Raw genomic sequence first — 72089 nt, 5'->3', positions numbered from 1 at the left:
AAGCTTTAGGGCTATAATATTTTTGCGGTATACTCGAGCTTGTTGAGGTTTTCTACAATTTTTTTAGATGGACTTGGTATCCAACTTAGAAATTTGAAACTTCATTGCCGCATGTTTCCCATTTTTGATCTCAGTGTCCATTAGGAAATACTGATAAGTACACAGCTCCACAATAAGCTTTTCAGCATCTTCTTTTCTTTTTTCACAATCTTACTTATGTTTGCAGCTGCATCAGTTGGAATTTACCAGTGCTTACCAATCCTTGCTTGGAACTTGAGTGCTTTCTTAGAAAGTAAGCACTGTTGCGTTTGGAACTTGATAGTGCTTGCTGCTGGGCAACATGGTAGTTAATCTATTTTGTTCTTAGTAAAAAAAATGACAGTTTGGACACTTACGTTATTTCCTCCAAAGTTTTGCAGCAGGAATTTTTTAAATAGGGTCCAAAGTCCTCACATTTGAATTTGTTGTATTTGATTAAAAGCAGGCATTATCTAAATAACAGTTTATCTAAAATTGATTTTTCAATTTTTTCTTGAAAAACTAAGCAAAATTGTAATAATTTATCAGAACTGTACTTAAAAAAAGTAATGACACTGAAATAAGATCAAACTGACTGTTTTCTGATAGGTAAAAATAAACCAAGTCAGCGCATTTTTACTAACTATGACGTCACCACTTACACATAATTTTTTAGGCCATGAAGTTTTTTCTTTTATATTGATGAGGTCACAACCCACGCATATTTATTTTCAAAATATTGTGTTGATTTTTTTCCTAAAAGTTACGTCATCGCCTACGCAATTTCCTTCTATGGCGTGGTTGAAAAAACCCAGAGGTTCCCCAACCTTGTCCACCAAACAGAATTTTAAGAAATTTGCTGTAAAAAAAATCTTTGAATTTGAGCTTTCCTCCCAACTTGACATGAAAATTAAAAAAAATGGCAATTTTTTTTTCGAAATCAGCAGATTCACAATGCTTATATACAAGAAATTTTATTTGACTGGACGAGCAATTGTGCAGAAAAGCTGCCAGTTTTTCTCTTTTGATACTTATAAGGCAAAAACTTTTATATTTCTGGCAAAAAAAAATTCCTTCAATTTTCAATGTTTTGGAACCTTTTTTTTGTTTGGATGATTCAAGTCCTTGAAATGTAAGCTATTTTAGATATGGCTGTTGAAACTGAAAACATAAATGAACATAATTTTTTTTCTTGTTCTGATTTGATACAACTTTGTACAAAAATTTATCTGAAAAAAAAGATGATTTCCGATTGGGCATGCCAACAGACAATTCAAAAAACTCTACTTCAGCTCGATCAACCCAATCATTTGAAAAGAAAGTTTTACTCGAATTCAAGTTAATTTTTTTAATTTTCGAATCAGCCACAGTCAAGTTTGTTATTTCTGAGCTCAAGTCTACTTTTTCTTTCTTCAAACACCATTTTCCTTTTCTCTCTCTCTCTCTCCCTCTCCCTCTCTCTTTCTCTGAAAACCTCTTACCTCTCTCAGCTATTGGTTCAAAAAACCTATTCCCAGTCCAGAGCCACAATTTTTTACTATCTGTATTTGGCCTAAAGATTTTAAAGCATACGCAGGCTACATTGGGATGGACTATCCCGACATAAGCTACTCCAGATATGTGGCTCTCCCCTGGAAGAAGAACGATAAGCCGAAAACCCATTTACATTTGCAGAGCCAAAATCTCCCTTGAAAATCAATCCAGAAAATCACTGGCGATGAAACCACGATTTATTACTAATTACTGAAAACTCATCTGCTCAAAATTTTAATTTTAAATATTTATTTCAAGTTAGTTTTATTAACTTTGAGATTGGTTAAAAGAAGAAGAAAATTTTTGTAAGAAAAACTTGTTACAACAAATTCTGCATTTTGAAAAAATAATTTGAAGAAAAAAAATTTGGCGTTTTAGATTAAAAATAATTTTGAACACATATTAAAAGGTCGAAATAAGTTTTGCATATCGCGAATTTTTCACAGATGTTTGTTTGCATATATTATACTAATGAGAACAATTTTTGTATCTAATTTGATTTTAAAAAAAAATTGTAAAATTGGGATTATCATTCGATTTGTTTTAACCAATAATTTAACTTTTTTCTCTAAAATAAAGCATATTTTGCCTTTTGTTCAGAAAGAGGTAAACAAAAGCCAATTTTGAAATCTAATGCAAAACTTTTCCAAGTTCATCTTTTCTTGTCATGTGATTCTTTCAGTTATCTGTTCAAATGTTAACTTATTTGCCTCAACAGAAAATGCGTTCTTCAATCTTTAATCACTATCACTTAAGCCAAAGAAAACAGCTAACAATATGAGCCGGATTGTTACGGACCTTAAGTTCATTAAAAATGTCTAAGCAAAGAATAAGGAGTTTATAAAAATGGTCAATTTATGGAATTTTCAAACTAAATATTATCATAATATAATAAATTGTTTGCAAATTAGATTCCATTCATTGTAAAAGTTACTACATTTACAAACAAACGAAATCACACATACCATGACAGCAAAATACTTCAGCTACGCAAGCACTTTATCAAAAAAAGAAGATTTTTTTTACAGTTTTTACAATTTTTGGTCCAGAATATAGACTCCTCGAAAGACCTCACGCTTCTCCTACTAAATGAACGGAAATTGATGTTTGTACTTGGTCTTTGTAGATAGGCTAATGAGTCAAAACATTGTGGTCAAATATCCATTGATTACTCCTAATAGTTTTTGTTTCAACCAAAAAAAAGTTATGCCAAATAAACTTTGCAATTTTTCAAAAAGATTAATTTATGGTCGAAACTTCCCAGAAAAACAAAGAGTTGTGAACAGAGAGTAGATGAGCACACGTGTAGGAGGACTGAGTTCAATAGCGATAGAGGGGCCATTGATATGTTGCACAACTTTGAAACAGAAACTGCAGAGGCGATGTCACAGGAAGAGGAGATGGAGCATTAGCCACAGCAAAACGACAAGAAGCAAAAGACGATTGGAAGTGTCAGTTTGGACTGAGGTAATTTTATTTTAAAACTCATTTGAAACTGAAGACACATTACGAGCTTGATTTTTTGGCCAAAACTGAAAGCCGGCGAAACATCGGACAGCACTACTTATATCAGCACAAAAAACGACCGGTGTCCAATTTTTTTGCAATAGCACGAACCCCCATGAGAAACTAGCAGACATGAAAAACTAGTAGAAAATGTCAACGAGAACGCCGTGGAGCTATGCAGCCCGTTTTCAGGCGCCTCTGATCCAGCTATGACTTCTGTTATTTTTTAATATCAATAGTTAATCAAGAAATCAAAAAAATATATTTAATGATTTAAAGAGGAAAATAAAAAGGGAAAAATTTCAGCAGTATACCTACCCTTTACAGCAAATCTTTTTTATTAAAATTTTAATTCTACTCAAAAATGAGTTTAAACAGTTGATAATTTCCTAGAATAAAATTGTCCAAAAACTCATGGTTGAAGATTTGTAATTGATATTGTGTGCAGCTCTGAATCTTAGTTACAAAATCTGGGTAGTATTTTAGAACAAAGTTGAAAAGTTTTCTTATTCTAATTTCACAGCATAAACGTAGATCTAAATTAGTTTCACTTCAAGACTAAGCTTTATCTTAGCCTTAACAATCCATTTTTCCTTAAGCCGTTGACACAGTAAACCATCAAATGGTTTTGTTCTGTGCTCTGCGCTCAGTTTATCAATCAGAATGTATAGTTCCTAAAAAAATGGAACAAAAACGAGAAAACTGTTTGAATCTTTTCACAGTGCTGTAAATGCAAGATTAAAAAAGATTTACAAAACACATATCGTTCATTTGTCTTTGGTTTTCTCCAGAATCAAACGAACATACTCAAAAAAAATGTTTCAACTTTGACGAGATATAAAACATTCTATATCAGTTGTTGTGTGTGCACTAAAACTTAAAAAAACCAAGTATTCAAATAATTGATTCACAATTGAAGAAATTATTGTATTCCACCTAAAAGTTTCATTACTTAGAACGCAAAAACAAAACACGGAAGACCTCGAAACCCATTTTGAATCCGACAAAAAAATTGAACAGTTTGGTTCTAAAAACGTGATCAGATGGGTGTGAATGGTTCTATGCAATACTTCAGCTACGCAAGCACTTTATCAAAAAAAGAAGATTTTTTTTTACAGTTTTTACAATTTTTGGTCCAGAATATAGACTCCTCGAAAGACCTCACGCTTCTCCTACTAAATGAACGGAAATTGATGTTTGTACTTGGTCTTTGTAGATAGGCTAATGAGTCAAAACATTGTGGTCAAATATCCATTGATTACTCCTAATAGTTTTTGTTTCAACCAAAAAAAAGTTATGCCAAATAAACTTTGCAATTTTTCAAAAAGATTAATTTATGGTCGAAACTTCCCAGAAAAACAAAGAGTTGTGAACAGAGAGTAGATGAGCACACGTGTAGGAGGACTGAGTTCAATAGCGATAGAGGGGCCATTGATATGTTGCACAACTTTGAAACAGAAACTGCAGAGGCGATGTCACAGGAAGAGGAGATGGAGCATTAGCCACAGCAAAACGACAAGAAGCAAAAGACGATTGGAAGTGTCAGTTTGGACTGAGGTAATTTTATTTTAAAACTCATTTGAAACTGAAGACACATTACGAGCTTGATTTTTTGGCCAAAACTGAAAGCCGGCGAAACATCGGACAGCACTACTTATATCAGCACAAAAAAACGACCGGTGTCCAATTTTTTTGCAATAGCACGAACCCCCATGAGAAACTAGCAGACATGAAAAACTAGTAGAAATTGTCTTCAAGGATGAAAACGGTACCGTCCTTAGTAGCCCAGAAGGTTTAATCGAAGGCATACAGGACTTCAAAGAAAAAACCGGACTAATGTTGGCTGACTCACTGGTTAGTGTAAGCCAAGGAAAAAGTTGCTTGGAGTTACTGAACATGCGAAATGAAGCTATTAACATATACCATGACAGCAAAATTGCTCATTATACCAATTTGAGAAATCAGGTTCAAGTAAACGGAATCTTTAGTAGCAAGAAACGACCGCAGCATCAGGAGCCCTTTCAATTAGGCAAATATGCTACTCTGGACGGTGCACAATTGTCTTCTGAAGAAAAGAAAATGTACAGATAGTGGTTGACAAACATAATCGGGTCTTTTCAGGCCTTTCAACGGACTTAGATTTTTTGGATAAAATCAGACACAAATTAAAACTAAACGCTGATGCCGAGCCATTTCGGCGGGCAAACGGAAATACGAATTTTGAAAAGCGGAAAACCGTGAAAAGGATCGCGGAGGATTTAGAAAAAAGCGACCTAGTTGAACCAAATCACTCGAATTGGGCAGCTCCATCCATACTTGTTAAGAAAAAAGATGTATCCCACAGATTAGTAGTTGGTTACAGAAGACTGAGCAATCAGATCGAAAAGACAAGCTGGCCCCTACCAAGGATAAGTAATATCATCGACACAATGGATTGTAACATGATCTTTTCCATCATTGATTTAACTTCTGGTTATTTTCAAAATAACGTTAGATGAAGACTCGCAAAAATTGACTGCCTTTGTACTACAGGTGGGTCTCTATAAGTGGGAAAGACTTTCGATAGATCTCGCTTCAGCGCCAGGAGCATTTAAAAAGTTAATACTAAATGGGTTATCACACGAAATTGCTTTGGTGTACCTACATGACATTATAATCTTTAGTAGAACATTTCAAGAACATCTAGAGAGGTTGGAACTTATTCTGTGTCAATTGAAAGAAGCTGGATTAAAAGTAAAAGAATCGAAATGCAGATTCTTTCAAAAAAAGTTCATTTTCTCGGACATATTGTGTCAAACAACGGCAATTACTATACATGCGAAGAAAGTGGATAGCATCTTAGCATCAGAGACTTCAAATAGTTTCAATGTAAAACAATCAAAAACTTGTTGAGGAAAGGGAACAATAGAGGTATCAAATATGTATATCCAGTAGAGTGGATTTCAGCTACAAATAAAAAATTATGGGCTCAGTTCTAATCATTGGTGAATTAACCATTGGGACCTTTAATGCACAAGTAAAATTCGCAAGTAATGGTAGTACTTTTGAGGACACAACAGGAATGTTACAATTGAGAAAGTGTGGAAACAGAAGTTTCGAACTCGATTCGGTAACGTACATGAACGTTGTGAAAACAACAGGAGGACCACTATTTTCCATAGCAAAAAGAATAGTAATTACCAATCAGGGCAAATTGAAAGTTCCGGAAAAAAGAGGGTCGTTACCCTTTTCTCTGTTACCCCATACATCATGGTTTGATCAGTAAGTGATCCTGCTTCTGCTGCATTTTCAGTCGAAATGTACGACAGTTCCGACATTTCCTCTCGATCCAGAGTCCCGGTGGAAGTGACGAATTTGTGGCCTTGTTCTACGAGAGTAGATTCACTAGTCAACCTTCTATTTCTAATTTCTTCCGTTCCATGTCCCGCCTGGTTCTCGTTCAGAGCTGGGTTCGGGTGGACCTCTACTTCCATTGCCCCTTTTTCCTCCGAGGCCTTTTGACTCCTTGTTGCAAACATTCCGCCTGAAACTTTGTTCTTTTTCTTGTTCCGAGTCTTCTCGGTCCTTTCCACGAAAGGGTCAATCACTGATTTCTTCTGTTTCTTTGGTATAAATATCCTAGAGCTATCACTTAGTTTAGGTGTCCTCAACTTGTCTAGACTCATCTTGATTTATCGCTTCGTACAGCTCAAACACTCGATTTGCTTACTACCGTTCTTATTGTTTGATAACTGATAACAAAAACACAACACGATAATGTCCAAAAGTTTCAACTAACAAATGACCTCGAATCTTTTTAAGTTATCACAGTACAGCGCGAATACATTTTATGCACAGGAATTGATTATTGGTTATGACACAAAAAGCTAGCACAGACTGATGGTATCAATATATTTAAAAAACAGTGTAGTCACTACCCAATCGAGAACAATTATTAAGGATTTAAAACTAAAACGAGAAAAAGAAAAATTATGCACTTGGTCTGTCTCAATTTAATAGTCGAACTTGTTTCTAGAGAGAGAGTTTTCACTGTTTAGTGCCGCACTAAACAGACAAAACTTGAAGGCAGTATTTTTCTCTAGTGGGCGACTATTGCACCCACAGAAGTCTTTGTTACCTATCTGCCTTCGGATGGCCCAAGCTAGACCTATTAAAACTCTCACAGCAACCACTCTTCCAAAAAATAGTTTGGAATTTAATCCAAGTAAATCAGTTTCGAATTCTGTTTTCACTCGCGAGTCGCGAATCTCCTAGAGTCTCGAATCTCCGGGCTTAGATCTGTGAGCTTTTCACTCTGGTCTTTTCAATTTTTATTAAAAGGCAAGTCACTAGTACAGTCACTGGTTTCCTGTCTTTCTTGGTCTGCTTATTTACTAATATCTTAATGCTATTCACTTTGTATCCTACTTTTGTCCACGTACGTGTTATGATCATTACGATTGCGTTCGTTAAAAAAAGTATTTCTGGGACCCCACCTAATTGACAAAAATAGGACCCCTTCGAATTGGGATCTTTCCGATTTGACGAAAGTAGGACCCCTCTGAATTGGGACCCCTCCGAATTGACAAAAATAGGACCTGTCCGAATTAGCAAAATATGACCCTTCCGGGTTGGCAAAACCAGGGCCTCTCCGAAAAGGTAAAAACAATACCTGAGACCCTCCCGGATACGGTGGATACGGTCTTTGAGCTTATTATGCAAAACTATCTAACTAGGAAGATTTTGTTCTTACCCTAGACCCCCTACGGCTAATTTAACAATTTTCCTGAACTGTGAGGGGTCTTATGGCAAGTCTAGTTTTGAGTCGACTGTCGTTTTCTAGGTTCCGAGAAGAGCGTAAAAATGTCTTAATTAACCGTTATTACCGTGTGGTAGGGGTATAAGGGCTTTCCAAAAACGTTTTTACGAAACGTGAAGGGTCTATCTTCAGAAAACGGTAGTTTTTGCTAAAAAATTATTTTAAAAAAAATCTAAACTTCTTTTTTTTTTCAAAAAACAATCGGTTTATGTGTAAGCCTGCTTAAGTCCTGTTCTAATGGTACCAAATGAACGGTATCGGTCCAGTTGTTCCAAAGTTATGAAGCAAATCGGCTTTTATGCGAACTCAAAAAATTTTCAATCCTAACTTTTCGCTTAACTGTTTCCGCAATTCTTGTCTCATTGAGTTAAAAATTATTGGTCCGAGCTCAGAAAGCCAATAGTTTTCTAAATCAATGCAAAAAACCAGGTCTAAAAAGTTTCGGCTGAAAAAATTTGCCAAAAACAATGCAACTTGGACCCTTCCGGCCGGATTGATGAATTCACCAAATCAAACACCTTAAATAGATTTTACTGGGGCACGGAAGATGTTGGCAAACAGGTTTGAAAATCTGTCGACTCACCAGTTTATGTTGTCCGAACAACAATTTTTATTGCCCTCTATCAAGAATTTCGAACAATTTTCTTATTTTGTGGCGTTTTGTTTTTTCAAAAATTATGAAATTTGGGACTTTGGCACTCAATTAGTTCAAACCATGTTCCAGCTAAATTTAACCGGTTCTACCAGGCGCTTTTTGTTGTTTCAAAAAATGTTGATATCTCAAAAATTGCGATTTGTGGGGAGATCAAAATATCACTATTTTGACCCTAAAAACAGGTCTGTTTATGGTCTGTTTCACTAAAAACGATATAGAAGTATTAATACAAGCACTATAAATAGTAATGCTAAAAATTTTATACTCGTTCAGGTCCGTTCAATATTCGAATTAAGGTGCTTAACTCGGAAATTCGCAACTCGGATTGATATCTTACTTTCGGCACCAAAAGGGATACAAAACTTGTTAACGATACCCAACAGTCGATTGTTGTTGTCCTTGAGACCCTTCCTGCTGCTCCTTGCACTGCTTGCCGGGGGATCAATCTCCCGCTCTAGTCCCGGGACCCTTCCGGACTGGGCGCAAGTTAGCATTAACGTGCCTAAATACTCAAACAACCCTACAACAAGCACCAGAAAAAGACCAAAATTTCGATCGTAACGATCCTGTTTGATATAAACGCCTGTAATAATAATATATCTAGCAACAACAAACGGGACGGGAGGGTCGGATCACATCTCGTCTGGGGGGATGATTTCTACAGATTTTTATATATTTGTTTTCTGTTTTTAGTTTTTTCGGTTATTTTTTCTGTTTTTTTTTTTTTGTTGGGTAATATACTACTTTTTGCTTGGTTCTTTGTATATCTTCAAGTTTTTCTGGTCATACACCGCTAAGGGAATGAAAGGACGGCCGATCCCCCCACCAGGATCGGCCATCCCTCTCCCTCAACTCCTAGCTTTTCATACTCAGAAAAAGAATTCGGTGTTAATTAAATTCAACTCAGCACATGCGAGGAAGCTGAAAGTTGTTGAAAACACAGTTTCAGTCTCTTCCCGAGACTCTTCCGGGTTCTTGAATCCGGACGAAGAGCAGATCTATTGTCACTCGGGAAGGGTAGTAAAATGCTTCGGACACCCCTCCGAATTCTCGGGAAATCCTCCGTAACGATTGTAACGGCACAATCGTTACAATTCGGAATGTTCTTCCAACAAAAATATCGATCGTGATTTCAATTTTTATCGTAGGTCTGTTCTCTACCAGCGATAAGCGTTGTTCTGTTGATTTTTGCGCCTCTTCTGTATTCGCGAAAATGAAAATGGTCACGTTTCTTTACAACCGAACTTCTAAAATTTCGCATTTCAGCTAAACCGATCTCTCCCAATCCAATCAGTTTATCAAATAAGACGTTAATCTTCTGAAACAACCAATCCTCTACTAAACTGTTTAAATAAATTTTCAATTGCGTCATGCATGTTGACCGCCATTCTGGTCGAATGTCACAAGGCTGCTACAACATCAAACTACCGATAAAATAAAATCGAATACGAAACCCAAGGACATTCTTTTTTTAACAAGACAAAACGATCTAACATCGATAACAAAAACTGGAACAAACACTGCTGACAGAAGTTTTTGTGAAAAAACCAGTCATTTATTGACTATAATACGAGAAGGAAATATCAACCTCGAGCAAATTGACAAACCATACCTAACAAAATTATACTTAATTTATTCGTATTAGTAGTAGTAGTAAAAGACTTGAATTCACAGTTAAGGAAGTACAATATATACTAGAAGGAGAATATACATCAAAGAGTTTAACAATACAGAACAAAATACTAGCAAATATGCTCGGCAATTTAAACAAGAACATTTAATAAAGAAAGTACACGAATTGTTTAGGTTGAAAGAAGTTCCTTTTTGAACCAGTTAGTTTTTAAGGTCTCATGAGAAAATGGGTAGGGTACATTCAAAGTTTAAAGTGTTCAGCTTTTTAAATCCGTTTGCAGTACGGAAAGCTTTGATGAAGAAATTGTTGTCAGATTTGAATAGACTTGTATGTTTAAATGCAAACTGATTTGTTTTTGGCAGAATGAGTAGAGTTTGTCGAGTTATTTTTACGAAGGTTACTCTGAAGTCAACTTATCTTGCTGGGCCTTTATATGCAACTATGGACATTGCAACCGGTGCAGAAAGTCAGCTCAGCTGTCAAGTGACGAGTGCAAACCCTTGTGTAAAACACAGAAGCCTAAGCTCTCTCTCTCTCTCTCTCTCGCTCACTATGATAATTTTGACCTTCTAATTATTCAAATTAGAAAAAAAAAATAACCCTCCGAGGCATGTTTTCTTAACCAGGAGATTAGCCTAATTTTTGTGATAAACCTAATAAATAGATTTGTTATGTTTGATGTTTGTGCCTGTTTGTGGAGCGCCCTCTGAGGGATTTTAGAGACAGGTATGTCAAGTGGCTTTCTGCGGGGAGGTGGGAAACTGGAACCGACTTGAAGAGTCTGGTGGTGCACCGCTGGCCCTACTGAGCTCGGGTCGGGTGAGATTGTTCCTTGTTTTTGAATTTTGTAATTCGATTTTAAAGTTTAAACTATTTTAATTGTCTTTTATTACTATTTTTTAATTGCTGATTTTTGAAAATTCCACTAACAGCTTATCATGGGTTAGTTCAGTCCCCTAAAGTCCAGTCAAAATCCTTTTTTTGTACCTTTATACTTCGTCAAATTGAGGAAAACAACAAAAAGTGTACAAGCAAAGATTGCTTAAAGCTTTCAGGACTGATAAACTGGATTGGATGTGATTGTTCTTCTAGTTGGTATCAAATCAGTTGTGTTTCTCTTAGCGACTCTAAGAAAACCCAATGGTTTCAGTGTCCTTTAAGCATGGATGTAAAATCTGTTAATAAAGCAACAATAGGTAATGATTTAGTGCTAAACAATTATGTTAATACAGCCATCTCAAATGTCCAAGTACTCAAGAGAGTACCAAAAGACTCGCGTGTTCCTTGGTGGAAAGTCTGTCGGACAAAATAAATGACATCTTCTACAATGTAGAAAATGTTATAAAATGGCTAATTTTTTTAATGTCGTTCTTGTTTTTGTTGGAGCAACCGAAAAGAAGTGGACGCAAAAAGACCACAAGCATGAGCTCTTTGATTAAAAAAAAATTCGAGCAAATGACGTGTCACTACCAAAGCCCCATCCCCTCTGAGTGACTTCGAGCAGAGAATAAAGCTAATAAGTAGCAAGCTCGATGAACGCAATATAAAGGGAGGGATAAGGCTTGCTGCTTCGGATGACAAAATTGCTCCTTTTTCAACTGATAACTATCAAAACTTGTTGTCTAAGCACCCTCAGCGAGCCAAATTTGCAGCTCCAAATCCAGAAAATATAGATAATTTTTTCGTAACTGAATTCGACCTATACTATAATTCGATATTGTCCTTTCCGAACGGATCAGCAGCAGGTCCTGATAAAAAAGTTCCTCAAATTTTTAAAGATCTTGTTAGTAATTCGACTGGCAGTGGAGGACTTAATTTTCTGAAATCGCCTACTAAGTTGATAAACCTCATTGGAGATGGCAAAATACCCGAACCCCTAAGACCTTTGTTTGGCGCAAAGCTTATCGCCCTCATAAAAATAGACGGAGGATTGAGACCGATTACCATAGGCAACACGCTGAGACGTATAATGTCTAAATGCGCTGGAAGCAAGGCCCTCTCAGAGCGACGAATTTTTTTCGGAAATGTACAGGTAGGATGCGGTATCAAACGAGGAGCAGAAGTAGCTGCACACTTGTTTCGAAACCTAATTGAACTCGACGACAATCGAAATTGCACTGTTCTTTTAAAACTACGTTCTAAGAATGCCTTTAACTCTCTAATTAGAGAAACAATGCTGAATCATGTTTATTTAAATCGCCCTGAAATGTACAATCACACTCATTGCGCGTATAGTAAACATAGTTACCTTTTTTCACGGAAGCTCTGTCATAATGTTAGAAGACGGAACTCAGCAAGGTGATCCTGAATCCCCGCCCCTTTTTGCGGAAACAATTCAGACACTAGTCAAACAGCTGGAGTCGAAAATTATAATCTGGTATTCAGATTATGGAAATATAGCCGACGACTAGAAAGTAGTACTCCGGGACCTTAAAAATATTCTGAAATCGGAACAAATTTACAGCCTGAGCTTGAACACTGAGATGTGCGAACTTTGTTTTTGAGACCGACTACGAGTACACAGTATAATTCAATTTTACCACAATTTCAAAAAATATGCCCAAAAAAACAAAAGAAGAACTCCCCATTTTACGATCTCCAATCGGCGAATTTTGCCAAAAAGAATAGCTCGACAAAAAAATTAGGGAGCTTGAAAAAATCTCGCATGTCATTGACAAATTAGACGCCCATTATGGTTTTTACCTCGTCAAAAATTGCTGTAGCATGCCAAATTTCCTATATTTTTTGCGTACGTGCCCCGGTTCTTTGCAAAAAAATTTTTTGGAACGCTACGACAAATTACTAAGAAATTCGTTTTGCAAGGTCACTAATGTGAACATGGATGATAACCAGTTTTTACAGGCAGTTCTCCCGGCAGCCAAAAGTGGCTTGGTCGTTTCTTCCGCTCGTCTACTCGCTTTACCCGCTTTCTTAGCCTCAGCAGTAGGAGCAAAAAATGCCTTGAGCGAAATCTTTGCTTTGGAATATGTGGATGGAACCTATGATGATGCGCTTAATCGGTGGTTTGAACCTGGAAAAATTGAAATTGCTCCGGAAAATGAAATCCGAAAAAAATTGGACTGAGCCAATTTTTGACAGCGAAATTACAGACTTGATTTTACGACTCGAACCAGCGGACGTAAAAAGATTCAACGCCTTCCAAGATAGATTTGACTCCCAATGGTTGAACTTCAACCCGTGCAAAAACTAAAGGTGCCAGGCGGTCATATTTGGAAGTTTGACCTTGAGAAAACGTTTAGTCTTGATTTTGAGATGAAATGCAATTTTTCAAAAATTCGAATTGAGCATATCATGCTCAAGTTTCTCGCGACAACTGAAAATACTAGAAAAATAAGATCAGAAGATTCGAACTACAATCGCGGGAAAGTGGTCCAAATAGCAGCGGGAAAATGCTATTCGCAATTTCCAATACATAATTCGAACGAGAGTAGAGCTGTCTTATTCTTGGCAAGAGACGAAAAAATATAGCGAGTGGAGAAGAAACAAATTAGAGTGGACCAGCGTGAACCCTCGGTAGAAAGGTAGACAGCTGAAGCTGCCCAATGGTCCAGACCAAATGAAATAAGAAATCCAGATGAAGTTAAAACTTGCTTACTTCAAACTTCTCGAGTTAAATTTAATTACCCAATCAATTCTAGAGTTGCTTTATAGATTACTTACTCAATTCTAGAGGTCGTGTTGGTATGTGAGTACCTAATTTAATAATCTTGAGTGTGTTTTACGTTGTTATGTTGAGTTAGGGAGAGTTTTTAGGTTGTTCCATCTGAAATGCATCAGAGTTCCACTGTCTAATGAAAAGTATTCAACCCTGTTTTTAACGGCGTTCGCGTCTTTTGGGTATTTTGAGACCTGCGTATGGGGGCGTTCTTATTCTCTGGAGTGGGGGTATCTTGCTAGTGGCCTTTAAGCTGTAACGCGGTTTCTAGTCTCATGTCGCAATTGAACCGAAATGGCTCCGACCGCTTGAGGTAGAGATAGTGTCCCTGACTCTTGAGCCAATGGTTATAGGGCCTATTTTTTTAACCTCATATGTGACTTAAGTAGGCGACTGTTGCATAAGGTTAAAACTGTGAGTTAACCAACAACTCAAAATTGCTGCAGGACTTCGATTAGGATCAAAAATACGCGAATGGCATAAATGCGTGTGCGGAAAAGACGTTACCGAAGATGGTTGACATGGTCTTTCTTGCCTCAAAAGTGCAGGGGCTTTCTCTACACATTCAAACCTGAATGCCCTTATAAAGCAGAGTTTATCTTCTACTCACGCTCCGTCTGTTTTAGAACTACGACATCTGTACAGGAACGATCAGAAGCGACCAGATGGTTTGACGCTCTGTCCATGGGCTGGTGGTAAGCTGCTTTGTGGGATGTAACGGTAGTAGACGCCTTAGCTCGTTGTAGGATTAATTCCGGTTCTGTTTGTAACCCTGGTACGGCTGCTTCTGAAGCGGAGGAGCCAAAAAGTGACAAGTGTAATGATCTAGTAGCAGATGGGTATCTTTTTCAACCGCTTGCTTTTGAGATTCAGAGCGCGGCTGGATCCAGCACAGAATTTTTTTTGAACAAGCTTTGTAAGAACCTAAGCTTATGCACTGAGGAACCCAGAGCAGGCAGCTTTTTAAAACAAAGAATCTCCCTGACAATACAGATTGCAAACGCCTCTTGCGTACTCGGAACATTAAATGACAAAACAATATTGGACGAAATTTTTATTTGTTACAATTGTATATTATATTTTGTCATGTCGAGATGTGATAAACTTGTTGTGATAAACTTATTAAAGATGTTGAGATTGGAAAGTCAATGAAAACAAAGAATGGATCTGTGGTAGATAGGGCTCAGGCAACAACATCAGGCGACGAAGATCATTGTCTTAAGTGCAAGAAAGGGGGTGGTGAGCACTGGATTCAATGCGATATCTATGACGGCTAGTTTCACGATGGATGCTCCGGTCTTCCTGTGGATCTTCTCCCCAAGATAACAAAAGCTAAGTTGTTGCTCTTTCGTTGCCTGATTTGTTTCAATAAAAAAGCTACACTTCCCTCTGTTGAAAAAAGTTATAAATACAACCACGGAAAAAATTCCTGCGATCATTGAAAAGGCAATAACCGAGTCATTTAACGGCGACGCTGTCGTTAAATCAATGCCTACAAATCCAAAAATTGAGCCAAGATCTGTTACTTCCTCTAGCAGTAAAAACTTGGAAATTAAATCAAACGATATACCAGAGTTAAAATTAGAGCCTGGTCAGCACTCATCGGTTAAGAGGATGGAACATGATGAGAAACATATGGAAACCAAATTGAAAACAATTGGTTAATGGGACAAAAGTAACCTGGCAGGCGTGAAAAGACTTGGATCGTTCAAGCAAAATGCACCCAGACCCCGCTCACTACTAGTCACTTTCAAAAATGCATGGACAGTCAGAAAATGCTTGATGAAAGGACATCTTCTACGCAATCCCGCCCATCCTGTATTCACTTGCAAATCGCTCACTAAGGATGAAGAAACCATTGAAAACTGATGACTAAAGAAACGTTGGACATGATACAAACAAATATTACCCGCGAAAAACTGAAAATCAGAAATTTAAAGCTGTATCACAATGATATGGAGGTTCTTCTCGAAACGTGACTATCAAATCCTTCTATTTCAATAATTTTGTGAACATTCGTATTATTATTAGCCTGGACAATTGATTAGATTGCATTAGGCTGTTAAATATGTATTTGCCTGATTTGCTTTGTCTCTGCGAAAGATGGCTTGACTCCGATGATTCAAACATTCTTCCATCCTGTGGTTACACCGTTATCTCTCAATGCTATCTCAAACAAGGTCATCATAGGGGTGTAGTTATTTTGGTCAAATTAACAGTACAAATTATCTCTATGATTTCTCTTTTGCTTGTGTTGTTATCAGCGACCCTATTATATTTTTAACCCCCTTGTCTCTTCCTTTTATCGTATTCCTCTGAATACTTTGAAAAATTTTCTGTTAGAGTGCACAAATAACTTTCTAGCTAAGCATTCTTTAGGATGCACAGTTGTTTGCGGCAATTTTAGTCTCTCTGACCTATACTGGGTTTCATACCACGGCGCTTCTAATTATTTTAGCGGTATTCTTGATTGTTTTGCACACTTCAATGGAATTCAGTTAGAAGAAACCCCACTCATGTCAACCAGAATATATTAGACCTTTTTATAAGCAATAAGCCACAATTATGTTCTCTAGATGTTTTATCTGAAAAATTAAGTTCGGACCATTATTCTATTACATTGTGTATATCTTTGCAACACGACAAAACGATGACATCCGGGTCTGATATCGAATATTTTTCGAAATCTAGTTTCAATCCAGATATATTCAATGAATACAAGCATTCCGATGAATCACTATTAAGCACTTACTATTTAATGAATTCCGTTGATTTCTATAAAATTGGTACTCCCTCCTAACTTCTGCAGTGCAAGCCTCAAACCAGCGCAAACGAAACAAACATAAAAATCTCCCGTTTTTTTTTCAAAGTCATTCTGTGCACACATCATATCAAATTGAAACCAAAAAGTGTCGGTTAGCGCAAATTAGGGTTGAAACATCTATCAAACTTCTCACGCTACAGGAATATATATGTCAATCTATAGAACTTGATAAATTTTTGCTTGTTTCTACTTTTAATACTCTTAGCACTAATGATTCTTTCAAACTACTTAAACAACTCTCTGGGGTTTCGCCTATACCTCCCGAGGTTTACCTTGGCAACGCCAAGGCCTCAAATGACAAGGCTAAAGCTGAACTGTTCAATGAGTTTTTATCATCTGTTTATCAGGAAGAATGGTTTAAGTTTACCCCTGCCTCAAATGATGGAAATTGCGATTTTATCTTGACGAACGTTCTTTCACCACTAATTATATTGAAAAACTATTGTTAAAGGTACCTGAAAGGAGTAGTCCTACTGCTGACAACATTCCTCCTTTTATTTTAAAAACAGGTGCGAGTATTATCGGTCCCTTTGCCTTAATTTTGTTCATCCAAATAGTTATCTCTTTTTCATGGCCCTTTTCCTGAAAAAGGGCATATATAACGCGACTGCATAAATTGGCATCTAAAGCAGATATCAAAAACTACCGTGGGATTAGCATCTTATCAAGAATTTCGCTCGTAGTGGAAAAAAATTTGTACAATTTTATTTATGAAAAAATTCGCCATAAACTCTCTGACTGTCAACATGGCTTTCGATCTCGAAGAAGTACGTCTACGCTGCTGCTTGATTATGTTGATAAGCTCTATTTTTTTAACTATAAAAATGAAGATTTTAGGTGTGTATATTTTGATTTTAAAAAAACATTCGACAGTGTTTCACACATAAGATTACTTTTTAAACTAGAAAAATTTGGCTTCGACAAAAAATTTGTACACCTTATTAGTTCATATTTCTCTGATCGCAAGCAACATGTACGTATTAGCAATGTCCTTTCTTCGCCGTGCTCTGTTCCTATTGGAGTTCCGCAAGGGAGTATTCTAGGCCCGATTTTATTTTCAATTTTCATAAATGATATGCCATAGCGAGTTCTCTCTTCGATTTGCTATCTGTTCGCTGATGATTTAAAACTTCTTTCAAAATCATCTTCGATCATTTTTCAAAATGATATTGATAACGTTTATCAATGGTCTGTCAAAAATGGTCTTATATTCCATCCAGATAAAAAAAAACTTATTTGCAACACGCCACACGAATATTTTATTCACAGTCTATAGATTGAACGTGTACCTTCTATAAAAAACGTTAGCTTAATTATAACACCAAGTTTCTCCAGGACCGAACATGTTAACATTAAATCTGGTAAAGCTCTGCGTTGCTTCTTCAGTTTAAAAAGCAACATTCCATATAACACTCCAATGATAACAAAACTTCAACTCTATATATCATGTGTCAGAAGTACTCTTGTTTTTAATTCATGCATATGTCAATCAAACATTGCTTCTCTTCGAAAGCTGGAACATGTACAACGCAAAATCAGTAAAGTGGATTTGTGGATTAAATGAATACAAAATATCTATTGCGTCTATTAAACTTTTACCTATATGCTATCAGCTTATCTGCTCGGACCTTGTTTTTTTGTGCAACATCTTGCAAAATAATTACAATATAAAAGTTTATGAGTTAAAAAATGATGAGTTAACACTGAAAAATTAGTCCCAAAAAATTTTTGATTTTTTTAATGTAAAACATACATTCTAAATCGAACTTATGACTCAGAAACATCCAGACAAATTAAATTAAAAATGTTTAGTTAATTTTAGAGGTTAAAAGTTTTTTAATCTTAACAGTAATTTAGAGGTCATCTGTGATTGGCTAATTTTTTATCATGATGGTTTAGAACCAAATTGTAGGTGATTTATTGTAAATAACATTTGTAAATTGATGTTTCATCGTCATTTAGATTAGTTTATTGTAAGAATCCTGACGATGCACATAGTTGCGAAAACGTTCGAAATTTACATTTTTGCAAAAATTTCTAAAAGTTGATGATTATGTAAATTTTTATTTTCGTAGACCTGGCAGTCGCGCTGCACACAGGACTTTTATCGAATCTCCGATAGTGTGCAAAACTTCAACGTGGGGGACATATTTTATCCTGACAACTGCTAATGCCAACATCGTGTCAGCAAAATATGGGATTGACCTTCGCCAGGAGAAACCCGCCAGTGCAAAGAGAAAACTCCGTGAACTCTTTTTAAACTTATAGATATCAGATTTCAACCCTGAAAGCTCATGTACCTTTTTTATCAATTGTCGCTGTGTAACCTGTAGATCTTAATGCTCATACTTGTATTTCTGCCGCCTATATAAAGAATAAAGTCTTGTAGTAGAAGTAGTAGTAGTAGTAGTAGTAGTAGTAGTAGTAGTAGAGATGCGTGTTCTTATTGAAGAAACGTAACCCGTATCGATTTTAATTGTAAGGACATCAATACTTGTCATTTTATTTTATCATCATCACTTCCATATCTAGAAAATTCCAAGGATGTTGACTGGAATACGTGATGAAGGGACTCCTGACTGTAACCTCGGTTACTATGATACCTTTGACCTTCTGATTATCTTTAAGAAAGTGAAAGGGGTTATATGGAATGAACAAAATCTACTGGAAAAATATTCTAAGTGAGTTACTGTTGGAGGAAACGCCGCTTCTTTATAAAGCTTTTATTCAACAATATCTGAAATCAACATTAACATATAAGAAATATCTAACATTCATCCCCGCCCAAAGAAAAGTCATTCATAACGCCATACAATTTCATCATCTTCGGGTTTTTCATTTATCTCTGAGCTCCCAACAGTGGAGCCATAAAATTGAGTTTGTTTTCTATTCCGACAACTCGTTCTTTGGCCAACTTGCTCGCTTGGTACTCGCACATCGTTTTTTTGATGTTGATTGTTTCATCGAATTCCCCGGTCGTTCCCGTGGGTTCAGATGTGTTTGTATCAGATACTTCATTCGGAGGTTTCGGCTCATTAATATCCATTTGTTCACCATCTACTTCCACCGGTTGATCTAAAGGTTCGGAGACTTGAGAACCAATAGCAGGCATACGCGACTCATCTTGTACCGGAGGAACACCCACTCCAGGGGCCAACGAAGAAGTAGATACTGTATCAGTCCTTCCGTTAGGAAATCATACTCTAGCATAAAAAGGGTTAATTACCTGTTCAATGTTAACTGGAGTCACTAATGGATCGTCCTTGTTGCGGACAAACTTTTTCAAATAAGCGTCGCGGCCTGATGATAACCAAGACGGAAATGAGAAACCAGCACTGCCACGTCTTTCAAAGCGAAATAAACGTGAATGATGTGGTAGCTGAACATACTAACGTTCGGATGGATGCTAGTGCTTGAGGAAGGACGTCTTCCCATTTTTCAAGTCCAAGTTGTTGTGAGTGTAAAATGCAGCGAATTGCCGTCCATATCGTACCGTTGAAACGTTCAGTTTGGCCATTCCACTAGGATGGTACGGAGTTGTACAAGAATGAGAAAAGCCGTTTTCATGACAGAACGAATTGAATTCACTGGACTCGAATTGTCGCACTCTGTCTGAATGGATAAATGCCGGAGTTCCAAGCAAAGAGAACAGATTGCGCAAACATGCAAGGACACTACTACTGCTGGTATCTTTAATGGAAAATGCGAAAGAAAAACGACTATACTCGTCAATGGCACTTAGCATGTGCACAGCACCAGACTTGCTAGATGGAGTTTTAGGCCCAACAAGATCAATACCTAAACGTTCAAACGGCTTACTAGCTCGAACAACAGAACTTCTAACGCTTGGTTTATAGAACCGTGGCTTGCACTCTTTGCATGTTGAGCAGCTGTCAATACATTTCTTTACTTCTTCTAGAGAAAAGGCGAGTTTATGCTTCTGAATGTATTCCCAAAAACAGTTTATCCCTGGATGTGCTAACGATTTGTGAAGCAGTGCGATCTGAGAATCCTGAGCAACAGCTATTCTTGTAAGTGCATCGGCTTAAAGGTTTTGAGAGCCAGCGCGGTAACTTATTTCAAACCTATACTGAGATAGCTCCAAACGCCAACGGATCAACTTCTCGTTCTTGATACGAGACTTCTGACGGGAGAAAATGAAAGCAATGTCTTTTTGATCAGTGAGAACCGACGTTGGATAAGATCGTATAAACTGTTCCCATTTTCGGAAAGCTTCCACAACTGCCATCGCTTCAAGTTCGACTGCGGACTGCTTCTGTTCAGCATTAGATAAAGTACGCGAAAAATACGCAATCGGCTTGTCATTCTGCGAAAGTGATGCTCCTATAGCAGAACCATAGGCATCCATTTCTATTCTGATTGGAGTTCCATTGCTCTGAGGTTTGACAAGCGAAGATTTGGCAATGTCGGCCTTCAATTGCTCAATTACATCAAGAGCTTTTGGAGAAAGGCAAAAATTTTTGGCACTTTGTGCTTGCAATATCGGCAAAATTTTATTTGAATAATCGCTCACCCATTTTGCATTATAAGCAAAAAAACCTAGATGTCGGCGCAACTGAACTGCTGTGGTAGGAACAGGATAATTCATCAATGTTTGTAACCTTTCTGGATCAGGTCTCTTTGTCCCGTTCTCAAGTATCTGGCCTAACATACTGATCTTCGTTATACCAAAGGAACACTTGTCTTTATTAAGAGTCATTCCAAGCTCCTTAGAAACGGCTAAAAATTTGTGCAGGTTTTGGTCATGCTCTTCTTTATCGTTGCCTCCCACACTCCCACTATCGCATCGTCAAGATAGGCTTTCGTCTTTAATAACTTATGTTCACTAATTATAGAGTCCATGCACCTCTGGAAAACAGGAACTGCATTCGTTATTCCGAATGGTAAGCGACAAAACTGATAAAATTTCCCATTGACTTCGAACGACGTTAGAGGTTTATCACTTTCCCGAATTTCAATTTGATGGTAAGCTGATCTCAAATCAATTTTGGAGAAAACCTTCCATTCAGCTGCTTCATCAATCATAGAATCCGGATCAAGGAAAGGATACGCGTCGACTTCTGTATACTTATTGATAGTTTCTGAGTAATAAATTACCATTCTGGGCTTGCGATTGTTGCTTTTAACAACGAAATCCTGAGCACGCCATGTTGAATGCGACACTTCAATTATTCCAGACTCCATGAGTCTTTCTACTTCTTTGTCCATAAAATCACGATCCGATCGTGATGAGAAACGTGACTTCGTTCGGACAGGCTCGGCTACCTTGAGTGTTCTTTCAGAGAAAAGAGTTGGTGGCTCTACTTGAAGCCCTGGAAACATGGCAGAGAGCGTGGAGACGACTGACTGCGAACCTGAAGGTTTTGTGAAACTGATTGGCTGTCTGTGGCCGCCTGGTTTGAATTCGATACTTGTATGTTCGCCTAAAACATCAGTCCCTATGATCATGTCAGCAACCAAAGGATCAACTACCTTGAAAGTGACAGTATACTTGTGGCCTTGAATTTCAACAGGAACTGTCGAAATTTCCACACACTCCAAATTGGTTCGATTTGCCATCATAGTATTCGAGACCTGAGAAGACATTGGCAAGTTCAACTGCTCGATAACAGATGAGCATACGAAAGACCCAGTAGCACCAGTATCTATTAATGGTTTAACTTTATGATTACTCTGAACAAAAACTTTTTCGAAGAAAGCAGTCTCGGACGACAAAGAACACAAAACAGCATTCAGGTCTTTGTCACTTCATTGTCATTTGGGCCCGTAGTTGATTTACAAGCTGCTGCCCAATGACCTGCTTTGCCATATTTATGACAAGAATCATTACATGTAACATTCGCCCGGAAGATACATATCGACGGATAACAAAACTAAGTCTTAAGACGACTGGCTAGCGTCTAAACAGAGCTTTGCATGTTTTTCACCGTCTCTACCAAGCCAGTACTTTTCGGTGGTCTTTCTTACATCAGGCTGACAAAAACGTTACTGTTCTCCGGCTTCGACCAGAACGCTCAAATTAACTGAATTACATGCAAAATTAGTGAGCTCATGGCTGGGTCTCAGTATCCCCAGACCACGAGGTCACTCCTAAAAACAGGGCTACTACTTATCATATTACTATTGTTTTTGTTCAGTAGATAAAAATCATCATCTCCATCGAAGATGGATCAACCCTTTCCCCCAACTCCTAGCACCTCATCCTTGTCAAAACTAATCAAAATATCAGTTAAATTCAAGTCAGGACATGACAGGATGCTAAAAGTTTATGTGAGTTAATAAAAGTTTCCGTCCCGAGACCCTTCCGGATTCTTGAATCCGCCGAATCAAGCTCCTTACTCTTGATTTCTTGCTAATCCGGAAGGCTGGTTCTCACCCTTCACCGTTGTTGGCAACGGCCTTGCAACTATTGTAGCAGCACAATAGTTGCAACTCGGAGCGTTCTCTGCTATTCTGTAGTTCGTTGTCGTTTTCCAATCTCGATTTTCGTACTGTTCGCAATCGCAGATAAAAGTTGTTCTGTTTTTTTACTCGCTTTTTTGTTAAAATGGCCGTTTCAGCATTTCTCAGAAATGTGACGTCATCACTCGAATTTTTGAAAATTTAAAATACTAGAATATTCTAGCCCTCACCGTTTGGCTAAACGTTCCAATAACGTCGCTAATCCTTCGAAATCATCAACTCGGAAGGCTTACTGCTCAAAATTCGAATCCTGCATAAATTGCATTTTGGCCATTCTGGTCGAATGTCACATACTCCCCGGACAGTCCGGTCAATGTCCTCATTGAATCGCGCAATGTTCTAAATGGTTACAGTGTCATCGAACAGAATTTACAAAATGCACGAAATTACTTTTACCTACGTCACATCGACTCACTGCAGAATATAAATGGCATCATACTACATCACTATAGCCTTCAAATTTTTTCATTAATCTGCACATTGAGGATATGACTTAAGATAAAACATATTTTCTGACTTCCAGTGTCGATGTCCCGATTGAAACTTTTTCTCCTAGATTTAAAAGGTGTTGGCTTGCAGGACAGTCCTGCCAACCAACAAGCTAAAATTATCCTACTATGCTCCTTCCCTTCGGAAATCTTGCTTGTTTATTGTCCTGAATATTAAAACCAAGAGACCTTGTGCTTAGAAAGAACAATGCAACAACCTCCCTCCTCAAGAAGTTACTCAAGTTTTTCATGTCACCACAAAGTGATCAGTCTTCCTAAGTGATTAAAAACAATCATGCAGGCTGGAATATTTAAATATACTCTTCCCTCAAGCCTTTCTAAATAAATAATAAGTGAGTGTCTCTAAAGCCACTTCAACTAAAACCAAAATGCAAATTTATAAATGCAACAATTCCAAAACTCAACTAAATGTTTCAGTTTTCAATTACAACTTGGTTGCTTGGTTTCTCACTTGAGTTTTTCACACACATAAAACAATTCTGAGTTTTAACTTTTCTTCATCATCCCTTTGTTTTCTTCTTTTTTCGTCGTTTAGAAGTTCTAAAACTTCTAAATTCTCCTAATTTTCTTTCTTGCTGCCTCTTGTTTTCTCGACCATTCGTCAATGCTCCATTTCCTCCTCCTGTGACACTGACTCCGCACTTTCGGTTTCCGTGTCTTGTAGCACGTCATTGACTATCCTGACGCTGTTGGAAGCCGTCCTCCAACACTTCTGCTCTTCCACCCTCTGTTTACAGCAAGGTAGGGGATCCACGTTTGATTCTCTGTTTCTACAGAAGCTGTTGTGGAGACACAACGTCACGTTTCTCTCCAAATCTTCTTTCAGCATCTCTGCCTTCTCATTTCCACTACGCTCGCTCGTCCTGGAAATTCTTTTCACAGCGGTGGTCACTGCATTCCGATGGGTCACGAAAGCTCGCTTGAAAGCTCCTGCCCCAATGTCCAGCTGATATTCACTGAACACTCTGCCATGTTTCGACATATGCTTTTTCGCATACTCGTACAACCATGCAGTCATGTTAGCTCTGAACCATGGCATCAATCGTTTTCTTGCCCATATCTTCTTCACTTCCATCGGAATGTTTAGAACTTTGCACATTGTCTCAAAAAGATCTAAATCTTTTAGACAATCTAATTTCCGCAATTGTTCTCTCGTCGGCGCCTCCTGTCTATTATTTTCTCTCACATGAGCTTCCAGCCATCCAACCGTTCTTGGAAGACTCGATTCAACCAAGCCTGTCCTTCGATGCTGTCGAAGTGGATGCCATCCGTGGTCAGTCTGGCTTGATCCATGGCTCTCAATTCATGTTCAATGTCCATGAGGATCATTCTTCCGGCATTTCGATTTGCTATGTTCCTCAGTATGTTGTTCCATCTCATGACTCCCTCGTTGTGCCTCCTTCCTGATGCTGTCAGGCTTCTCGTATTCATTGGCACAGTGCAAACGGTCAGTACCGCGCAACTGAACTTCTGCCAGAGGGTAGTGAACAAACACACCATCATTGACTCCCACAGTGCTTCCTGCTCGTCTGATCCTCTGGAGATGTCATTCGTCCCAACTAAGATCATCACATTGGGAATCTTCCCTGGATTCATCAACTCCACCATGCGATATAATTGGGCAATCGTCGCGCCTCCAAAGGCCATCACCGTGGTGACCCATGAGGTCCTCAAATTCGACAGCACTCTGACTAAGCTGTCTCCCAATATCAGGTGAGATGTCCCGAGTGGTGGTTGCTGCAGGTTCACAGCCGGGCTCCAGGTAGCTCGATTGAAGCAGGCCCTCGGATCTGTCTCCGGAACTCCCGTGAAACTATACTTCAATTGATTATTCTTCTGCACGTCCATTACACGAGACACTTTCTTCGCTGGCATCTTCCTTACTTTCCTCTCTGGGATTCTCGAGTTCCCCATGAGTGGTGTCACGTTACTCATCCCTTGTCTGATTACTGTCTGGGAGAGTTGTACTCTGCCCGTATCATCAATCGTTCCATAGGGTGCAGTCACCCCGGAACCTGGTGCATTCTTGTTAGCGACCAATCGTCCAGCTGTCTCTATCAGTTTTCTCACTGTCTGTTCTACGACGGGATCACCCAAGGTGTCACTGGGATCCGGGATTGTTACTCGGTTCGTCTCTGCTGGAAGCCGTGTCTCCGTTGTTTGACTCATTTCTCGAGGTGTCAAGAGCTCCATCGGGGACTGCCCACGAGGAATATCCCTTGCAGGTATCACTTTCTCAATGGACGTCGTCAACGCCGCCTGTTCCGATCGCTCTTTGTATTCCTGCCTTAAGCGTTCGATCTCTTGACCCTGTTTTTTGTTGCAGTCTTCAAACAACTTTCTCCACATGTCCCGGTCTTCCTCCATCGCCAGCATGGTCTTCGTCATATCGTCTAACTCCTTCTTCGTACTTCTCAACTGATCGTTCATCTCGTCCAGATCTTGTATGGTTTGGTTCGTCTGAACCTTCTGTGTTACTTTCGCCCCTTTTGGTGGGACAGCTGCTCTCAGTGGTGAACCAGACGAGGTCGCCTCGCTGTTCATCTCCCGATGCATTCTCGTCAGCCCAGGTTTGGGCTTGGAGGGCATTGGCATCTCACCTGGTTGGTAAGTCCTAGAACTTCCCAACCCAGGCTCATTCGCCAAGTCACTCCCTGAGAGAGCCCCGTTTCTCCACCTCATCACTCTCATGTTCGGGCGGTCTAGTACTCCTCTTTCTCCATATGCTGCCATCAACAGGACTTCCGTGGGGCGGTCCCCACGGTTGTCGTGCCCCAAGATGTTAATCAGGGCGGTCAGCAACATGACCACCTCTGGGTCCTCCAGAGCGAAGTCTCGTTCGATCAGCCGACGATAGATCGCATCTACCATCGGTCCTACATATGCCTCTGCCAGGTCCATCAATTCATCTAGGTTGAAATTGTCCATACTGTTCTTTCCAAGTTTGATTTGATTTCGATTTCAAGTTTTGATTCAAGTGAGCAATTAAATGATCAATCAGGATCTAGAAAAGGAATCCCGACTGTCACACCTGTCAGTTTCACCTTAATATATATCGTTAAAATTTGCTTAAAGACAGTTCAGATAAAAAGATATTTATCTTATCCTAAAATTTATTAAAATCAATTGGTTTCTAAAATTTTGGAATTCGACCTAAGATTGGACAATCCAAACTTTGGATCTATTCCCAAAATCGTCATTTAGTTGTTCATGGTCACTAACCCCTACTTACCCATGATCTTAATAACCTAACACATAACATAACATAACGCACCTCTCACATATTACGCACAACTTAGTCTTTGGCCTAACACCCTCTCGCACATCACTCAGCCTATACTTAAGTAATATTTCTTATGTAGATACACTTGTATGTTCGTATCAGAGAATATCACGTGTACAAGCGCGTACAATTCCCGAGGATGCAGTCTTCCTCTATTTGGATCGTACACTGGAAGCGAAAGCTCCTTCACATCCATTTCCACAAGGAAGTCCCTCAGCCTCGTCAAAGACAAGACTAGGTTTTCTGGGTCCACGTGCTGCTTCTCTGTTGCCCTCGTTACCAAGAAGCATAAGTACTTTCCCGGTATCTGCGACACCGCCAGAGGTAAGGCTGCTACGCCCCCTATCCCTGGTCTTTGCTTCCAAAGGAATTCCACGTTTTTATATTCCCTCTTAAAATCTGCCGCTAGCGCCGTCCTAAAACTCATGTCTGCGGTGATTGAGTCGTCTGAATTCTAATCCGTATTAGACCGTTGTTCAAGTCAATCATCACGTCAAAATTCCTGACAAAATCTCTGCCCAAGATGAATTGGTCGGCGTCGTCCAGATTCTCTACCACCAGGAAGCTCATCCAAAGGTTCCGTCCTCCCATGTGAAGGACCGTTTCTTAGCCATGACACAGTTCAGGGCTGTCCCTTCTAAGTTGCTGGTGAGCGCGCTGCATTCCTGTCTCTCCGACAAGTCCTCTTCCTCGAAATGCAGCTTCATTACCTCTATCCAGGTATCAATACAGCCATCAGATTCGTCCTTGTAGCATCTTGGCTTCTTAAAGACTCTTCTGGACTTTTCACTGCGTTCATTGGTTCTAGATAAACGCGTCAGGAATGTCTCCAAAGACCTGTTCAGGGGTTCAAATGCTGTGGCCATTGCCGTAGCATCCCTTGAGTGTCCCGCTTGAGTGTCCTCACATCTTGTCGAAGGCTCTGTGTGCGGTGCATCCCTGCAATCCGAATCACCATGAGCGTTTCCCGCTTGGCCCATGTGACTCCTCCTCGGGCTTGTATGCCCCATGTTGCCAGAATCGCTTCTCCCGGTCGCATGTGTGCTTTGCGTTGGTCGTTCGTTCGAGGTTTTTCTGTTCCCCGTTGAACTTGCTCTACTGTTCGGGCCCCATGCTGTATTACCCCTTGTGGCATAGCCTGATGAACTGCCCCTGCCTCTAGTGGATCCATTTGTCTTCCTCCTTTGATGTTCATTGAAGTTCACCCTCGGTTCCCTGCTGGGACCTCCCGAGTTCGGCTCTCCTTCTTTTGGCCCACTCTTGCTGCTTAGTAGCCCGTCCAACCTATCCATGATAGCCTGCGTTCGCCTCTCCATCATCGCGTCTATCTTTGTGTCAAGAGACCCAAGAGACTGCTCTTGCTGAATTCTTAACTTCTCCATGTCGGCTCTTAAGCGTAACTCCCTCTGTTCCGCCTCTCTTGTCATTCGCGACAAGTTCCTCGTCATATGTTCGTCCGTTCTTTCTTTCAAGCGTTTTTCGCTTCTGCCAACTTCTTGTCTGTTGCGGTTTATTTCTTCCCGCAGACTTTCTCTTTCAATGTGAACTGCTCTTTCCAGTTCACTCATCCTTATCGACATCTGTTCATTTTGTTCTCCTAAACTGCCCACTATGTTGTTTAAGGCTTCCTCTAGTGCTGCCCCGTTATCCATGAGTGGCGTCACTAGTGGTGGTGTAACTCTGTCGGTCCCAGGTAGCTTCGTGCTGGTAGAGATCCGGGCCTTGACTCTCTGTCTTGACGTTTTATCATTATCTATTTCAGGATCCGCTAACGCGTTGCCAAGCCCTCTGGTTCTACTCTCTTCAGGTTGTGGCTCCGAACTTGTCCTAATCGCGAAGTCCTTGGACTGGCCCGGTGTGTTTGCCTCTTTGCTTATCGTTGTCACTACACCAAATTTATCCATGGTTCCAGTCTCTCTTCCGACGTGTGCCTCACTCTCCTGGATCGAACTATTGAGACTGACTTGAGATCCAAAGTCCCCTTGCTCCTCTTCATCCTCTTCCTCCTGGGACTCCCCATCGTTTCCTGCTCCTCCTCCCATGCTGAATGGAAAGATGTTTCCGAAGGTGTTCTTCATTCTTTCTGAGAACGATGATGAGGTTGTTTGTTTTCCAGTTCCGCTTGCCATCATAGTGTTGTCTGTCGGAGATCTTCTAGTTGCCGTTACTTCAGTTGAGATGTCGGACAGTTCCGACATCTCCTCTCGATCCAACGTCCCGGTGGAAGTGGCAAAATCATGGCCTTGTTCTACCGGAGTAGATTCACTCGCCAGCCTTCTGCCTCTCCCTTCCAGTCCATTTACTCCCTGGTTGTCGTTCATGGTATGGTCCGTATTGACCTCCACTTCTAACAGTTCTCTTCGCTCTTCTGAGGTCTTTTGACTTCTCGTTTCAACCATTCTGCCTGAAACCGTCCCCTCTTTATCGGACCGGGTTCGCTTGATCCAATCCACAAAAGGATCGGTCATCGTTTTTCTTTGCTTTTCAGGTATGAATTTCCTAGAGCTATTACCTCGTTTTGGTATCCTTGACTTGTCTAAACTCATTCTTTATTTGTCACTTTCCTATGCCTACTCTTGACTCAATTGCAAGAGACCTTATAGTTTTATTAACAATAATAATGACACAACACAATAAATTTCACCAGATTCTATTAAATAGTGACCACGAATCCCTGTATGTTGTCAGAGTACAGTTTGTATAAAATTTATTCACACTAGCCGATTATCGGTCCAAAGATCTGGAAACTAGCACAATATGATGTTATCAGTCAATTTTAAAAGATAGTGTACTCACTACCCAATCAAGCACAGTTTAGGTTGATTTAAAATCAAAAAACAAAAAATATATATTGACACAATATGAATGTATATATAAAAAAACGTATGTGTCTTGTACTCTTAGTCGGTCGCAGTACAATAGTCGAACCTGTCTTTTAAAGAAAAAGCTTTCCCTGCTTGGTGCTGCACCAAACAGACAAAACTTGAAGGCAGTTATTCGCTCAAGTGGGCGTCTATTGCACCCACCGAGTATTGTGTTACCTATCTGCCTTTGGACTGCCCGAGCTAGACCTACTAAAATCCTCAGGGCAGTCACTTTTCCCAAAAACGTATTATGTTTCAATCCACACCAATGAGTCACGCTCTTTTTAATTTAGACTTAGTGTCGCGAATATCCGAGTTCGGACCTGTTTTGTATTAGTCTGGTTCTTTTTGAGAGGCAAGTTACCAGTGCAGTCACTGATACCTAGCCTGTGTATTAATAACCTAATACCTCTCGCTTTTTAGTCTTTCTTTCGTTTACCAAAGTCCTTAATAAAATGATACCCCTCCGGATTGGCACAAATAGGACCCTTCCGGACTGTCAGAATATAGACCCCTCCGGATTGGGACCCCTCGGAATAAGCAACTATAAGACCCCTCCGGATTCGGACCCCTCCGGTTTTGTGGAAAGTAGACCCCTCCGGATTCGGACCCCTCTGACTTTGAAAAATTTCGACCCCTCCGGATTGGGAGCCCTTAGCTCTGTCAAAGTAGCTTTTTGTAGTTTTCTTAATTTCAGCTTATACCCCTCCGGATACGTTCTGCGTTGCTTTTATGCTGTTTGAATTAACTGGGAAGGGTATAGGGTCCTTTCCTAGACCCCTCCGGATTGAAGTTAAGGCACTTATTTGACAATTCACACTAACGGTGAAGGGTCTTATCACTTGCCTAACTTCGACTCTATTATGGTTGTCTTGTGCCTTCAGCCTTCCCTTTTTGTCTAGAACTGTCCTAAGTTACTTAGTTCAATCGCTATCAACTTTTGGTAGGGGTATAAGGGTTTTTCAGAAAAATTTATAAAACGTGAAGGGTGTACCCCTCCGGATTTGTGTAATTTGCTAAAAACAATCTCAAAAAATTTTCTCGCTCGCTTTTCCGAAAAATTTCTAATCCTATTAGTAAGCTCAGCTAATTTCTGATCTATTGGTACCAAGATCAACTCGATATGATCAGTAGTTCCAAAGTTATTAACCAAAACGTCTTTTTTCCGAACTCAAAAAATTTTCTCTCTTATAGGTTCCGCCTAACTTTTTCCGCAAATCTGGTCCTTTCGACCTACAAATTATTGATCCGAGCTCAGAAGGCCTATAATCTTCTAGTTCAATGCAAAAGATCCGCTCTAAAACGCTATTGTAGAAAAAATTTGCGAAAAACTATGCTACCTGGACCCCTCCGGATTGATGAATCCACCAAATCAAACACGTTATGTTCGATTTCTCTGCAACCCGGAAGGCTTTCGGGTAGCGGATTTTAAGACTTGTAGATTCACTAGTGGACGTTGTCCGAACAACTATTCTTACTGTCCTAACTCAAAGATTTCAAAAAATTTTCTGATTTTATGGTGTTTCTTACTATCAAAAAATGGGAAAATTTGGGTTTTTGTACCAAACTAGTTCCAACCACTTCCGAACTAAAGTTAACCGGTTCTACTTATTACAGTAGTGCAGTTACGATGTAACACACTAACTTAGCGCTTTTTTCCGTTTCAAAAGATATCGATATCTCAAAAATCGCGACTTGTGGGGGGATCAAAATATCGCTATTTTGACCCTAAAAACCGGTCTGTTTTCGTTGTTTTTGACTGAAAATCGATATAAGACTATTAATATAGGCTATATCAATAATAATATTAGTAATACTATACCCCTCCGGGTTTGTTTACTATCCGAATTAAGGTGCTTAACTCGGATATTCGCAGTTCGGTGAAGGGTCACTACAGTGCAGCACTGTCGAGCCCCCCACAGATTACTATCTTACTTTTTGTACCAAAAGGGATACAAAACTTGTTAACGATACCCAACAGTCGATTGTTGTTGTCGTTGAGCCCCTTCTTGTTGCTCCTTGAACTGCTTGCCGGATCGGTCTTCACCCAAGACCCTTCCGAATTGAGCGCAAATCAGCTGACCCTTCCGGATTGAGCGCAATTTATCATTAACGTGCTTAAATGCTCAAATAACCCTACAGTACAAGCCTCACAAACGGGCCTCAAAAATGATCGTAACGATCCTGACTGATATAAATGCCTGTAACAACAATATATCTATCAACAACAAACGGGGGGGTTGAATCACATCTTGTCTGGGGGGATGATTTCTACTGATTTTCTACTTTTTTACTGTTTTTGGTTTTTTCGGTAATTTTTTATGTTTTTTGTTTTTCTTGGGTACTATGCTACTTTTTGTTTGGTTTTACTTATATCTTTCAATGTTTTTGGTCACAAACCACTCAGGGGACGAGGGGTTCGCGATTCCCCCCACCCTTCCTGGTTCATGAATTTTCGGTCTTAACTAGGTTAAAAAACTATTCACGGCAATCCGGAAGGCTTCCGCGTTCCGAACTACCCTTCCGCCCCGGCAGTTTAGACCTATTAAGGGCGTTAATGTGAGCATCCGCTCGGCGCGGAGTGCTCGTTAACGGTTCCGCCGGTCATGATGTTACGAAAGAATAACACCCAGGAGCGCCATAAAAACATACATGTAACATTCGCCCGGAAGATACATATCGACGGATAACAAAACTAAGTCTTAAGACGACTGGCTAGCGTCTAAACAGAGCTTTGCATGTTTTTCACCGTCTCTACCAAGCCAGTACTTTTCGGTGGTCTTTCTTACATCAGGCTGACAAAAACGTTACTGTTCTCCGGCTTCGACCAGAACGCTCAAATTAACTGAATTACATGCAAAATTAGTGAGCTCATGGCTGGGTCTCAGTATCCCCAGACCACGAGGTCACTCCTAAAAACAGGGCTACTACTTATCATATTACTATTGTTTTTGTTCAGTAGATAAAAATCATCATCTCCATCGAAGATGGATCAACCCTTTCCCCCAACTCCTAGCACCTCATCCTTGTCAAAACTAATCAAAATATCAGTTAAATTCAAGTCAGGACATGACAGGATGCTAAAAGTTTATGTGAGTTAATAAAAGTTTCCGTCCCGAGACCCTTCCGGATTCTTGAATCCGCCGAATCAAGCTCCTTACTCTTGATTTCTTGCTAATCCGGAAGGCTGGTTCTCACCCTTCACCGTTGTTGGCAACGGCCTTGCAACTATTGTAGCAGCACAATAGTTGCAACTCGGAGCGTTCTCTGCTATTCTGTAGTTCGTTGTCGTTTTCCAATCTCCATTTTCGTACTGTTCGCAATCGCAGATAAAAGTTGTTCTGTTTTTTACTCGCTTTTTTGTTAAAATGGCCGTTTCAGCATTTCTCAGTCATCACTCGAATTTTTGAAAATTTAAAATACTAGAATATTCTAGCCCTCACCGTTTGGCTAAACGTTCCAATAACGTCGCTAATCCTTCGAAATCATCAACTCGGAAGGCTTACTGCTCAAAATTCGAATCCTGCATAAATTGCATTTTGGCCATTCTGGTCGAATGTCACAAGCATTCAGGTCTTTGTCACTTCATTGTCATTTGGGCCCGTAGTTGATTTACAAGCTGCTGCCCAATGACCTGCTTTGCCATATTTATGACAAGAATCATTTCGGGCCGGGCAGTTTCTACGCATGTGGTTGCCATTCAACCCACAGAACTGACAGCTAGACCCTCTACGCCCGGAGGCAGTGCTTTGTTTATACTTTTTAGCAGGCTTGTTGCTGTTACGAACCGCATTGAGTACTTCGCTGTTTTCTTCATCGACCTCTGCGTAGGCAAGTGATGAGGTCGCTTCGTTGTTGTCAGTTTTGAACTGACGTGAAAACTCGTTTGAAACTTCTACTGCGCATGCTACTGATATGCAGTGCTCCAACGTCGCCTCAGCATCTGTAAGCTCGAGCAAACGCACCCGGATCATATCTGATTCGACGCCAGAAACTAAAGCATCTCTGAGAAGAGCATCTTGATGTTGTTTAGCAGTCATCTTCCATTCGCACTTTTGAACTGCTACCTTCAAGCGTTTAACAAATGCGGTTACGCACTCACCGTGCTTCTGTCGACATGTCAGCAATTGATGCCTTTCGTACAGGACTCTTGTCGGTTTCTTAAACTGGCGATCAAGATTGGTCACACCTTCATTTAGTGTAGCTGCTTCTTCTAGAAGAGAAAACAAATCTGAACCGGCCTGAGTACGTAGATGGATGAGTTGATGACCATCATCGGTAATGTCATTGATAGCCAGTCCATCGGTGAAGCACTTTCTCCACCATCGCCACTGCTCGGTCGTCGGGTTTGCTGGAAGCTCTGGTGACTTGAACTTCATTGTTGAATAAAATTGTTGGAGGAAACGCCGCTTCTTTATAAAGCTTTTATTCAACAATATCTGAAATCAACATTAACATATAACAAATATATAACAGTTACCAATTCGGTTGTAATTCCTTCATTACAAAGCGACAGAGGAAGTCGTCAATGGGTTTTTTTTTTCATTTTCCGTGGTTGTGTATTTTTCGGGTTAACTTAGTTTGGTTTAAAGTGGGCAAATACTCACGTGTTCAAAAATTTCAGGTTCAATGCTGATCTAGCAATGCCATTTTTAAATTCTGTTATCAGCTGGCAGTGCCCAATTCTTTCAACAGCAGTTCTTGTCTGTGTAAATTATTTGCTGGTGGAATCTGTTAACAAAGCAAATTGGCTTGTTCAAGTATCACTGTGTATTCTGGCAGTTGTCATTGTAGATTACTATCATCGGCTCACTTTATTGCAAACAAAATACACAAAACTTCTGCTTCGTCTTCCTTTTCTTGTTCATGGCAGCAGATGTCAAGGCGAGAGTCAATGTCACGATTTCATTGGAGATTTACCCTTTTTCATTTATACATTTCTTCGTTCAATCGGTATTATTTTTTCTTATTTCATCCCTGATGCTATCCTGATATACGTGATTGTGATCATTTTATCGGTTTTTGGACTGACAGTTGAACATTACATATCATTCATGAACATGCTAGTTATTTTTGCTAACGTTTTGATAATAATCGGCGGTTTACATCGGTTGGATTTGCTGAAATACTTCCTTCTTCCACTCAGTTATTTTCACAGGTTGTGTTACTCTTATCTCGAAGCAGTTGCGGCTTCAGCCAATGACTTAGAAGACAAGTTTGTCCAAGAGTTGAACGGTGATTCTACAAAAAATTCTTCAAATGGAAGGTTATGTCTTTTAAACGATGCAATGGCCGAAATGTATCTCCCCGAGATCCTTCAACCGCAAAGGGCAAGTAAACAAGCCAGACAAATCGGACTTTTTCGAAAAGCGACATCGGCCAATAACCTGGAACCAGAGAACGACTCGGACTGTGATTCGATCTTGATAAACCGTAGCAGAATGCCGTCACCATCTCAATCATATAGCTCAGCTGAAGATGTTGCACAAATCGAGGAATCGCTTTTTTTCTCCGAGGAGGATGAAGTGGCAAATGCTTTCAACGCATCCCTAATCATGGGTTCAGGTGACACTCGATCTATGGAAACGAGTAAAAAACTGCCGAATGAAAATAAATCTTTTTCGAGGGACAGAAGTGTGCATAGAGGTCATTCGGAACTCGAGAGTTTTGAGTTTGTGTCACACGATTCCTCAGTTGAAGACGATACTCAGCCAACCAGCCAACAAGTTGATTCACAGGGTCCTTATGTCTATTGCAACACGAGATCGCGGTCAAAGATAGCATGAAAGATTTCATTGTTGTCCTGCGCGATCAGAAATTTTATTTTACGCAAAAATTAATAAATGAATAAAAGTTTAAATGACTGTCTATTGAATAATAAAATGACTATCTATATATTATTTGATTGAGCGAGACATCTCCAGCCATGCGTAGGATGTCCCTATGTTGACGTGTTTAAGAATTATACGCTATCTCTACACGTTTTAGCTACAGTCTATACAAACATAGGGACATGACACACTTAGTAGAAGCAGTAACCGTAACGCAAACAAATTCAAGAAAGTTAAATGCATCGGCTTCGAGGGCCCACGACTTGCGAGTTTTCTGGTCATTTTTAGTTCGGCAGAGGATTTTTGCAGGAAGAAAAATGATTGCCCAGTCGCAACTTTCTTTGCTTGACAGCGCATGACCACGAAAGGATGTGTACTGTTTTTGTCGTCAAGGTAGCCTTCTGCTTAAAGCATTTAAAAGTGAATTAATTAATGCTATTGTTTTTAAAAATTGTTCATCTAATTTTCGCCCAGAACAACATTACATCTTTAATAGAATGACTCATTATGTCCTTTTCATTGTGTCAAACGTTTTTTTGACATTTTAAAAATAATTTTCAGTTCAACTTTATGAAGCCTTCCGCAGTTTCACTTTCTTTCTACTAAAGTCTTCACTAGTTTTTCAAAGACTTTTGAACTGTTTTTTTTTTAGTTTTTTCAAATGAACTATTTTTTTTTCATTTCAAGAGGAATCTCTTTAGAAACGTTTTGTTTAAAATAGCTTTCAATTGTTTGTCTTGATAAATTGTTTTGCTGCATTAGTTTTTTCTGCATTGGTTTTTCTACTCCTCAAAACAGCTGTCCAATAGTCTGTTTCTTACAAGCAAGTCAAAGACGTCTTCTTTAAAAGCTCGGCGTTTTTTACGCTTGCGATTAGCAAGCGTTATAAAACCGGAATATAGTCTTTTTCGGGTTAACAATTTGCTTCATCATGAGTTCAAATTTCCATGCGTATACTGAACACTTCGTACTGCAAAGGTCTTGGGTATGAATCTGATCAGGAACTGTTTTTTTTTCAAACCTTCAAATTCTTTTCCAAAAATTTGTTGGCCTGTGATTTGTCTGCACAAGGTTTGTCGGCTTAGATAGGACATCGTAGAATTGTTTTTTTTTTGCATTAGGCAATTCACATTGTTTTTGCTTTTAGGGTTTTGAGTTACTTCTGATGTTTAAAAGTTTTCTTACTAGCCTTGGAAGGTTTTCTTCATTTTTTTGCTCAAAAACTTTCTCGTGAGCAAATGATTTCGACTAAAGCTTTATCGGCTTAGTGACTCAATTTCAATTCGTTTCTAGTGAAAGATATATTTTTTGCTCACTTCTGGATTGCACAAAATTTTCAGATATAATTTGATTTTCTGTCAGCTTAATGATTTGTCCCATTTTTTGCCGGTTTTTCTGTATTTTTTGGTAGTTTTCAAGGGCGAGTAAATAAGTTCAAGGTTTTTCGAAAAAAATCTAAATCTTCGAACATTTTTTTGTATTTTTTTACTTGACTGTTTTACTACGAAGATATATAGCGAGTGTCACACAACATTCAGAAATTTGGCTTTTCCGGCTGAGATTTTGAGAGGAAAGAGATGTTTTCTTTACATTATCTTTTTCTTGCAATCAACCACTCTTCTTATGCTTCTTATTTTTATGATGACTATTATGCTTACTATTATGGCTTTACAAAAAAAAGCTGGACGACGTAAGCCTGATATGAAGTCATTGATGATGCCATGGAATGCGTCGGTCGCAGAAGCTCAATGGCAAGCCAGTTGCCTAGAACAAATGTTCAGTTCTTTGTAGTTTGAGTTGTAATGATCCCAGAAGAGTTTGATGATTCGGTGCTTGACAGGTGTGAGATGGCCGTGGAGATTAAAGTGATCATATATGATGTTGTATAAGCGAGGAGCCCTGTACCAAAGGTTCTGTCTCTGCACTTCTGTGTTTTTTGGGAGTTTGAACACCAAACTGGATATGTTGCAAATCGTATATCTCCTGCTGCGATTGTACTGCTGGATGTAGTTAGACCAGAGGATAATTGAATCTTCTAGGATAAGTTTCAAGAATGCGTAAAAACGTATTTTTGGAGGATGAGTATATTAGGTGATACAGTGCTATCTTTGTTGTGTAACTAAGAGTAGCCCAGAATCCATTGTGGGGCTCTCCGTCGAACTTCCTCAATTGTGCAATGGTCGCCCCTTGTTTGCGCTCAGGTCAGAGATCAATCTATCTATCTATCTTCTATCTATCTATTATTTAATTGGCGTTTCACTTGACACATGTTTAAGAAGTCCCTATTTTGACATGTTTAAGAAATCCCCATTTTTGCATGTTTAAGCTCTTTCAAAGTATTATTTTTTTGCACGTTTAAGCTATACCGTATGTTAAAATGCTTAAGAAGTTTCATTTGGCACATGTTAAGTCTGTTGGTCTGTTAAAAGGCCAAAACATTGCAAGTTTGAAAATTTTCTATATACATACATTCTAAACATTCATATATAGTGGGGTGCTGTCAGGGTACAATTAGGGGTTGCAAATCTGGCGTCCAAGTAGGACTGCTCAAATCCTTTTGTTTTTCCAGATACTGCGTTTTTTATGATTTTTTTTTCATTGTTTTTCAAAAAAAAAACGTAGATGTAAAAAAAACTAACCGATCTTGAATTTCTCAACCTTTAAGTGAGTTGCTGTCAGGGTACATTCAGGAGTTGAAAATCTGGCGTCGAAGTATGACTGCTCAAATCGTTTTGGTTTTCGAGATATGGCATTTTAATGAGTTTTCTTATTTTTTTTCCAAAAAAAACTAAGATATAAAAAACTAACCGAAGTGAATTTTTCAATCCTATAGTGGGTTGCTGTTAGGGTAGAATCAGGGGTTGCAAATCTGGCGTCCAAGTATGACTGCTCAAATCTTTTTGGTTTTCAAGATATGGCGTTTTTTATGATTTTTTTCTGTCTTTTTTTTCAAAAAAACTTAGAAAAAAACCAACAGAACTTGAATTTCTTAACCCTATAGTGGGGCGCTGTCAGGGTATATTCAGGAGTTGCAAATATGGCGTCTAAGTATGACTGCTCAAATCCTTTTTTTTTGAGATGTGGCGTTTTTTATGATTTTTTTTTTCAAAAACTAAGATATAAAAAACCAACCGGACTTTAATTTCTCAAGCTTTTAGTGGGTTGCTGTCAGGGTACATTCAGGAGTTGCAAATCTGGCGTCCAAGTATGACTTCTCAAATCCTTTTATTCGTCGAGATATGGCACTTTTATTATTTTAATTTTTTTTTTCAAATAAATTAGATATAAAAAAACCAACCGAACTTTAATTTCCCAAGGTTTTAGTGGGTTGCTGTCAGGGTACATTCAGGAGTTGCAAATCTGGCGTCCAAGTATGGCTTCTCAAATCATTTTGGTTTTCGAGATATGGCGTTTTTTGTTTGTTTTTTTTCCAATAAAACTTAGATAAAAAACAAACCAAGCGAACTTGAATTTCTCAAGGTTTTAGTGGGTTGCTGTCAGGGTACATTCAGGAGTTGCAAATCTGGCGTCCAAGTATGGCTGCTCAAATCATTTTGGTTTTCGAGATATGGCGTTTTTTGTTTTTTTTTTCCAATAAAACTTAGATAAAAAACAAACCAAGCGAACTTGAATTTCTCAAGCCTATAGTGGGTTGCTGTCAGGGCACATTCAGGGGTTGCAAATCTGGCGTCCAAGTATGACTGCTCAAATTCTTTTAGACTTCGAGAAATTGCTTTTTATGATTTTTTTTTTCATTTTTTTTCTTCAAAAATTTAGATATTAAAACAAACTGACCGAACTTGAATATCTCAACGCTATTGTGGGTTGCTGTCAGGGTAGAAGCAGGGGTTGCAAATCTGGCGTCCAAGTATGACTGCTCAAAATTTTTTGCTTTCCGAGATATGGCGTTTTTTTGATTTTTTTTCCATTTTTTTCCAAAAAAAAATTCAGATATAAAAAACTAACCGAACTTGAGTTTCTCAACCCTCTATTGGTGTACTGTCAGGGTATATTCAAGGGTTGCAAAGCTGGTTTTTATGTATGACCTCTCAAATCTTTTTGGTTTTCGAGATATGGCGTTTTTCATAATTTTTTTTCATGTTTTTTTCAGCAAAACTTAGGTAAAAAAAAACTAACCGAACTTCTAAGTATGACTGCTCAAATCCTTTTTTTTGAGATGTGGCGTTTTTTATGATTTTTTTTCAAAAACTAAGATATAAAAAACCAACCGGACTTTAATTTCTCAAGCTTTTAGTGGGTTGCTGTCAGGGTACATTCAGGAGTTGCAAATCTGGCGTCCAAGTATGACTTCTCAAATCCTTTTATTCGTCGAGATATGGCACTTTTATTATTTTAATTTTTTTTTTTCAAATAAATTAGATATAAAAAAACCAACCGAACTTTAATTTCCCAAGGTTTTAGTGGGTTGCTGTCAGGGTACATTCAGGAGTTGCAAATCTGGCGTCCAAGTATGGCTTCTCAAATCATTTTGGTTTTCGAGATATGGCGTTTTTTTTTTTTTTTTTTTTCCAATAAAACTTAGATAAAAAACAAACCAAGCGAACTTGAATTTCTCAAGCCTATAGTGGGTTGCTGTCAGGGCACATTCAGGGGTTGCAAATCTGGGGTCCAAGTATGACTGCTCAAATTCTTTTAGACTTCGAGAAATTGCTTTTTATGATTTTTTTTTTCATTTTTTTTCTTCAAAAATTTAGATATTAAAACAAACTGACCGAACTTGAATATCTCAACGCTATTGTGGGTTGCTGTCAGGGTAGAAGCAGGGGTTGCAAATCTGGCGTCCAAGTATGACTGCTCAAAATTTTTTGCTTTCCGAGATATGGCGTTTTTTTGATTTTTTTCCATTTTTTTCCAAAAAAAAATTCAGATATAAAAAACTAACCGAACTTGAGTTTCTCAACCCTATATTGGTGTACTGTCAGGGTATATTCAAGGGTTGCAAAGCTGGTTTTTATGTATGACCTCTCAAATCTTTTTGGTTTTCGAGATATGGCGTTTTTCATAATTTTTTTTCATGTTTTTTTCAGCAAAACTTAGGTAAAAAAAAACTAACCGAACTTCTAAGTATGACTGCTCAAATCCTTTTTTTTGAGATGTGGCGTTTTTTATGATTTTTTTTCAAAAACTAAGATATAAAAAACCAACCGGACTTTAATTTCTCAAGCTTTTAGTGGGTTGCTGTCAGGGTACATTCAGGAGTTGCAAATCTGGCGTCCAAGTATGACTGCTCAAATCCTTTCGGTTTTCGAGATATGGCGTTTTTTATGTTTTTTTTTCAACAAAATTTAGATAAAAAACAAACCAAGCGAACTTGAATTTCTGAACCCTTTATTGAGGTGCTGTCAGGGTACTTTCAGGGGCTGCAAATCTGGCGTCCAAGTATGACTTCTCAAATCCTTTTATTCGTCGAGATATGGCACTTTTATTATTTTAATTTTTTTTTCAAATAAATTAGATATAAAAAAACCAACCGAACTTTAATTTCCCAAGGTTTTAGTGGGTTGCTGTCAGGGTACATTCAGGAGTTGCAAATCTGGCGTCCAAGTATGGCTGCTCAAATCATTTTGGTTTTCGAGATATGGCGTTTTTTGTTTTTTTTTTTCCAATAAAACTTAGATAAAAAACAAACCAAGCGAACTTGAATTTCTCAACCCTATAGTGGGTTGCTGTCAGGGCACATTCAGGGGTTGCAAATCTGGCGTCCAAGTATGACTGCTCAAATTCTTTTAGACTTCGAGAAATTGCTTTTTATGATTTTTTTTTTTCATTTTTTTTTTCAAAAATTTAGATATTAAAACAAACTGACCGAACTTGAATATCTCAACGCTATTGTGGGTTGCTGTCAGGGTAGAAGCAGGGGTTGCAAATCTGGCGTCCAAGTATGACTGCCCAAAATTTTTTGCTTTCCGAGATATGGCGTTTTTTATGATTTTTTTTTCCATTTTTTTCCAAAAAAAAATTCAGATATAAAAAACTAACCGAACTTGAGTTTCTCAACCCTATATTGGTGTACTGTCAGGGTATATTCAAGGGTTGCAAAGCTGGGTTTTACGTATGACCTCTCAAATCTTTTTGGTTTTCGAGATATGGCGTTTTTCATAATTTTTTTTCATGTTTTTTTCAGCAAAACTTAGGTAAAAAAAAACTAACCGAACTTCTAAGTATGACTGCTCAAATCCTTTTTTTTTGAGATGTGGCGTTTTTTATGATTTTTTTTCAAAAACTAAGATATAAAAAACCAACCGGACTTAATTTCTCAAGCTTTTAGTGGGTTGCTGTCAGGGTACATTCAGGATTTGCAAATCTGGCGTCCAAGTATGACTGCTCAAATCCTTTCGGTTTTCGAGATATGGCGTTTTTTATGTTTTTTTTCAACAAAATTTAGATAAAAAACAAACCAAGCGAACTTGAATTTCTGAACCCTTTTTTGAGGTGCTGTCAGGGTACTTTCAGGGGCTGCAAATCTGGCGTCCAAGTATGACTTCTCAAATCCTTTTATTCGTCGAGATATGGCACTTTTATTATTTTAATTTTTTTTTTCAAAAAAATTAGATATTAAAAAACCAACCGAACTATATTAGGTGATACAATGCTATCTTTGTTGTGTAACTAAGAGTAGCCCAGAATCCATTGTGGGGCTCTCCGTCGAACTTCCTCAATTGTGCAATGGTCGCCCCTTGTTTGCGCTCAGGTCAGAGATCAATCTATCTATCTATCTTCTATCTATCTATTATTTAATTGGCGTTTCACTTGACACATGTTTAAGAAGTCCCTATTTTGACATGTTTAAGAAATCCCCATTTTTGCATGTTTAAGCTCTTTCAACGTATTATTTTTTTGCACGTTTAAGCTATACCGTATGTTAAAATGCTTAAGAAGTTTCATTTGGCACATGTTAAGTCTGTTGGTCTGTTAAAAGGCCAAAATATTGCAAGTTTGAAAATTTTCTATATACATACATTCTAAACATTCATATATAGTGGGGTGCTGTCAGGGTACAATTAGGGGTTGCAAATCTGGCGTCCAAGTAGGACTGCTCAAATCCTTTTGTTTTTCCAGATACTGCGTTTTTTATGATTTTTTTTCATTGTTTTTCAAAAAAAACGTAGATGTAAAAAAAACTAACCAAACTTGAATTTCTCAACCTTTAAGTGAGTTGCTGTCAGGGTACATTCAGGAGTTGAAAATCTGGCGTCCAAGTATGACTGCTCAAATCGTTTTGGTTTTCGAGATATGGCATTTTAATGATTTTTCTTTTTTTTTCCAAAAAAAACTAAGATATAAAAAACTAACCGAAGTGAATTTTTCAATCTTATAGTGGGTTGCTGTTAGGGTAGAATCAGGGGTTGCAAATCTGGCGTCCAAGTATGACTGCTCAAATCCTTTTTTTTTGAGATGTGGCGTTTTTTATGATTTTTTCAAAAACTAAGATATAAAAAACCAACCGGACTTCAATTTCTCAAGCTTTTAGTGGGTTGCTGTCAGGGTACATTCAGAAGTTGCAAATCTGGCGTCCAAGTATGACTGCTCAAATCCTTTCGTTTTTCGAGATATGGCGTTTTTTATGTTTTTTTTTTCAACAAAATTTAGATAAAAAACAAACCAAGCGAACTTGAATTTCTGAACCCTATATTGAGGTGCTGTCAGGGTACTTTCAGGGGCTGCAAATCTGGCGTCCAAGTATGACTTCTCAAATCCTTTTATTCGTCGAGATATGGCACTTTTATTATTTTAATTTTTTTTTCAAAAAAATTAGATATTAAAAAACCAACCGAACTTTAATTTCCCAAGCTTTTAGTGGGTTGCTGTCAGGGTACATTCAGCAGTTGCAAATCTGGCGTCCAAGTATGGCTGCTCAAATCTTTTTGGTTTTCGAGATATGGCGTTTTTTGTTTTTTTTTCCAATAAAACTTAGATAAAAAACAAACCAAGCGAACTTGAATTTCTCAACCCTATAGTGGGTTGCTGTCAGGGCACATTCATGGGTTGCAAATCTGGCGTCCAAGTATGACTGCTCAAATTCTTTTAGACTTCGAGAAACTGCTTTTTATGATTTTTTTTTCAATTTAGATATTAAAACAAACTGACCGAACTTGAATATCTCAACGCTAATGTGGGTTGCTGTCAGGGTAGAAGCAGGTGTTGCGAATCTGGCGTCCAAGTATGACTGCTCAAAATTGTTTGCTTTCCGAGATATGGCGTTTTTTATGATTTTTTTTTCCATTTTTTTCCAAAAAAAATTCAGATATAAAAAACTAACCGAACTTGAGTTTCTCAACCCTATATTGGTGTACTGTCAGGGTATATTCAGGGGTTGCAAAGCTGGGTTTTACGTATGACTGCTCAAATCTTTTTGGTTTTCGAGATATGGCGTTTTTCATAATTTTTTTTCATGTTTTTTTCAGCAAAACTTAGATAAAAAAACTATCCGAAATTGAAATTCTCAACCTTATAGTGGGTTGCCGTCAACGTGGAAACAGGGGTTGCAAATGTGGCGTCCAGGTATGACTGCTCAAATTGTTGTATTTTCGAGATATTGCGTTTTTAAGGTTTTTTAGTTCAAAAAAAACTAGCCGAACTTGAATTTCTCAACCCTGTAGTGGGGTTCTGTCAAGGTGCATTCAGGGGTTGCAAATCTGGCGTCCAAGTATGACTGCTTGAATCCTTTTTTTTTGCGAAATATGGCGTTTTTATGTTTTTTTTATTTAAAAAAACAAAGATTTAAAGCAAACTAACCGAACTTGAATTTCTCAACCCTATAGTGGGTTGCTGTCAGGGTAGAATCAGAGTTTGTAAATATAGCGTCAAGTTTGAATGCTCGAATCCTTTTATTTTTTCGAGATATGGCATTTTTATTATTAATATTTTCATTTTTTTTTTCATAAAAATTCAAATATTAAATAATTAACCGAACTTGAATTTTTCAACCCTATAGTGAGTTGCTGTCAGGGTAGTATCAGGGGTTGCAAATCTAGCGTTAATTATAGACTATGAAGCCCGGGGTTTACGAACTTATACGACTGGAAATTAGACGATCAGAAAATAATGGAATTTAGACAATAACTTGCGTGCAAATTGCGTGAAACTTGTTTACAGACTTAAATTATCTTTTGGCTGAGTAAATACTGGTTGTCCAATTTAGACAATAACTTGCGTGCAAATTGCGTGAATTTTGTTTAGACTTAAATTAACTTTTGGCTGAGTAAATACTAGTTGTCCTTAAATTCCGTTTCTTTACGGTCGTTTAATTTGCTTGTCGTCTAATTTCCTAGGCCCCATGAAGCCCTGACAGGATATAAGTAAATATAAGAAAGGCAGGCGATTGAAGTGTGTATAAAAGAGTAAGCGAAGTGAGTATCTGAGCAATTAACGGCACTTTGAAAACTACCTGAGTGAAAAATAGATGAATACCAAGGTGAAAAACAGATTATCATTAAATGCTATTGAAGAATTTGTTTTTTCTATATTTTGGGTTAATCAAGTTTGTGAAATTGAGTGAGCGGTGATATTTTTCCACAGGGAGGGGGGCGTGCCTATTTGCGAGTGATTGTCTCGTGTGTTTATTTAATTAGAGTTCGCCCTGAAAAGGTGATAGAACAGAAGAGTGGCCTTTAATGGCAAACTTGATTTTGTTGAAAACGGTTTCTTTCCTTATTCATTGCAATCAGGTTACATTGATAGATTGTGGTCAAAATAACCATTTCAGTTTTGTGCGATGGGACGGAGAACTAAAAATGCGAACCCGTCGCCGATAAGAAAACCAAATGCGTCGCTTCCGGATGAAAGCCGCGAAATGGGACATAGCTTAGAATTCGTATTACCCTTGCAGAATCAAGAAATAGCCTCGACATCTAACTTGCAACAAATTCCACACTCGCTATCGCTCACCCAGCATGTGCCAAAAGTGACTCACACAAGCGAACGAGAACGGCTGATGCTGAACACTGCGCACTTAACCATAGCGAACAATATTCCAAGTTCGAGATGGCCGAACAAGTTAGAAGTGTGTGATGCAAATACCACTTTGACTCCTACAATTGTGGCAAGTTCTGTTCCATCGGCCACTGTCGGCGATCAACAGTTGCACTATCCGTTCAGTTACCCAGTTGCAATAGCAGAACACACGCATTTGTTCGACTACTCATCAAATGATGTGCGCAAGTTTTTGCCATCACTATCTAGTGCGACTAGTCAAACACCGCCAGAGTTCGCCTCATCCAGTTGTAACAAATCCCATCAAGATAATTGGCAATTGAACTCTTCACGAGGACAGGTGTCGGCAACAACGAGCATGGTTGTTTCGAGCCAAGTTCTAAGTCATGGTTTTTTGACCAGTCACACGGTAAAACCGTCCATGCAAAAGCAACCGATCAAAAGGCGACTTGATCTATCGGGAGGCAACGGGTCTCGGCCTTTCCAGCCGCCACTGAACAAAAAGTGGGCGAAGAAATTGTGTGCGGATTTGAATAGCCATATGGATAGAGCAAAAACGGAGGTAGCCGCAGCCGGGGTCATTGACAGCAGTGGAAGTGAAGCGAATGCAATGTCGACTACTAAAATGCCTCCGAGTGTAGTCAACTGTTCAATGCGATTTCTGGCGTTACCGCCAAGTGACTGTAACAGTTACAACAGCAGCAACATTAGCATACGCAAAAGGTCTCTGGTTTCCACTGTACCACTGGAACAACACAAATTGTGTCGAGTTGTGTCGAATTCGAAGGCAGAAGAAATGCGTTCGATGCCGTCACCAGTAGTGAACGTGTCTTCACAGCAACCGATGGGGGATTTGCAGCAAAAGAACGATGGATCCCTGGCTCAGACTTCGAGACGATTTGTTGAGTACATTCAAAAGTTCTCCGGACCTCCGGTAGACTTGAACGTAATGGCTCTGAAAATCAAGTGCCCTAAAAGGCGCCTGTACGATATAACGAATGTTCTGGAAGGAATCGGACTTCTAGAAAAGGTGTCGAAAAACAAAGTGCAATGGATTTGTTGCGGAGGCTGTGATATCAGTTTTGATCATGTCAACATAGCGAGCATTAAAAATGAGTTGGCTGATCTTGAAAAGACAGAAGCGGATTTGGACTTGAGAGTGCGAGCTCTTCAGGACCAGTATGAGAAAGAAATCGAAGACTGTATCAACAACAGGTTTGGTTATGTCAAACATCAGGCAGTGAGAGGAGTGAACGAGTTGGGAGCGAATCGATTGCTCATCTTTGCCAATGGACCCAAGAACACGGAGTTCTCAGTTTACTCATCGGAAAAATTGGCAATACGGTCGCACTCGGGGCCGATTGAATTGTTTGTTGCATCCACAGCTGCACACAGCAAACAAATGAAACAAAGCAACAAGCAGGCTCCGCAAATTATAGAAAACTCGTGCTTCGAAAAGGAACTGGCACGGAGAATTGAAGAGTGCTCGAACTCTTTTCCAGAGGGCACTGGTGTATGCACTAGGCCGTCCAGCTCAATTGGATCCCTGTGTAGATCAGCATGCGGGTCCAACAGAATTTCTCCGATTGATGACGTGTCCAGGGATTCCGGACTGGATTCTCCGTCCATTGCTGGCTCGGGTCTAGGGGGGACAAGAGTTGCAACTCCAGTGCTTCCTTTCACGCCCACTCATTCACAGGCGTATGTTCACAGGGAGCACACTTTCCAGACGCTGAACGCTGATGGAAAATGTCTTGTTTTGGATGAGGAAACTTTTGGGTTCAATCCGCCAAGTCCTCAGAGGATTATTCGTGCAGCGGCTGAAGTAGCCAACTGTTCACAGCCAGTGAGCGGCATTCCCTTCTGGGATGATTCAGCTCATTCCACTATTAGCAGTCAATTCACAATTAGCACCAACGAGTTGTCATCGTCATCTAGTGTGCAACTGGAATCGTGTCCCCCACGTGTTAGATCAAAGCAGCCTACGATGAGTGTCTTTGTGGATGATTCTATCAAGACCGCGGCGGCATCAATGCCACTTGAGTGCAGTTTTTTGCCCATAAAGTCTTGTGCTGTTGAAGTCACAGCGGATCAACAGAGTGGACCAACGTGAGATTAGAACCTGAGATCAGTAGTGGGTGCGTGCGTGAGTGCTGTGTTCCGCGGAAGTGTTATGGGACTAAAAGTGTCTAGAAATGTCTACTGTTGGTCTATTCTGAATGGACACATCACACCGCAGTAAGATATGCACAGAACTTGAAAAACTACTCAAAGTCAAACATATGGAATTGTAGTTGCCTGTAGTTCTCGCTCGCCTGTGGCAGGCGTTGGTGAACTGCACTGGCTGTATAAAAAATGTATAAAGAATCAGATATTTTTCTCGTCGCTTTACACTAGCCAGCTTGCGAGCGAAGTGTATCAGTACGAATCTTCTTTTTTTAACCTAACGCGCAAATAAAAGTGTTCACCTGTTTGGTGGCAGTTATTTGCTATAATTACTATCTGTAGCTTTGGAAGTTTATTAAGCGTGAGTGGTTAGTGCGTGAGACTCAATAATATCTAGGTCGCAGATCGAATCCGAGACGTAGCCGAATTTAATCTAATTCGAGGCTTATTTCTACTTTTTTATTGCAATTTAGAGCAGCTTTTTGTTGTGTTCTCGCTAGTGTTTGCGAAGCGCAGCTTCGCCTCTGTCAGTTTTGTTACTCCATTTGTCTACAAAATCAACAAATATTTTTGATAAAACTAAGTTTTATTCTTTTGTTTTCTCGTTTGGTTGTGCTTAGATGAAGTTGCTGTTGGTTGCTTATTCCTTTTAATATTGTACATCTTAATAGTTATTTTGTTAATATCTCAATACATAGCAGCAGTGTTCCATTGTTGGCGTGCCATCCACAGAATAGGGAGGAAGACCTACTGTGTCAGTTTCCGGCTCATATGCTCTGCTCAACTCGCAGCTGTTGGAGGGTGTGCTAATAAAATTTCTCCTCATCCATGATCCATCGGTGACCGCTCGGCTATTATAAAGCTCGACTAGCATAAAAGTTTAAAAACATGAAAATGTATCGACTAGCATAATTTTGTCAGCTTTGTTTCCCAGAAATACAAATTAACATTGATAATCTTTTCAAATTGAAACTTCATTTTCTGAGAAATAAAAATTGAGATATTTAGCAAACAACAATAATGTATGATTGGTAATCCTAACATTTTTTTCGACAAATTACGAAGTCGTCTTAGATAGCATTACCTTGCGTCTATATAGAAATACAATTGTGCGCTACAATAACTCAATGGCCCAGTTGTGTGATAAGTAACGTAAATTGAACGAATGAGGGCAATCAAAATTTAGACAAGTTCAGGTTTTAACTTCATTTTCGATACTTTCCGAAATTTAGTCTTTTTATACATGTAGCAGCGTCCTCGACCCTCATAGACCCTTACATAGCACTAATAGGACGCTGCAAGAAGTCAGTCCACTAGGAGGTAACAACTTCCCGAGATCTCGGAAAATTCACCTGTTGCCTATGTATTAAGATAGGCCATAAAAAAATCTAGGGGCCCCCGCCAACATGGCCGAATCCCAAAAAATTTTCCACCGAGCAAGTTCAAAGCACCAATGAGGCACTTGAAAAGCCCAGCGGACGAGAAAACCAAGAATTCATGAGATCTCGAAAAAATCACCTGATGCCCATATATTAAGATAGGGGTATAAAAACTTTCTAGTACCCCGGCAACACAGTGAAAGGATTTCGAAAATTTGAAGTTCGATCGTCCTTATGGCTCTGTTAAGAAACACATGCAACCTTAGAAGACCAAGAGATAAGAACTTCCCGATATACAGCGTTGACAAATGCTTTAAATAATTATTCCTCAACTCGGATTGCGGATGTCGTTTCTCGGCCCTCACTAAAACGCAGGGAGCCAAAACTTCGAGGTATAATGGATAATGGCAAGATAGGTTGTATGTCATAATTTGAATTAGATCTGACTGTTGGGCCGGAGCACTTTGGTAAATTATACCTTAGACCGGAAGTTCGCAATTTCCGCAAGATAATGAGCGAGGGCATATTGATTTTATGGCGGCAATAGACACTAAAACCCAGCCCTGAAGAAGGACCCCCAGTGACCCGTACCATCCGAGGAACGCTTCCGGTGTTAATCGCGCGTCTCGGGAAACTTGATACTGAACCTTAGAAATGGGATAACTTGGGAAGTACTAATGGGGTATAGATGAAACTTGGTAGGAAGGACCCTCTCGAACCCGAATGTAGCAGATTGACCCAAGCATGATTTTTAAATGATTAAATGACCTTTAGGCGTTAAGGACCAAAGTTGCATAGAAGGAGTGATATTTGAGAGGAAAAATATCAATTGGCGACTGAAGCAGAAGCTGGAAGGTATATAGCTTTTAAATTTTAAGATTGAAGTAGTGGAACTAATGAAAATGGACCTGGCAAATGTTGGGTTCAGCTTAGCTTGGGGAATGAGAAATTCTATCAGACTAAACAAAAGTGGTCCCCGAGGAAATTGGCAGAAATAGAAGCCTAACATGGGAAGTAGATCTAGTAATTAATGCCAACGGACGGGATATTAACTTAGCTCACCGGAGGTGACTTTTTAGCAGAGTTTGACCCCCTAATAAACGATTTACGTTCCCATAATAGCTAGAAGGTCGGTATTGGCATAGATTATAGCTGATAGTTTGAGATGTTTGTTATGAGCAAGCCACCTTTAAAAAGGATCTTCACCTACCATCGGGGTGTCGGAACGTTTATGGGATAATTATTTAAAAACCTTGGAAGATTAGTTAATTAAACATAGCTTGGTTTAGAGGTGAAATTGGACTTGACATTTGCTCAACTTAGTTGGAGGTATCTCTGGTGAACTTGGCATTTATAACTGGTATCGTCAGAGGAAGAGTTCAGTTAACTTTGCGAAAAAGGTACCAAAGTAAGTATCGGGACTTGCGGTGACGATCATATTTATAACTGAAACTCAAATATACAAGCACAGCGAAAAGGCTTCGGGTAGCCTACCCTTTGGCTGAACAATTGTGCTATCAAAGCGAATGGTTTTTTCTCAGTTAGTTAGAGAACCATTATTGAGTTGAGAGATTATAATTTAGTAGATAGTTGGTTCTCATCTGAGTTGAGAACAGTGATTCTTGAAGTTAGCGAGATCAGTTTTAGTACCTGAAAAGAGTTGTGATCTGTAGAGACACTATTACTTTGGGCAGGTCGAACTGAGTGGTTGGGTGGAATTACTGTAATTGGTTATTTAGTATTCAAGAGAGAGAGTGAGAGAATCCTTTAGTTGAGTTAGTTGGAAGTTAAATTGTAATTAGACAATTGTGCTGATAAATTACGGACCGTTTCTTCGATTAGGTTGTTAGATTTTATTCTGGCCACCTAGAGTTTTCTGTATTTGGGCTTGTAATATCTGAATTTAAGTACCATTGGAAATTCTTGCGATCTTATCGATCGGACGAGACAGCTACAAGAGCAGTAATAAAATGGGACAAGTAACATACAGTACAGAATAGTTGGCACCAATTTAACCCTTCCGTGATTGTGGATAGTAGTAAATCTCTGTCACCTCGCTAAGCTCACCACTCAAGAGACCAGTTTGCGATGTCTTTAATAGAGAGGCAGAACAAACCTAGAGAAGCAGTCCCTTGAAATCTACAAATAAATTGAGTTTTTTTAAAAATAAATCGTGATCAGTCATACCACTGACCTGTGATGGCTTGAACCGGCAAATTGTAAAATGTGCGAAAAAAACTATAATTTATGTATGTTTTTAGAGGTAAAGTGATATGAATTTTGACAATATTTGACTTTCGTGCTTCTTTTTTGCTAGTCGATACGATTTTTAATTCAAAGGTCTTATGCTAGTCGAGCTTTATGCAAGTTGATACACCGCCGATCCATCTGCTAGTTTTGGCTTTGCTACAGCGTTTTTTCTTCCGAGTATCTCAACCTCACAGCTTCTTCCTCTTTTTATTTCTGCTGTTTTCAATGATTACTTTAGATTGTTATCTGTATATTTACATAAAGAAGAGGCTTTTTCTGTTATACGGTCCAAATGCTGATCTTATTGCTGTTTTCAAAATTTGTCCATAATTCTCGAATCTGATTGGTTGAAACTGCAAACTAATATCAGCGAAAATAAATCTTGGTTTTCAATAAAAACAGAAGCTAAATTGATAGTTTGATAATTTTGGGCCTTAAAACAGAAAGTCCCAAAAAGAAGTAAAATCAAAAATATAAAATTAAGTATTTTTGTTTTTATCTGAAGCCAAAAAAATCTGTTCGACTTTATCCATATGTCCTTGTCGCTGCTTCAAATAGATTATTAACTTACTTCTGGCTGAGAATTTTTCCTCTTGGGGGCAGTCTTCAATTTTTTAAACCACAGTGGTGCAATATGACTCGTTTTGATGCGTTCATGTCTCTCCTCAAATGCATGTCTATCTAATAGCTACTTTGAAATCGACTTCATTTTAAAGCAGCTGTCCGTTTTACTCGCTCATCCCTGGATACATTTCCGACCCTTATTGAATTGTGTGGCGCTTGCAAAATCCCAATGAAGTTGTTGAAAATGATAGATTTGAAGTGACTCGAATAAAATCAGAATATTAAAATTTATTTATTATACATCTAGCGTTTTATTTATCACTCTTCTCTAACTAATCAAATTGATTTTTCACCTGTCTGTTTTTAAACGAGAGATAACATAAATGTAGTGTTTCTTTCTGAGAACAGTTTTCTCTTTCTGTGAGAACAGTTTTCCATCTTTGGCAATAAAGTCGATTTTGATAAATAAGAAAAAATATAACCGAATTTCAATTGTTAATGGTCTAAGAATCAATACTGCTATCAGCTTCAGTTCGCTGTATTAAGGGGATGTTGATCATGCTCATGCTAGTTGAGAACGCTAAACTGGAACTAACGCACAGCGAAGGTTTACATCGAGAACGTCTTTTTTTTCGCGAATTATGGTGGGGGAAGACCTGATACATGCATAAACAGCCGAACCAAAAAGAAAGCAGTGCCTCAGCGGAGGAAAATGGATGAAAACAGACGTGCAAAAAAAAGAAAAATGATGAAACATCATTTTTTGGAGCAGCAGTAATTGTGACTCTCATTTGGATTGTTGCTGTAACATCCTTGGATTTTTCATCGAACAGCAGTAATTTCACAAAAAACCAATTGAAAACGGCCAACAAAACAGACGACAAAAAACCTACGCCAAGAAAACACAAGAAAGTTACTGTTTGATAAAAACACTTATTATGAAAATTCCTGTTTGATGAAAACAGGTATTATGGAAATAATTTTTTTGAGCCGATTTGGAAATGTTTATTTTTTTCAAAAAATTTAATTTTCCTCAAAAACTAACCCAACGATTTTCAAAAAAGTAGTACCAATGGAAATTCCGCCTAGTCACCTGTGCTATGCATAACCCTCTTATCTCTTTTTAACCTTACCCCACTTTCTGCAGCCTTCGAAAAAGTGTGTGGGGGAAAATTTTTGTACCAGATTATTAAACTTTTTACATTTTCTCGAAAACTACCCTTCCATATCTGAGATTTTTTTATTGAATGGATAGAACAGGTTGTGGAAGTTCCGCTATACGCGCGGCTTAGCTCAATTTTTTACACAAAAAGTTATGGCCCTCAGAAAAGTGAAGTTATGGCCCTCAGAAGACTTTTCTCAGAAACTAACCTAAATCTGCAATTTTGGGATCAATGGGTAGACTGAGGAAGCGCTGTTGCATAGGAAGTTATGACCAATTTTTTACACAATAAGTTATGACCCTGGGAAGTCAAAATTTGGATCTTTTTAGTTCTTTCAAAAGTTTTTGACGTCTCAAAATCTGCCCTCCCAAATCTGAGGTTTTGGGTTCAATGATTAGACCGGGTTGTGACAAGCTTCCCTGAATACAACGTTAGACCCAATTTTTTTTACACAAAAAGTTATGACCCTCGGAAAAGTCAAGTTTTCGATCTTTTGACCACCTTTTCTCCAAAACTACCCCTTCAAATTTGATATTACGGTAGTTATAATAATAGAGTTTGATTTTTTAACCGTTTTTTTTTAATTTGATTTTTCTCGAAAACTCCCGAATCTGAGTTTAAGAATTCAATCAAAAAGACGGGATGTGATAAGCTCTCCTGCATCAGCGGTTTTTTACATTCCCATATCTGATATTTTGGTTTTAAGGGGTAGAACGGGTTGTGGGTAGACCACTAAATAAGCGGTTGCGCTCAAATTTTTCAACACAAAAATTTATGAACCTCTTATTCAATGTTTTTAATTCTTCTCCGTTTTTTTCAAACTTTTTGATTTCTCGAAAGAAACTCAATCTGATATCAAGGGTATAATTGAGGCAACAGGTTATGGAAAGCCTCCAGGGATAAAATAGTACGACTTAAAGTTTGAACAAAACAAATTTTCTCAACGAAAATTTCAAAATCATAAAATGTTCTGTTCTCTCATATTAAATAAGGCAGCAACTAAGATTTTGGGTCAAGCTGGCTTTTATGACTTTTCTCTAAAACTGCCCCTTCAATTCTGAGATTTTAGGCTCAATGAGTAGAACTGGTTATGGGAAGCTCTTCTGCATAAACGACTTAGCCCAAAAACTTTTGACACAAAAAATATGGCCCTCAGAGAAGTCAAATTTTCGATTTTTTTTACCGTTTTTTGAAAATTGAGCTTGTCTCAAAACTACCCTCCTGAATCTGAATTTTTAATTTCAGCCAAAAAGACCGGTTGTAATAAGCTCCCATGATCAGCGACTACGCTCAATTTTTTTAAGCAAAAAGTACTTCCCCTCGAAAAAGTCAAATTTTTGATTTTTTCCTGTTTCTTGAAACATTTTGCCTTTTCTCCAAAACTATCCTCTCAAGTCTCAGATTTTAGTATAAATGGGTAGAACAAAGTGCCTGATAATTAACTAGTCTCTTTTGCCTTAAACCCTTCTTTCTACCGCCTTCGAAAACGTCGGTCGGGAATTTTTGACCCTTATTTTTGGATTTTTTCTACATTTCTTTAAAAACTACCCTCCCAATTCTGAGCTTTTGTGTTGAATGGATAGATCAAATTGTGGGAAGCTCCCCTGCACAAATGTTTTATCTAAATTTTGAAAAACTTTTTAAAATGTTATGACCCTCGCAGAAATCATTTTTCGATTCCTTGACTATTTTCTGAAACTTGTCTTTTCTCTATAACTACTCTCCCAAATCTGAAGTTTTCATTCTAATGGGTGGAACGTATGGTAGGAAAGAAACTCCCCTGCATAAGCAGTTACGCCCAAAAATGTTGTGACCCTCGGAAAAGTGAATTTTTGAACTTTTTTTTGAAACTTCTTCAATTTTTTCGAAAACTACCCTCCCGAATATGCTTTTGATTTCAATCAAAAAGACGGGTTGTGATGATCTCCCCTGCATCAAAGGTTTTCACCCTCTCTTATCTGAGATTTTGGTTTCAATGGGTAGAACGGGTTGTGGGAAGCCTACTAAAAAAGCGGTTGCACTCAATTTTTTCAAAACAAAAATTTATGAACCTCAGAGTCAATGTTTTGATTTCTTGTCCGTTTTTTGAAACCTTTTGATTTCCCGAAATCACCTCAATCTGATATCAAAGGTGTAATCGAAGCAATAGATTATGGAAAGCCTCCGTGCATAAAATACTACGCCATGAAATTTGCACCAAAAAAGTTTTGTGTCTGGGAAAATTTCAAAATCACAAAAACATTCTTTCATGTTTCAAGTCTTTCATCTTTCATAGAGCAACAACCAAAATTTTGGGTGAAACCCAGTTTATCAACTTTTGAAATTGCATTTTTCACCCCTCATCAGAACAGCACAATCAAAGTTATCATTCGGGTACTTCCAGCTTGAGCTGCGTCTCTAGTGTATGGGTTCGGTTTTTTTTGAGACGCTTTGTTTTCACTTTTTCAAACAGTTCAGTTGTTCTGAATAACTACTGAACCAGTTTTAATAAAATTAAACCGAAGGAAATCCGTCCACTACTCTGTGTGCCTGATAACTACCTAGTTTTTTGTTACTTAAACCCTTCTTCCTACAGCCTTCGAAAAAGTCGGTGGGGGAATTTTAGAGGCATATTTTAGGATTTTTTACATTTTCTCGAAAACTACCCACCCAAATCTGCGAGTGTGTTTTCAATTAACAGAACAGGCTGTGAGAACTTCCTCTACATCAGCTGTTTTGTCCATAGTTTTTAACGAAAAAGTTATGACTCGGAAAAATCAATTTTCGATTTCTTGTGTTTTCTGAAACTTTTTGACTTTTCTCGTCAACTACCCACCCAAATATGAGGTTTTATTTCCTATGGGTAGAACAAATGGTAGCATGGAAGCTCTCCTGCATAAGCAGCAACGCCCAAAAATTTGTTACTCAAAAACTTTTGACCCTGGGAAAAGTGAAATTTTTGATTTTTTTACCGTTTTTTTTTGAAACTTCTTGAATTTTCTCGAAAACTACCCTACCGAATCTTAGCTTTTAATTTCAATAAAATAAAACGGGTTGTATAAGCTCCCCTGCATCAGCGGCTTTCCACCCTCCTAAAACCAAGACTTTTGTTTCAATAAGTAGAACGGGTTGTGGGAAACCCACTAAATAAGCGGTTGACACAAAATTGTTCACACAAAAAATTATGACCCTCGGAAAAGTCAATGATTTCTTTTCTTGTCCGTTTTTTTGAAGTTTTTTGATATCTCGAAATCAACCTATTCTGATATCAAGGCTATAACCGAGGCAACAGGGTTCTCTGGGAAAATTTCAAAATCACAAACACTGGTACCTTCAGCTTGAGCCGCGTCTTTTGTCACTTTTTTTGAGACGCTTTTTTCACTTTTTTCAAAAAACTCAGTTTTCCTCAAAAACCCGTCGCCCGGTTTTCAAAAAATGCTACCAATTGGAAGTTCGTCCATTACTCTGTGTGCCTGATAGTTCCCTAGTATCTTTTTCTCCAACCCTTCTTTCTACAGCCTTCTAAAAAGTCTGTGTGGGAATTTTTGACTCATTTTTTGGGATTTTTTACATTTTCTCAAATCTACACTCCCAAATCTGAGAATATGGTTTCAATTGATAGAACAGGTTGTGAGAAACTCCCCTACACGGGCGGTTCCGTCCATATTTTTTTTCCAAGAAATTATGACTCGGAAAAGCCAACTTTCGATTCCTTGCCTGTTTTCTGAAATTTTGGATTGTTTTGAAACTTCTGACTTTTCTCAAAAACTACCCTACCAACTCTGAAATTTTGATTTTAATCAAAAATACGGGTCGTGGGAGTTTTACTTGTTTTAGCGACTCAGCCCAAATGTTCTAACGAAAATATTCTGACACTCGGAAAAGTCGTATTTGTAAATTTTTGTCTCTTTTTTTTCAAAAATTTTGACTTTTCTCAAAAACTACCTTCCAAAATCTGAAATTTTGGTTTCAATAGGTAGAACGGGTTGTGTTAATTTTCCGCGCATAAGCAGATACATCCAAATTTTGTTACACGAAAAGTTATGACCCTCGGAAAAGACAACTTTTCAGTTGTTTGACCGTTTTTTGCTCGAAAAATTACCGTTCCATATCTGTGACTTTGGGTTCAATTAAAAAAGAAAAGGCTAAGCGAAAACTTTCTCTCATAGAGCAACAAATAAGGTGTTGGGTGGAGCCCAATTTTTTAAAATTTTTTGAAATTACCCTCGTCATCCCGGATCAAGACAATATATTCAAAAATTATCACACAGGTACATCTAGCTTTAGCTGGGCTTTTATTCGTTTTTGACCTGGAGTTCAGCAGACGAAACCGCGCTCATGAAGCGGCGGAATTCACAGAAGCTATTAAGGATGAAATTGCAGCGCTCAGATTATAAAACTAATGTTGGAATTCATAAGATCAAGAGTCGTATGGCAGCAACCAAGTCTGGAATTCCAAAGTAATTTTTCAATATCAGAAGCAGGCTCAGTGAAAAAAAATCACAGTGATTGGCAATTAAGTGGTGATTTCGGACCAATCAGGAGAGTTTTTGTTAAAAAGCGTTCAGGAATGGAAACTCTGTTAGAAACTTCAGGAATAGAAAAAATGTAAGGTTGAAAAAAAAACAGAAGTCTAACATTTACAAGAATGCTAAGCGAGAGATCAGTTGTGTTTGACATGGAGGGCTTTCATTAGAAGAAAAAAATTTCGTTTTTTGAAGAATTAGCAATAAAAACTTCTGATTAAAGCGACCGACTCTTTTAAACCTACAGTTTCAAAAAAACTACCCACGCTCGAGAAAAGACCTTACAACTGGTTAAAAAAATATAATGTTGAGAAATAATGTTTTTTACGCTAAAGGAAAAACAAATCGAAAATTTTGATCAAATACTTTGACCGAAAAGTTGATAGCCTAAATGATTTGGGTTGTGCTCGGTTTGAAAACCTATATTTCGATAATCATCTAAATTTCAAGAGAGATTTAACTCATTACAACTCCGGGAAATTTTATGCCTTGAAGATTGACTGGTCGAAAAGGAACAACATCAAGAGATAGGCGAAAGTGAAAACATACCTGTCACCAAATGCAATGCTTTTTGCGTAGATGACTCCAGAGGGCGATGTTAAAATTTCATTAGCGTAGAGTAGAGCGTATTGATTGCAGCGGTCAAATTGTTCGGAGGAAGGAGCAAACAATATTTTTTGAAGAAGAATTGTCCTCACCACAATTTTTTCTAGTTTTTTGATCAATTTGTCAAACTTCCAGAGATTCAAGTTTATCAGAAACGTTAGCCAGCATGCGAGGAGTATATTTTACCGCATTAGTCTTAATACCCAAACGTCAGCCAGAAATTCAGATTGATTTAAACAGCAGTGAATTGCCAAATGAGATTAGCACAAGTGTGGAAAAGGATACTGTGAAGAAAATAATGTACTACAAAAAAACCTGTAAATATTCCAGGAGACTATGTTCCAGAAATGCATTACAAAAAATGTTTATAGACTTCACACGTTATATAGTTACGTACTGTTCATAACCCTAATCTATTTTATTGCTTTTTTACAAGCTTCATTGACAGTGAGAAAAAGACTAACATAGTCTGTAGTATCAGTCTTTTTTCAAATGTAAGAAGAGGAGCAGCAGCAGATGAACCTGATGTAACAATACTAACAGAATTCCTTTATAAAGAGATGAAGAGTGAATAAAAATGAAAAATGAAATTTTGTATCAATGTTCCACTGAGTTTTTTTTCAAAAAGTAAGTTGCGAAGAAACTTCAGTTTGGTTCTCGATTTTTTCTTGCTCAGTTGGTTACGTAGTACCAAAGCCAAAGATATGAAGAAAGTGATTGATACTTTGACAAAAACGTTCACCCTCAGGATCCGGGAAAAGGTAGTAATTTTTCTGATGGGAAGCTCGTTTAACCCTAAACTCGGAACCGCTCCATATCTTTACAAGGACGTGTAACCTGGATTATTTGAAAATGTTTCTTCACACAAAGTTAAGGCGGAATTTATGAAACTCAGCGAACTCGAATCTGTTTTTATAGACTTCTAAAGTGACATGGAAATCGTTGGACTAGCGACAATGGGTAGACACAGAGGGATAGATGTAGATACAGAGGGATTGATGACGAACTCGAATCTTCTTTTAAGTAATCCATGTGAAGACAACTAGAATTACAAGGAGTTTGTTAGATTAGCGAGAAGGAGTAGATACAGAGGAAAAGATGGAGTATAAATTAAGCATGATTTGCTTAAACAAAGTCTTTGTTCGCGTACTATTGGTTTCAACACCTAACACACCATTCTGTTCAAATCGCCTCGTGACGTTCAGCAACTAGATACTTTAGGAACACAAATAGTTTCATCAAAACTTTTGAGAAGTTATTACGAAATAGCACCAGAGACTAGTTTGGACATCTTCGGATCGACTAAGACCTCCGTACATCAGATTTTTTGAGATATTCTTCAAACATCACCTCATTCAAACTGTTTTTTTAATTACCCTTTTCTGAAGCAGAAACTACTACAATCACAAAAAAAAACAGAAAAACTTATCTAATGCAGCATGTGCTACAATTAAAACTGCCAGCTAAAACGATTAATTAGAAAACTTGAAATCGCGAGATCATATCATGTAAATGCGAATGTTTGCTCAATATAGTAATTGAAAACGTACCTGTAAAAAAGGCAAATATCAAAAAATTTAAAACAACAATTAAAAAATTAATCACTCCAAAAATCAGTGTCGTAATTATGACTGCTGAGGAATTCATTCTAATTCCGAAACAATTGTGTGTCAAAAAGCAACCGCATGCTGCACGCGTTCTTCTTGATAGTGTTTTTAAATATAAAAAAGTTCAACTATCCTACCTTAACCGGGCCTAGACACCTTTTTTCTTCTGAAACTAGTGAGACTACAGCAACATTAGAACAATTACGGAAAAAGCTGAGCCGCAACAACAACACTTTAAACTGTCAATGACAATGAAGGAGTACCTGTCAAAGGTGATCAAGATGAATCATTAGAAGAAAAAACGATTGACAGACCGAAAGTGTTTTAGGATAATTACAAGTCTTGGAAGAGAAAAAAATTTGTTAGAGCAAAAACTATACTTGAAATCATAAAAATTTTAGAAAGATTAACCATGAATCATGATAAAGAGATGGTATATGCGGACAAATTAATAACAGGAGATTAGGCTGCAGCACTTTCATTTGGCATACAACAATCAACAAAAAATTACTCAAGCTGGCGTATATTTTTACTTTAACTGCTCTCAGTTTGAATGAAAAGCTGGTAAAAACTTAAGCATTTCCTTCACACGGAACCTCCAACCACAAAATCATGAGCTGTCATCCAAAAAACGCCGCTTGTCGAGGTCATAACTTACAATTTTGAAGAAACCTGGTCATTAGATCTGGCCTATGTTGAGAAAATTGCCAAGTACTACGATGATGTTAAGTATCTGCTTGTTGCAATTGACTGCATGACCCGCTATCTCAGAGTGCAACCCCTGAAACCAAAGTTTTCTACTACAACTGCAGCAGCGTTCAAACTAATGATAACGATGAAGCAATCGAAAACATTGTGAGTGGTCAAGGGTACAGGGTTTTGAAGTTCCTTCGAAGCATTAAGTAAAAAACGGCATAGAAACATATAGCACACAAAGCGAAAAAGGCAGCATTCGCTTAGATAAACGTTCGTTCCTTGGAAATATTTTACATGAATAGTTAGAGAATAAGTGAAAATAATCAAACTTTGGAAAATTGCAAGATTTTGTCAGTGCAATTCATTCGAGAACAAACCATGACACAAATCCTGCACTAAACAAAATAACTACAAAAGATGATCCTCGCGCCTGATTTCATTATGAGCAGAACAGCCTTAAAAAATAGTTGGACATCTAAAGCCTTATGTTGATGATTATGTTGGAGACTCGCAAGGGTTACAAACAATCGTTCTTCAATGAACTGTTTGTTCTTTTTGACATACTAAAACGAAATTAACCAACATCAACAACGACCCGATTGAGGGAAAATTTTTCGTGTCTGAACTAACTCCTGTTCTGGAGATTGAGGAATCATAAGTAACCTTGACTGATGACACTTCCAGCCTCTTCATCCATTATATTCCCCTTTTTTTCACAGCTACCCTAGTTTCATTCCCATCAATGAACGAATGATTTTGAAGATTACACGCGGGCCAACTTCAAAAATTTCCTGAGTGAAGAAATAAGTTTGCAAGGTGAATGGAGAGTAGCAGATACATATATTGCCTTCCCTACTCGGTAAACAGCGTAACTTACAACAATTTTGTGTACCACAAAAAAACATCGGGTTTCAGCAAGCAAAAAAAGTTGAGAAAGACAAGATACGCAGGACTTAGCAACAGCAAAAGTAACAAAAGGAGAGTATACGAGCATTGAACAACTACTGGATGAATTTCGACTAAAGACAGAATTAGATAAACTGGATTGCATTATGGATCCAATAACTATTAATTTTTTTTCATCATGGCTGCTTTTTGACCACAAAATCCTACTTGACTTGAATTCAATGATTTCAGAGATGGAACTGATTATCCTATAGGTTACAAACATGGAAGCTCGAGCAATAGCATATTCACTACCCAAAGTTTTATTGCTTGCTATCCAATTGGGGCATGTTCTGGAACTCAGCCTTTTTTTTACTTGGACATTCTCCAGTATCAAATAGTCACAAAAGCAGCCCTGTTACGAGTCATTGATCCAAATCGTCGAGTGGAAAATGGTTACGTAAGAGCAATTGAACCAAATCATGAAATAGTGTTCAGTAGTTTGGACTCGAAAAAAGCATTTCACTAACAAAAGTGAACGTACTTACAGAAATTGGAGGACTTGTTCCGTTCACTTGAGGGAAAAAAGTTGTTTTGACTTTGATATTTGAACTGATCAATTTTGAACTGATCAATATTGAATTGATCAATATGGATTCTTGTTACCACAACCACGCAAACCTACCACAATTCTCGGAGTGTTATAGACAACGAGCCAGTGGCTTCGGTGCATTAGCCTTAGAAATTGGAAGAGTGGCTCTTCCATTTGTTCAAAAATTTGTGATAACCGCAGCAAATAAGATCGGAAAAAAAACTACTTCTTCAGGCAGCTCCTAAACAACAAAAAGAGGAAATCCTAAGCACACACTCAAAAACCCCGTTAGAAAAAAAATCAAAAAGCAATTAGGAGGAAAAAGTAGTTCTCTAAAAGGTCATTCAAAAGGAACAACTGGGGTGAAATGAAAAACAAGACGTGTCATTTCCAGAAAACGAACTGCACGGAGAATTTATTCCAATTTCCTTACAAGCAGTTAAATTGATTTCTAACTGAATCCCGATTGAAATAACTCACAGCTCGTTGGACTTATTTGAAATACCACCCTTCTTTGTCACTTTTGAGTGTGCTTTCACTGAAAAAAAAACTGGACAAACCTAATCTTCTGATGGTCCTCTGCTCGAGTTTGAAGTACTCAGCGACAGCAATAATTTCAGAAACATCAATGTACTCGTTTGTAAAAAAGAAAATGCTACATAGGAATGCTACTAAGTAAGCAAACAGAGACACGCCATGTTTTCTTAACAATTTTTTGTCTTCATTACTCTTTGAGTTTAAATTGTCTATGAAAGGTTAGAAAATATCAACTGTCAACGCAAAATTTGCCAATAAAAACTTCATAGAAACCAAGTTTTCTTACGGTAATGATGTCAAGAAACAATGGTGGTCTTCTCAAACTTAATATTATTAAGAAAATTTATCAGCTTCTGACGGTAAACGAAGGAGAGCTCAAAATGTTAGGGAGTGTAAATCTCGCGTTGCGGCCTTGAACGAGCTATGGCAAATTAGTAAAAAAAAAAAAGCACGAGATTTGTTGTTGTGTGAAAAGCACTTAGGTAGCGATGTGAAACTTAAATAGTCTCTTAGACGTTCTCCTTACAATTTTGTTGTCATATCTGAAGCTACAGCAATTTACTACAAAGTTCAAATAGTCGAGGCTAACCTTTTCAAAAATAACTGTGACTGATTCTGTTGTCTCATCGATAGAAAAAAAACATTAACGAAGAACCTGGCCATTTACAATTACATTGAAGTAGTGCCAAAAACGTTTCTCGTAACTGCAGGAATACAAAGCTAAGGAAGTTTTTTGCAAAAGAACCTATTTGAAGAATTGTAGTAGCAATGAGCTTTAGCGAAGCATATTTGGGTACTAACAGAACAAATCCTTCTCATTGTCAGAAGCTTGTGTTGACTGAGATCTTTGTGTGCTGAAACTGTATATCAAAGCTGAAACTATAGTCTCAACAACAGAAAAAAGGAATTTATTACAAGTTGCTTGCAGTTTTCGGTTTTGTGTTGAACACTGGTCATGGAATCAGTCTTGCTAATTATGATATTTTTTATATTAAAGCTTTTGATCTCATGTCTACTCATCAGGCTTCTAACGGTTTCATTCAAACTGAATCGACCAATTGCACTTTTTCGGTCGAACTCAAACTTGATGCAGGTCTGGCTCATAACGTCGGGTTACTTTTTATGAGAGAGCGCGCATCAACAATTTATGTGCGTTCAGATAGAAAAAATACAAAAAACACTCTTATGGCCTAGTTTGCCGTGGATAACATTCAAATAATTAAACTTATTAACCGTTGTAAACATTTGATATATCGCTTTAGAGATATCTTTCCGGCAGATATTGCATGCTCTTCAGTATTGGAAAACAATTAAATGATATGATTATGAAAGAATCTCCCTCAGACCCAACTGGATCCAACTGTTCGCCGCTTTTTGGTCAAGCTGGATGGAGATATTCTTCGCAGATCCTCTAAATAAAAAGTTATATGGTTATTCTTCCATGTACAAGAATGAGCGACGTACAATTCACGAGAGAAATCAACTTCTGATGAAAAAACCAAAACAAAAGGCCATTCCAGCAGTATCTTATAATTGCAAATAAATTTCCAACAGGGTTCAAACTTTTTGATCATAATTTAATAGAGTTTGCTTAATATATGTTATCCTAATTTATTGTATTGACATTTTTGTAAAGTTTACAATTTCATTTTTTAAATTTGTTTTTATCAACAACAGATGTTCTTTTCTTACAATATCAAGTGAACCGCGAAAAGTTTCAGATCAATTCCTTCGAAACATTGAGGCATGGCCGTTCGGTTTAGCAGGCCATAACAAACCCTGCGTTGCTTGGCGTAGTATTATTTTTTGTACAAGTAGTTTAGATATACGACACTGGGATCGGAAGGGGGGGTGATCCCTACAAGGATCAATGAGTATAGATTATAACTAATGATCCCTATGTAAAAATTCATACATAATGATCCCTATGTAGAATAGTTATACGTTATGATCCCAATGTATAATTTTTTATAGCTAATGATCCCCATGTATACTTTTTCTAGCTAATGATCCCTATGTAAAATTAATGAACCTTAATGATCCCTATGTATAATTTTTATACTTAATGATCCTTAAAAGAAAATTGTGTTGGTTGATAACAAAATCGCTTTTTGCAATGAGACGAAATATTCCTTTTTTCGCCGCCAATTGCACGGCAAGCTATGTTGTATTCCAACTGAACTAAAATTGTGCAATGCGTTTTGCTGTTGAACGTCTTCGCGAATTGGTTCTTTCAATGTTTTTACAAACTCTATGGTCTTGGTGAAATTAAATATGAATGAAATGGTTGAATTATACACACAATCTTCTAAGACAGGTGTCGTTTAAAGGCACCAAAAACAGTTTGGGGTCATATCTAATATGAAAATTCTCAAAACCGATTCAAATAACAATTGGTTAAAAAGTCATTTAATACTTATGTTAAAAAAAACCTTTCAGTTAGAAAACGTTTCGGAATTAAATCATTGATGTTCCAATCCAAGATTTTGATATTGAAAAGGATTCGTTCGGTTTGTTCCGAGAAATGCATTTATTGGTGCTCATTGCTATTATAATTTTTCTCACCGGTTCACGAGCAAAAATATCTCCCTGTTGCCAGCTGCGCTGGCCTGCTGTTGCAAGAAATGTTTTGGTAAGTTCCTCTTGATATGGGTAGTTAGCAGGAGTTTTGAGCAAAGTTGATTCAATGGCAGAGAGCACATGATCAGTCACAGTCATTTTTCTAACTTATAGGTTCGCTTCGAAAATTTGCAGCTTGTAATGCTTCGCAGCATCTTCAGATATAATGAGAAAGTTTTCATGAGAGCGTCCATAGGAAAGTGTGAGGGTAACACCGCTCAACAAATGCTTATCACAGGTGAAAAAATTGACTCCAGCGGGTCCATAGAACCAAGTTTCCCTCGATTCGCTGACCATTCCTCGCGGACCATGTGAAACCAGCTGCGTCTATCGCAGCGGCATCGTTTTCAAAACGATATCCCTGACACTTGAGCCATGAGTTCTTGGCTCCTTTGCTGTCAAAAAGTTCTGATCCGATAAAGTTTTTATGCGCAAAATTACTATTGGTGTTTGAGATATTGAGTCCTTTAGCAGAGAGAGTACATTCAGAGAAAAGGGAATACAGGGAGTTGTTTACGAGGAACGGTGAATCAGAAACAGTAGGATCAGTATTGTCGTATCTCAGAGCAGCTCCATTTGCTTGCGTTTCGTTGCATCGTATTTCCAAATAGATTTTTTGTAGGTCACCAAAATTGTTACGGTCATCGGTGATTTCAAATTCAAGCATTGGTCTGCTAAGTGAATGGACAGGTCCAATTTTTTGAATTAATCAAAGGAGATTGCTTTTCAAACAAATCCAGAAAACTCGTACTGACCATCTTCTTCTTAGTCCATTCATTGGTGTCTTTTGCCGACGTCTACCACCACCGAGTTGTTTTCTTGCAGTTTTTTGTGATAGTGTTTTTAATGCTTGTTCAAGAGACTTCTTTTTCATAGCAACATCATTCAGTTCAGGCGCTGCACTCATCAAAAGTTCTCTGCCAAATTTTTTTTGCAGCGGGTAGAATAACCCGTCGTGCAAACGGTACAGCAACACGACCAACCAATACCAGCAGCCAAAAAGCCAAATCCACTGCCGCGTTGACGATAGTTTCCAGAGAAATGAGGAAGTGAAGCTTGCTTTGCATAATATTGTTCCCTTGGTTTTCAATCAAAGCGCTTGAACTTCAGAGTCAACACAACTTTACCAGTTCCTGCAAAGGGCAGTAGTCTTCAAGTCACTGTGCAAATGAAGCAAATAATTTTTTGAAGTCTAAATTAGTGAAGTTTTTTCGATGATTAGGTTCAATGCTGCAGGCACTACCGTTTTTGATGCTTCTATTTGAATCAATGACGCGTAACAATTGGGCCTTTGCATCTCCAACAGTTTGTTATAAAAATTAGACTTGTCCTACTTGATAAGTCATGTGGGAAATAAATTTCATACAATCCGTTTTCCTCATAAGATGTATCGAAGGAGGGTATCATTTTGAAACCAATGTGATATTCACCGTCCTCGTCAAGTTTTCATTATAGCGTAACAAACTGGGTATCTGGAGACTTGGAAATGAGGTTCCTTCTTTCGCATTTATCCAAATGCTCATGCTATTCGTGATTTCTTGAGGACTCGCATTGAAATGAGTTTTGTCTTTGAGTTTTGTTTTTATCTCATTGATGAATTGTTTTATAAAAGTGTACTCTCCTGATTTGATAAAAACTTTTTCACCATTTTTCGGCCTGGAAATTTTATTCCGATTGCCAGCGTTGGATTTACTGGCTACTTTTTCGGATGCTCTGAAATCGTTATTTCTTGATCAGTTACATTGTTTATTTTCGTTGGGAAAATTATTTCGGAGAGAGCAACTCTCCAATCTCCGTCTAAAGCTATTTCTGCTTTACAGATTTTTCTAAAACTGGCCAGAGTGTTTTCTGGGGAAAAATCCATTGATGATGTTGATATCAAATGTACACTAAACACATCCTTGCCCATCTTTGTCAAAATCTGCTTTGTTTCCAATCAAACTAAATTCTTTTTCATTAAAATTTCCGCTGATTTCTTCCTTCTCAGCATCAATAAGACTGTATATTGGATGGTTTACAGTAATGACAACTATTCGAAAAATTTTGTCTGTAAAAAGTTGCTTGTAACCTTTTCTAAAAGGTAAGTCAGTTTTCGCTATTCGCACATAGTCACCAACATAAAATTTGGTTGCTGTACCAATTTTGTTGAACTCTTTGCAATTATCGATATTAAAGCAGGCACATGCTTTCGCGTGACCTTGTTCGGAGCCAATTTGTTACTCTATTCAAGAATGAGTTGATCTTCTGAACAAAACTCTGTAATTTTTCAAAATAACCGTAAGTCCAATCAAACTCCAAGTACTTGTAGATAAAATTTTTGAGCGATCGAATGTTCCTTTCGGCAAACGCTGATTTTTTTCACCGCGAGTTTTGTGTTTGATGATTTCTCGTTTAGTGCGTAATTGTTCGAGTTCTCCTCTAAAATCTGTGGCTTTGTCAACTCAAACTTTTTTTGGTTATTTTGTTTTGATCATTTTTTGAAAGCTTTGGCTGTTCATTACGAGGCCAAACTGTGCACTGGATAGGAGAACAATTTTATGACTGTATGTTCCTGGATTCCAAAGACAAGTCTTAAAATATGTTCCAAAATGTAAGTGGATTCAACAAATAAAATTTCAGTGGATTCCGCATACATATACCTGTAAGGTAAATTTTGTCGGCACATTTGTTTTGTTGCGGATTCCGCAACAAGCAAATATAGCTAGTTGTTCTGGATTCCGCAACTGTATAAGTGGATTCCGCAAAATGTAAGTGGAATCCGCAAATGTAAGCGGAATCCGCAAATGTAAGCGGATTCCGCAAATTGTAAGTGGACTTCGCAAACTGTAAGTGGATTCCGCATTTTTGTTTATTACTGAAATTGCATATGAACACTTAAAAGCTAGAGGTGGAATATGTGATTTATTATCTATTGGAATTTGAACGCAAAAGGACTTATCCATTTGTCAGCGGAATCCACAAACCAACCTCAAAACATTGGTTAACTATGCGGTTTGAAATGACTATTCAGGGTTTAAAATGGCAGTTCATGTTTGAGATGAGGGCAAGTCACTCATCAGTATTTGAGATGAGATGGTTTAGTTATGGTTAAGACATCGTCATCAAGATTTGAGATGAGATGATTCAGTTTGAAATGGCAGCTAAGTCACGCATCAGTATTTGAGATGAGACGGTTCAGAAATTATCATCGCACTCATCAGTTTTTGAGATGATATGGTTCAGTTGGTTCAGAAATTATCATCGCACTCATCAGCATTTGAGACGAGATAAAGGACGGCTCGATTGTATTTTTTGCAAGCTGCACTGAAATGTCCTCTGTAAAAAGTTGCTTGTAACCTTTTCTAAAAGGTAAGTCAGTTTTCGCTATTCGCACATAGTCACCAACATAAAATTTGGTTGCTGTACCAACTTTGTTGAACTCTTTGCAATTATCGATCTTAAAGCAGGCACATGCTTTCGCGTGACCTTGTTCGGAGCCAATTTGTTACTCTATTCAAGAGTGAGTTGATCTTCTGAACAAAACTCTGTAATTTTTCAAAATAACCGTAAGTCCAATCAAACTCCAAGTACTTGTAGATAAAACTTTTGAGCGATCGAATGTTCCTTTCGGCAAACGCTGATTTTTTTCACCGCGAGTATTGTGTTTGATGATTTCTCGTTTAGTGCGTAATTTTTTGAGTTCTCCTCTAAACTCTGTGGCTTTGTCAACTCAAACTTTTTTTGGTTCTTTTGTTTTGATCATTTTTTGAAAGCTTTGGCTGTTCATTACGAGGCCAAACTGTGCACTGCATAGGAGAACAATTTTATGTCTGTATGTTCCTGGATTCCAAAGACAAGTCTTAAAATATGTTCCAAAATGCAAGTGGATTCCACAAATAAAATTTCAGTGGATTCCGCATACATATACCTGTGAGGTAAATTTTGTCGGCACTTTTGTTTTGTTGCGGATTCCGCAACCAGCAAATATAGCTAGTTGTTCTGGATTCCGCAACTGTATAAGTGGATTCCGCAAAATGTAAGTGGAATCCGCAAATATAAGTGGAATCCGCAAAATTTGTATGCGGAATCCGCAAATGTAAGCGGATTCCGCAAATTGTAAGTGGACTTCGCAAATTGTAAGTGGATTCCGCATTTTTGTTTATTACTGAAATTGCATATGAACACTTAAAACCTAGAGGTGGAATATGTGATTTATTATCTATTGGAATTTGAACGCAAAAGGACTTATCCATTTGTCAGCGGAATCCACAAACCAACCTCAAAACATTGGTTAACTATGCGGTTTGAAATGGCTATTCAGGGTTTGAAATGGCAGTTCATGTTTGAGATGAGGGCAAGTCACTCATCAGTATTTGAGATGAGATGGTTTAGTTATGGTTAAGACATCGTCATCAAGATTTGAGATGAGATGATTCAGTTTGAAATGGCAGCTAAGTCACGCATCAGTATTTGAGATGAGACGGTTCAGAAATTATCATCGCACTCATCAGTTTTTGAGATGATATGGTTCAGTTGGTTCAGAAATTATCATCGCACTCATCAGCATTTGAGACGAGATAAAGGATGGCTCGATTGTATTTTTTTCAAGCTGCACTGAAATGTCCTCTGTAAAAAGTTGCTTGTAACCTTTTCTAAAAGGTAAGTCAGTTTTCGCTATTCGCACATAGTCACCAACATAAAATTTGGTTGCTGTACCAACTTTGTTGAACTCTTTGCAATTATCGATCTTAAAGCAGGCACATGCTTTCGCGTGACCTTGTTCGGAGCCAATTTGTTACTCTATTCAAGAGTGAGTTGATCTTCTGAACAAAACTCTGTAATTTTTCAAAATAACCGTAAGTCCAATCAAACTCCAAGTACTTGTAGATAAAACTTTTGAGCGATCGAATGTTCCTTTCGGCAAACGCTGATTTTTTTCACCGCGAGTATTGTGTTTGATGATTTCTCGTTTAGTGCGTAATTTTTTGAGTTCTCCTCTAAACTCTGTGGCTTTGTCAACTCAAACTTTTTTTGGTTCTTTTGTTTTGATCATTTTTTGAAAGCTTTGGCTGTTCATTACGAGGCCAAACTGTGCACTGGATAGGAGAACAATTTTATGTCTGTATGTTCCTGGATTCCAAAGACAAGTCTTAAAATATGTTCCAAAATGAAAGTGGACTCCACAAATAAAATTTCAGTGGATTCCGCATACATATACCTGTAAGGTAAATTTTGTCGGCACATTTGTTTTGTTGCGGATTCCGCAACTAGCAAATATAGCTAGTTGTTCTGGATTCCGCGACTGTATAAGTGGATTCCGCAAAATGTAAGTGGAATCCACAAATATAAGTGGAATCCGCAAAATTTGTATGCGGAATCCGCAAATGTAAGCGGATTCCGCAAATTGTAAGTTGACTTCGCAAATTGTAAGTGGATTCCGCATTTTTGTTTATTACTGAAATTGCATATGAACACTTAAAAGCTAGAGGTGGAATATGTGATTTATTATCTATTGGAATTTGAACGCAAAAGGACTTATCCATTTGTCAGCGAAATCCACAAACACCTCAAAACATTGGTTAACTATGCGGTTTGAAATGGCTGTTCAGGGTTTGAAATGGCAGTTCATGTTTGAGATGAGGGCAAGTCACTCATCAGTATTTGAGATGAGATGGTTTAGTGATGGTTAAGACATCGTCATCAAGATTTGAGATGAGATGATTCAGTTTGAAATGGCAGCTAAGTCACGCATCCTTTTCCTCGAAATCTCCACATTCGACAAAGCGTCTGTGTTGTCTCAATGGCTCACTATGGTATTCATAGTCTGGTGTTTTTGTTGAAATATTTGTCTCCTCGGCTGTTTTTGCTGTTTCTGAGTCCTTTCCCTCGAAAACTCCACCTTCGACAAAGCTTCTTTGTTGTCTTAATGGCTCACTATGGTACTTGTAGTCTGGTGTGTTTGTTGAAATTTTCTCCAGATAAAGTTTGCGTTTGCCTCTCTTAATGAAGTTAATTTTCTCTTTCCACAACTTTGTACTCGAATCGTTGGACGTGTTTGTTTTCTGATGTTTGAGCGTAATTTAAATAAAAGCTTTCACAGAGTCAAGTGGAGTATCTTTATCCGGACAAACGAAGAGTGTAACACTTTCGAACTGCATACTCGAAAGGAAATCAAATATTTCGTCAGCTGAAGATTGCAAAGAATAACAGCACCGAATGGTTCTCTCAGACACTGCTTTAACCAATCTCCCGGGCATTATCTCGTTTTTAGTGGAGAACATTGCAGTTGGAATGATGCCCGGCTTGCAAGGCAGTTTTAAATTCGCGGACGCAGACGGCGGCTTGCAGAATTGGATTTTGGTACTTTCGCCATCTAAGGTGAGCCAATTTTGAATTGACGGAAGAAATTTGTACAATGATACTGAAATAATGAAACGTGAAATTTAGTGTTGAATCTAAAAGCAAGCTCTTTCATCAAAAACTCATAACCGTAGCGAGTTTTGTTACAAAAATGGACCACATTTTTTTGAAATGAGCCGAGCCATGCGGATACGGCTTGAAAGATGCCAAAAAGACAGCTATCCTTACAAGGTTTGAAAATGAAATCTGTTTTGCAAAACGTTGTGTCGATGTAAATATTATCAAAATTATGAACAGCAGCTTCTTGTAAATCGTCGAAAGGATGATTGATTTGCTTCGTATGACCAACTTGCAATCTGAAATCGCCAGTAAAAGAACAAATTTTTCTTTGGAAACTAGTAAGAACATTACTGAACCTGGGCAAGGACCTGCAGGAATAAGAGTAACAGTTAGGGTATGAGTCTTGTCCCCTTCCAATGAAACATTCAATGTTGTCTCATTATCTGAATTCAGAGGTACTATATATGGAGTTAAATTGACATAAAGCGGCAATGCACTCAACAAAGCAGCCGAAACTTAATGACAAAAATTTTTCAAGTTATAGTGTATTAACC

The 72089-nt window shown here is 38.1% G+C and overlaps 2 protein-coding genes across 2 annotated transcripts; one reads left to right on the top strand and one right to left on the bottom strand.

Moving 5' to 3' along the window:
- Window positions 1–33351: 33351 nt before the first annotated feature.
- On the bottom strand, window positions 33352–34161 carry LOC134854794 (uncharacterized). The gene has a single exon (XM_063871152.1). It carries the CDS (start codon window positions 34159–34161, stop codon window positions 33352–33354), a length of 810 nt encoding a protein of 269 aa, XP_063727222.1.
- Window positions 34162–45344: 11183 nt separating this feature from the next.
- Window positions 45345–48014, top strand: LOC134854541 (uncharacterized). The gene has a single exon (XM_063870838.1). It carries the CDS (start codon window positions 45350–45352, stop codon window positions 47678–47680), a length of 2331 nt encoding a protein of 776 aa, XP_063726908.1. The 5' UTR covers window positions 45345–45349; the 3' UTR covers window positions 47681–48014.
- Window positions 48015–72089: the final 24075 nt, after the last annotated feature.

This window comes from Symsagittifera roscoffensis, chromosome 9, assembly GCF_963678635.1.
Source record: "Symsagittifera roscoffensis chromosome 9, txSymRosc1.1, whole genome shotgun sequence".
NCBI classification, from domain to species: Eukaryota; Metazoa; Xenacoelomorpha; order Acoela; family Convolutidae; genus Symsagittifera; species Symsagittifera roscoffensis.
This window is presented reverse-complemented; position numbering and strand designations above follow the sequence as displayed.

What these genes read in the sequence shown, in the direction of transcription:
- LOC134854794 (XM_063871152.1), bottom strand. Translation starts at nt 34,161, where the DNA reads ATGAAGTTCAAGTCACCAGAGCTTCCAGCAAACCCGACGACCGAGCAG.
- LOC134854541 (XM_063870838.1), top strand. Translation starts at nt 45,350, where the DNA reads ATGGGACGGAGAACTAAAAATGCGAACCCGTCGCCGATAAGAAAACCA.